Here is a 61,663-nt window from a genome sequence, read left to right on the forward strand (position 1 = left end):
TCTACAGTTAACCATCTGAAGGATGGCGATACTTTACTAACTGATAAAACTGCTATTGCCAATAGACTTGGGAAAACATTATCTCAACATTCGTCTTCATCTAATTACGTTCCCGAATTTGAAAAATATCAGCTCCAACAGGAAAAGAAAAAAGTAAATTTTACATCTGATAATGGTGAAGATTACAATGAGGTATTTTCGCTACATGAGCTATTTACTGCCTTAGGGCAAGCTCATGATACAGCAGGCGCTGATAATATTCATTATCAGCTACCGAAACACTTGCCCGAATCATGCCTTGAAACTTTGTTGACTATATTCGATGACATTTGGACATCAGGGACGTTTCCACCTTCATGGCATAATGCCATTGTTATACCAATACCCAAACCTGGTCGGGATCATTCTGATCCATCAAACTACCAACCTATCTCTCTAACTAGCTGTGTTTGTAAAATGATGGAACGCATGGTCAATAATCGATTAGTGTTGTACTTGGAAACAAATAATCTTCTTGCCAATATACAATGTGATTTCCGGAAAAACAGAAGTACTATCGATCATTTAGTGCGTTTAGAATCGTTCATTAAAAATTCCATTGTAAATAGACAACATGCTGTATCGATCTTTTTTGATTTAGAAAAAGCTTACGATACAACATGGAAACATGGTATTTAAAAGGATCTTCATGATTTTGGATTAAGAGGCCGTCTGCCTCATTTTATATCCCAGTTTTTAACAGACAGGCAATTTCAAGTCCGAGTGGGTATAACCCTGTCTGATCATTATAATCAGGATCAGGGTATCCCACAAGGCAGTATTTTGTCTGTCACTTTATTCAGTATAAAAAATAAACAGTTTAGCAAAAGTTTTAAATGATTCAGTTGATGGGTCACTTTTTGTGGAGGATTTTAATCTATCTTGTCGGGGTAAAAATATGCACACAATTGAAAGGCAATTACAATTATGTCTAAATAAAATTAACAAGTGGTGTCTTGAAAACAGGTTTAAATTTTCCAAATCAAAAACTAATTGCATACATTTCTGCCGACAATATAAACCGCATAAGGACCCTGAACTATTTCTGAATGGCACCCCTATCAAAGTTGTTAAGGAGGCCAAGTTCTTGGGACTTATTTTTGATAACCACTTAACTTTGCTCCCACGTATTAAATACCTTAAAGCTAAATGCCTGAAGGCACTCGATCTATTGAAAGTTGTTTCTTATTCAAATTGGGGAGGGGATCAAACAACCCACTTACACTTATACAGGTCACTGATCCGTTCAAAACTTGATTATGGCTCCATCGTCTATGGTGGAGCCTGTAAAAGTAATTTTAAAAAACTTGATACGATACATCATCAGGGCCTGAGGCTTTGCCTTGGTGCCTTCAGGACGTCTCCAATTCACAGTCTGTATGTAGAAGCGGATGAACCTTCTCTTAAACAACGCCGTCTAAAATTATCTTTACAATATGTCACTAAATTGTATTCTAATCAGTCCAATCAAGCTTTTAATTGCTTCTTTAATCCTCTTTACCAAGATATTTACAATAAAAAGTCATCTCTTGTTCCACCACTCGGAATCAGAATCCAGTCTGCCATGTTTGCTTCCAATATTAAACTGCAAGATATAGCTCCTACTAAACTGTTTTCAACACCTCCTTGGCAAATGGTACGGCCAGAGGTAGACCTTACATTAACAAAATTAAAGAAATCTGATACTAACCAATTAATTTAACAACAAGAATACCATCAACTAAGAAAGAATTATGACACTTATAAATCTATATTTACAGATGGATCCAAGGATGGTGGCTCAGTTGCTAGTGCCACTGTCATTGGATCCAGAACAATCTCTTTACGTTTACCTGATAACAGTTCAATATTCACTGCAGAAGCAAACGACATTTTTACAGCACTTAAATATATCAGTAATCAATCTAAACATAAACAATTCATACTGTTTTCAGATTCTCTTTCATACCTTCAGGCAATTAAAAATATGTCATCAAAACATCCACTTTTATTCCAAATTCTTAAGTTATTTAATGATCTTGCTACTGGCCAATATGACATCGTCTTTTGTTGGTTACCAAGCCATGTTGGTATCAAAGGTAACACAATGGCCGATGCTGCTGCTAAAGCACCGCTCAACAAATCTGTGACACCACTTCTGATCCCATACACTGATTTTAAACCCATGATTCGATCTTACATCCGAGTTCTTATGCAACAGAAGTGGGACGCCCAAGTAGGTATCAATAAATTACATGAAATTAAACCAAATATCGGTTACACCTACTTGGGCTGTCAGTCCAGATTTGAAGAGGTCATTATGCGACGATGTCGTATTGGCCACAGCAGATATACGCACGAATATTTATTACAAGGTGAGGATCCTCCGTTTTGTATCCCTTGTGATGAAATAATCACTGTCAAACATGTCCTGCTTGACTGTGTTGATTTTTCCATCACAAGGGATAAATATTTCAAGATTACATCAATGAAGGATCTTTCTAATATCAGTTCTCATTTAGTGATTGGGTTTTTAAAAGACATTTAATTGTACCATAAATTTTGATTACCATGTTGTGTACATATTATACTTTTTTATAACTGGTAGAATAAATGTAATAACTGAGATTGTTAGTGGCTGTATCCTCGAAGGGGGTTGAAGTAATGTAAAATGATTGTCCCCCAGAGAGGGTACGTCAGACCACGTCATTCGAAGTATATTTCTTCCGCCACAATTTAAATCGTAGAATGTGTGTTCCTTTAATATGGCTGAATTTGTCAATAATCGCCAACAGCTGAAGGGATGATGTAAATCCGGCTCGGGTCCATGCAGGTAGCAAAAGTAATGTAAGTCCCCATGGACCCTAGCATGGTGATCTGCCTTCAGATGCTGGCGATCTACAGTCCATTTTTATATTGTACTGTTTCATGACTATTTAATGATATATTTTTATTGTTGTATGCTAGTTTTAAACATTCAATCTGTGATATTTTAGTAATTTTACTGTCCTTCGCTGACAGGTTCTTATTTGGTTTACATATATGTTTAAATATTGTATAACTTCTCGTCACGATATGGCTGAAATATTGCCGACGTAAAGCATAAACTCACTCACTCACTTTCTACTGACCTATACGACATCGTTTATTGTTGGTTACCAAGTCATGTCGGCAAAACCGGAAACACAAAAGCTGATGCTGCAGCTAAAGCAGCTCTGGACAAATCTGTCTCCAACCTTCTGACACCGTACTCTGATTATAAACCTGACCTCGCATTGGTCACAGTCGTTATACTCACGAATATTTATTGAAAGGCGACTATCCTCCATTTTGCATCCCTTGTGATGAGAGAATCACATTCAAGGGAAACTTTTTTTTATCAAGTTTCAGGTTTAAGGGATTTTTTTTTATGAAAGTCAAAGCTCATTTAACTATAGTATTTTTTTAAAGAAATAGGACTGATTAATAGCTTTTGAATAAATGTGTTTTAACTGAGATATAATTGATATCGTATATTATTCTTGGTAGGGCATTAAATGGGGTTGAAATTCAGTAAAACCATTGTCCCCTGATTGTGAGACATAAATCCTCATAATATCCAATTTAGATTTAGATTCAATCTATCTCAATTAAGAGTTTGACGCTGTTGCCCATCCAGAACTGCACACCCTGACAAGGTTGCACATCAACAGCCTACAAGAAAGAGGAGTCAAGCACCTCCCATTCCCATATGACAGTCTCTACACGCGAGGCCGGATGTCGGGAAGTTGAGCTTGGCTTTTGGACGTGTACTACACTCACGTGGAGGTAAGCTCTACATCTATCCAGCACTCCAATTTTAAGACGACAACCGTTTGGAAATCACTGAATATAACGCATGATATTGATGATATCATCGAAATTAAAATTGACTGATTGCTTTATGGGGAAATCATTGAATTTAATGCACACCACTGCCAGTCATTGAAAATATAATCGATATGAAATTGAAGAGCTTAGAGCTAACAGGCAATTTGGCCCTTTTTGCACGTAATTGCATAAATATCATCTATTAGTTCTTTTGTACCTGTAGAAAAAACATTGTATGTTATGATGCGTTTTTGAAATATAGCTACTTAAAATTCTTTTAAAGGGCAAAAGTCAAGCTTCAAAAGGGTCAAAGTCACTTTGCTAGATTTTGGCCCTTTTAGCTCCCATTTCCGTGTGTGCTTGAGACTGGTTGTCTGAGAGAGATTTTGAAATTTTGGAATCTTTTAATCATATTTCAACTATTCCAACAAAGTTGGGATTGGTTTAAATCATTTATAAGTACTTCAATAGTATGTGTGCATGTTTTTGTGGCACTTGTGGGCCAGTCGTAAAATGTGTCCCTTGGGCACGCCAGGAACCTTTGCTTGTGGGTTCAAAACCTGGTTCGCACCGATTATGTTTCAAGGTTTGTCAGCATTATACCCATGCTCGTTGGTTTTACCAAAGTGGTAAACGTCTGTGACCTGCATCACTTCGGGCTTTCCTCCCACATCAAGCTGACACACCGTGATGTAACTGGAATACTGTTAAAAGCGGCGCTAAACCCAACTCACTCACTTAGGAAATGTTTTTGACAAAGTTGTGGAAATCTTAAAGATGTCCTGGGTGTGTTACTGGCATGCACCGTCCTGAGGTAAAATGTCTACTGATCATATATTTTAATGGAAACGAGAAGATTTTATGGTCCCTTCACAAAATATATCCCTCGTTTTGAATGTATCTTCTAAGTTTGCCATGAATGTGCATATTAACGTATGGCTAAGACATGGGAGATGTGTGTCACTACACCTTTATGGGGACATAAGAAGAACACCATCTACAGTACTGAAGTACTTGTTACTGCATGCCTACGGAGCACTGTCAATTCGCCTAGATGGGAAGGAATAACGCAGGCATTATTGCAAGTTATTGTCTGTTTGTTTAATTGTTGTTTAACGCCGCATTCAATATTCCAGCTATGTGACAGAAGTCTGTAAATAACCAAGTATGGCCCAGACAATCCAGTGATTGATATCATGAGCATCGATACATGCAATTGGGATACGATGACATGCATCAACCATGTCAGCGAGCCCGACCACCCGATCCCGTTAGTTATCTCTTACGACATTTATCGCCCAAGTATAGTTGCCTTTTACGGCAAGCAAGCGCTGCTGAAGACATATTCTACCCTGCATCTTTACGGATCAGTTGTGCATTGAATGTGCATATTAACGTACAGCTTAGAGTTTGAAGATATGTATCACTGTTGGCACTTTAGTAGAGCAATATCTACAGTACAAAAGGACTTGATATTGCATTTCCAGAGCATGCCCAAAGCAGTGTCAACTCGCTGAGATTGAAAGGAATAACCATGGCCATATTGCATTGCATTGCATCTGAGATATCATTGAAACTTACATAATTTACACACACACCAACCTGTAGATGCAGATCTGCGGGTCTTAACATTATGCATTTGTACAGACACCATTGTGGGCAAAGTTTTATATTGTTTCAGGACATTTTCCTATTTCCTGTGTGACAGGTTCCTCACAAGCCTGCCTTAACCGTCCTCCTGTACAATCTATTTGAATCACCAGTATTGTTATGGTGAACTTATGGTTCGAAGATCTGGTCCTTTGAAAACTGCTCTTTAAAGGAATAACTTGATTTTAGTACTCCGATCATATATGCAGAAATCGGATGAAACTACTTAAAATCACTGTAATGAAGTTAGGTGAAATAGGGTTTAACGTTGCGTCCAATATTATTGCACTCTCATAACAATGTGTATGGTGTGTTCGTGCGTCGGTGCGTCCGTCCGTGCGTGTGTGCGTGCGTGCGTACGTGTTGCTGCTTGTACCTGTCCGGGCCGATGCCGATTTATCAAACCCCGGACCTTTATGTCTCTGTGTGTACGGTCCACCACAAGACTATGGAGGCAGTCAAATCACTGGAATGAGAGCAATGGTTGCTTTCTGAACAAACGTTATTCCTTTGGAAAGTATCCTATTTTTATGGTTCGAAGATCTGGGTTTTTTAAAACTGCTCTTTAATGGAAAAGGCCCTCCTTGATCTTATTAGAAACTGTTAGAAATTGTTACCTATCAAAAGGAATAATCCACTCTATTACCGTATGCAGAAATCGGATGACACCACTTTAAATCACTGCAATCATGGCAATGGCTGCTTTCAGAACAGAAATTACTCATTGGGAAATATCCTATTTATGTATAATTATACCTCCAGGTGCATCACTACAATTAAAGGCATTTCTTTAAAAACAGGATACAATGGTTGTTGGGTCAATAAATCTCCATGAAGACGTCCTGAATATTAGGTCAAACAGCAATGGCACTCTTCTATTGAGGCATCCTCAAAATCTAGATTCTATGAAGTTATCAAATGTGAAATTGAAACAGAATACTACCTAGATAGAAATTTACCCCCAAAATACTACAAAAAAGTGGAAAAGGTCGCTGGTAAAAAAAAAATTAATTAGAGGACATGTCCGTTTTGTAGATGCACTCTTTTCTAATGAGTATCATCATATCTTAATTTGTTAAATGTTTATTACCTATCACTAAAAATATATCCATTCTTATTATACAAGAAATTCGCTTATGTTTAGCCCCAAATTACAATACATAACAGATCAATAGGGTTGTTATATACACAATACACATTATACATAATACAATAGGTATAATACGTTTGGTTTCAACCCTTTTCGTCTTTTTTTTGAAATGGGTAAACAGTAGCTATTAGACAGCTCAGGTATAGTCAGGGATGAGTGGCTTTGCTAGTTCGACAAAGTAGGCATGTGGATCAATCCATTTTACTGTGAACAGGGATGCACGAAATTAAATTAAAAGAAAAAGAAACATTTTCTTGCGTCGTTTACTTACCTATCTTAGCACTTAGAAAGAGCCCCAGCATAATGTTGTCATACAATGTCCGAATTAGATACGTCACTATGCCAATTGAAAGTCTCTCCCAATCAGATCATACGGGTCAGCGACTGCACGGACTGCACTGGGACATAGAGAAACCACTTATGCATGGTTAGACAACCCAGGCATAGTGAAGCCTTTAAAATTAGACGACCCGGGTTGTAATCGTTCATTTCGAGTTTGACGGAGGTACTTCCAATCACCAAAAGAGTTTATGAGGGGTGCTCGGAGGGAGTGTTCGCTATTACATTGTCTACACCTTCAATATGAGTGAGTGAGTGAGTTAATATTTAACGTCACATCGGCAGTATTTCAGCCATATCGTGAGAGAACTGATATAAAATACAAAGATTTGAATGGATTAAATATCTGTCATCGAAGGACAGTAAAAATAACTAGAGTATCACAGTTTTGATTTTAAAACTAGTTGAGAACATTAAAAAGAATACATTTTCAATCAACAATACAATATAAAAATGGGCTATAGATCACCAGCAACCAAAGTTAGGCCACCTTACTGGGGACCGTGGGGACTTACAATACTTTTGCTACCTGCACGACTCCCCAGCAGGATTTACACCATCCCTTCAGCCGCTGGTGATTATATGCAATTTAGCCAACACTTAAAATAAACAAATATTCTACGTCTAAAACTGTGGCAAGAATGAATGTACTTTGAATGATGTGGTCTTACATATCCTCTCAGGGGGACAATAATTTTACGTTACTTCAACCCCCTTCAAGGATACAGCCACTAACAATCTCAGTCATCAAATTTATTTTACCAAGTATAAAAACTATATTATATACAAAACATATCAATCAAAATTTATGTAACAATTCAATGTCTTTTAAAAAGGCAATAATTAAACGAGCATTGATACTCAAAAGATCCTTTAAGGATGAAACTTTGAAATATTTATCCATTGTGATGGAAAAATCAACACAATCAAGCAGGACATGCTTGACGGTGATTCTCTCATCACAAGGGATACAAAATGGAGGATCCTCACCTTTTAATAAAAATTCATTTGTATACCTGCTATGGCCAATACGACATCGTCGTATTATGACCTCCTCAAATCTGGACTGACAACCCAAGTAGGTGTAACCGATATTTCGTTTAATTTCATGTAATTTATTGATACCGACTTGGGTGTCCCACTTTTTTTGCATCCGATCACGGATGTAAGATCTAATGATAGGTTTATAATCACTATATGGGATGAGAAGTGGTGTCACAGATTTGGTGAGTGCTGCTTTAGCAGCAGCATCAGCCATTGTGTTACCAGTGATACCAACATGGCTTGGTAACCAACAAAAGACGATGTCGTATTGGCCAGTAGCAAGATCATTATGTAGTTCTATAATTTCACGTAAAAGTGGATGTTTACAAGATATATTCTTAATTGCCTGAAGACAGGAAAGTGAATCAGAAAAGATAATGAACCGTTTATGTTTAGATTTAGTATTGATATATTTGAGAGCAGTTAATATTGCATCCGATTCTGCTGTAAAAATGGAACTGTCATTCGGTAATCTAGTTGATATGGTTCTGGAGCCAATGACAGTGGCGCTGGCAACAGCGTCACCATCCTTGGATCCATCTGTAAATATGGATTTGTAAGTATCATAAGTGCTCCTTAATTCATTATATTGTTGTTGATAAATTAGTTGATTTGTTTCAGATTTTTTTAATTTGGTTAATGTGAGATCAACTACTGGCCTTACCATTTGCCAAGGAGGTGATGAAAACAGTTGAAAGGGAGCTATATCTTGCAGTTTAATATTAGCGGCAGACATGGCAGACTGGATTCTGATTCCAAGTGGTGGAACAAGAGACGTTTTTTTATTATAAATATCTTGGTAAAGAGGATTAAAGATGCAATTAAAAGCTGGATTTGACTGATTTGAATATAATTTAGTGACATATTGTAATGCTAATTTCAGACGGCGTTGTTTAAGAGAAGGTTCATCCGCTTCTACATACAGACTGTGAATTGGTGACGTCCTAAAGGCTCCAAGGCAAAGCCTTAGGCCCTGATGATGGATAGTATCGAGTTTTTTTAAGTTACTTTTGCAGGCTCCACCGTAGACGATGGAGCCATAATCGAGTTTTGAACGGATCAATGACCTGTATAAGTGTAAGTGGGTTGTTTGATCCCCTCCCCACTTAGAATTTGAAACTTCTTTCAACAAATCGAGTGCCTTCAGGCATTTAGCTTTAAGGTATTTAATATGCGGAAGGAAAGTTAAATGACTATAAAAAATAAGGCCCAAGAACTTGGCCTCTTTAACAATTTTGATATGGGTGCCATCTAAATAGAGCTCAGGGTCATTATGCGGCTTATATTTTCTGCAGAAATGTATACAATTAGTTTTTGATTTCGAAAATGTAAACCCGTTTTCGAGGGACCATTTATGAATTTTATTGAGACAGATTTGTAACTGCCTCTCTATTGTATGCATATTTTTTCCTCGACAAGAAACATTTAAATCATCCACGAAAAGTGATCCGTCTACTGAATCACGTAAAACCTTTGAAAGACTATTTATTTTTATACTAAATAAAGTGACAGACAAAATACTGCCTTGTGGGACACCCTGATCCTGATGATAATGATCAGACAGGGTAGAGCCCACGCGGATCTGAAATTGTCTGCCAGTTAAAAACTTGGATATAAATTCAGGCAAACGGCCTCTCAATCCAAAATCATGTAAATCCTTTAAAATCCCGTGTTTCCACGTTGTGTCATACGCTTTTTCTAGATCGAAAAAGATAGACACTGTATGCTGGTTATTAATGATTGCATTTTTCACAAATGATTCTAACCGTACTAAATGGTCAACGGTACTTCGATTCTTTCGAAAGCCACACTGAATATTTGTAATTAAATTATTTGATTCCAAGTACCATGTTAATCTATTGTTGACCATGCGTTCCATGGTTTTGCAAACGCAACTGGTCAATACCTTCACTATGAAGGGGGTATCCTTGCAACAACAAACTCCATCACACACTGGCTAGTGGCTTCATGAACGTGGGCGAATAATGGTCAGTGTACACAAACTCTTGATCAGACGCTGATTGCATGTATACCTCAGTGTTTAATGGTATTGTTTGATAGGCATTACATAGAAGTTGGCGGATGACAAAGAAGACACATTGTATGGATAACAACTTTTACTTAAGAGCGAGGTTGGTGTAATGTGTCCAGACCACAAAGTGTATGGTTGACCTTAGGGATTTGATGGCGAAAGTTATTGTAGACCAGTAAAAACGTTCTTTTTTCGCAAATACAATACCAGTGTGTAAGGAATGGAAAGCAAGTGAGAGAATCCTTAAGGACCTGTGCTCATTACCACCCCTCAGTCCAAGATGCATATCTAAACTTATACTTGAAGTGTACTACTCCTTTTAATTGTGGAATCAACTTCTTATAAATGTACAATTAAAACTAACACGGTGCAGATAAGGATGTTCATAGTAGGCGGATGGGATGAAATAGCCACTATCTCTGTTGACTGATTCCTCATGGCGGCGAATGTGGACAATCTTATTAAAATCAGGCCTAAGTGATCGCTACTGCAACACAAAAATCTGACGACATCCCATTACAGGTTACAGGTCGAGTCAAACAATGTAATCATGCAACTACGAACAGTGGCACCATCACAAACACATGCAAAGCCAAACTAAGTGTTCATCTGAAAAGAGCATCAGAGTCAAAATGGGAAAATGCATTGGACATGGGTCAAATGTCCTCCACATGTCTACTATAAAAACCTTTTTGAAAGCTTTACTGGGGCCTTGAATTTTGAAAACCTTGAACAAACAATGTGGATCTCAATATGAAATGGACGATGCTGTCTCACTGGTCTCAAGGGGTATTCCGTACGACAGTTTGGAGCTGAACGATCGCGACAGATTTGAAATGCTAAATAGTGTCTCATCTCTCGAAACAATTGCATAAGCATTTAAAATGGAAGAGACTATCCACAGCCCGATGATGGGATAAGGGACGTATCACAGGCAGCACGAACTACTGCAAAAAGTGTTGCTATCTCTTATGACATTCCAGAGGTATCGTTTGTTGTGATTTTCATAAAGATTAATGAACAAGAACATATTATCGGCAATACATAGAACATGTGGATGCTTCCATTCTCTCGAAAAGGAGGAAAGAAAACACAGCAAATACCAGATATTCACTTTTTAAATCAACAAATACCGTCCAAAAGATAATCAAGCAAGTGTGCATGGTTTACAATACGGTTTCATTGTGTCACAAATATAAGATCACTAAATATTTTTTATACAATGAATACGTTATACAATATACGTTTTTGAAACCGCAATGTCATCTAAAAGAGACATTAGGAGTACAGAAGCCGAGTGACCAAAAAATGTGTCACCCATGGTTTTGAAAGAAACGTCTGATACTCCGCTGACTGCGCATGATGATACAATGTTCACATTGCTTTGTATGTCCAGAAACTGTTTAGTTCAGCTGTGGGATCTTTTCGTTTTGCAGGGTTTGTGAGCGAGAGTCAGTTGATCATGACAACAACGTTACATGGTGATGTACACTGCTGTGAGCTTCGCGTCGCCCCTGAACAAGATGTTTTCCGGAATCGCATTCGGGTATCTGTCTGTGAAGTTATGTATGCTTGATCCATCTATAGCTAGCTGCAAGGAATCAAATGGAACATCCTCGATTATCCAGTGTATTTTATTTATTTCTTTACCCTGGACACATTCCCTACCACAGCCTCTTTTGGAGACGCTAACAATAACTATCTAAGCACATTTCTATCATTATCGAAAGACATTATGTGCAAAGTTATTGATAGGAGACATGGATATGGTGACATCACTAAAGAAAAAAGGCTACCATGGCGAAATGATTTAAGTGTATTCATCATAGTAGAATGGAGATATCATACAATAGGTAATCGAGGATGAAAGTTGAACAGAATGAAAAAAAATTGCATCTTGATTTTTACAATGCAAAGTCTCATTCATTTGTTTGAGGTGACTAAATAAATATCCACTGAGAGTTACGGACAAAAACATTAATTTATATATAATATTTGATTCTCAAAAATGAAATATTTATCTTAAAATTCTCAAGTAATATATTTTCGAGAATGGTAGCATTTTTATTTGGCTTTCTTAAATTAGGACGAAAAATGAAAAAAAAAAATTGGAATCGTGTGTATAGTTACGTCCAATGACTTTGCCGATTCAAATTTGTCCGCATTATTATTCTTGCTTTGTCAACCCTATCCCCCTGCTGTTAGGTTTCTCCAAAGTGGTAAACTTTTTGGACGTGCACTGATATGACTTAAATACACTTCCAAAAGGCCTAAACCTACTTCACACACTCCTATGTCTATGGGATACCAAAGACAACAAGCCTGAATGGGACCGTTACAATTTAATGTGTGATGTTTTTTAGTGCAGACTATCACGGTCGGAAACACCTACAAGTCTGCTGGACATTTTGGATGGCATACAGTGGGTGATTGCCTTCACTGCTTCAAAAACGTATATTGTTTAATTTAACTGTTGATTATACCCAGACCCAGTAATTACTACCTGTTTGTGATCGTGTCAAAGCTCACGTAGAGGATTTTGAAGAAACAACAACATACCATGTACATGCCTTGATCCAGTCGTATCTCCACCAGAGACTCGGTACCAATTGCCTAATCTCTGTTCCCCACACACCGGAGAAGTGTGAGTTGAATACTAGCTTGTTTTCATCCAGTCGGAAGGAAATATGGTACAGACGATTCTCTCCTCCGAAAAAATCCATATTCAGTCTAAAAAAAGAGAACATATTGTTAGTATATACTTGGAAAAATGTTTACAGCTCGAATACAAAACAGGCACCAATTTTGGAAAACACGATGGTGGTCCTACCAATTTTTTCTTTGCGATGTAGAATCTTCATTCGAAGTTTGATTAACAAAGGTGTATGGAATTGGAGCAAAGTGATTACATACTTGACGAGATTGGTATAAAGTCTGTTTGTTAGTATTTGTAGCCAATCAAATATGTTAAATTTTGAACAGTTATATGCTTTATAACGGGTTGATCTGTAGCCTCCAGAATTGACATATGGAAAAAATGCCCATGTTCAATGGTGGACGGATGATGTGATCAGGTAACAGATGCTGGTGGCCATAATGTTTTGTCTCAAACTTATTATTTGTGATAATTAATGTAACGTAAAACTGTCGTCTGACACAAACTTCCGATCGTTGAAGGGAGTTCATTATTTAATTCAAATCGATCACTACATAAGCATTGTATTTCTTATAATATAAGTCAAGATGTAGAGGCTGCAGTCATGCTGCACTAAGTGTTCCCATTGTCCACCGTAAAGGTGGCCTAGTTTTGATTCAAGCAGTAAAAAGTATTAATTCTATGTTAAAATATGTTTGACGGATTTTTTTTAAGAAAGCAAATGTCATGTGAGTATGGTTTTAGCAATATTCCAGAAATATCACAGCGGGTAACACTAGGAATAGGCTTCACACATTGTATGCGTGTTGGGAATCGAATCCGGGTATTCGGTGAGACGAGCAAACGCTACCCGACCGGCCGACAAATGTTATGTATTGCTACAACTTTCTTAACTCTGTAACCTGAAACAATGTGGACATGACATTAGAGTTTAATTAAAATGCTCGTGACTGCGATAATCGAATCACTGAAACGGAGATGGTGAGTGAGTTAATATTTAACGTCGGATCGGAAATAAATGGGGGATAATTCCAAACAATTAGGGGAGACAACTTTAAAAAAGTCATACTTCTGTCACAAGATTGCTGATTTGTATGAACGTGCAGTTCACATTACCCAATAATAAACCTTAAACAAATACCACTGGAAACATTTTCAAATCAGTATTGTCATACGGCCCCAGTCACTTTGACAGAGGTGACAGATAGGCATTCATATATAACAATGTTATAATTGGCAAGATTTTAATATGGAAAGGCATGCTACTTTAGAGGTATTGAATGACACGAGATACAAATGTCAATGAAGCATTTTTCAGAGCCATGGAAGAAGAGTGTGTATCCCAGTGGGATTCTGTGTTACTTTAGGTACGCAGCAAGGCATGTACCATATATGCAGCCAGTTGTCGCTTCTCTTGGGTCTGTGTAATGGTTATAGCTTCTCAAGGCCGAAAGGGCGTGTTCATTGGGCGGAAGACTATATCTACCAACCGATGAAATACCAAGACAATTTACAAGAGACAGAAAATCCGTCATTCCTCGTCAAGAGAAGTTAATTGTTTTTAATACCCATCGTGACGTTTTAAGATATGAAGCTGAAAAGACAAGAAACAGTTCATGCTTATAACAGAGGCGAAGTCACTTTTCATAATATTCATACGCGTGAGAATTCGTCGAATTTTTGGTTGCTGACAACGAAAATGAATGATGACACATAACGTTCACATATTCTTATAATAAGGGTCTTCAGCAACCCATGCTTGTTGTAAAAGGTGAATAAGGCGACTAACGGGATTGGGTAGTCAGGCTCGCTGACTTGGCTGATGCATGTCATTGATCCCAATTGCGTGGATCTATGCTCATGATATCAATCACTGGATTGTCTGGTCCAGGCTCGATTATTTACAGACCGCCGTCATAAAGCTTGAATATTGCTGAGTGCGGCGTTAAACAACAAACCAACCAACCAACTTTCACATGATCGTGTTAAGTTCAGTGGGAGGGATAACTTCAATTGGGCGTTGCTCATTCAGCTTTTCTGAAAGAAACTGTTTGACAACTCGCATGTTGAGCAAAGTTTTTTTTATAGCCAGGAATTTGTCAATGTTGCCACAATGTACATCAACAAATCATTCTGCTTGTTTAGGATCACCAGGGATGTTATTCGGGCCATCCAAGTAATCATTATCCATCAAATCATCCAAAACTGATTGATTTATAACAAAAGGTTTGGGTATGGCAAACATTGAAGTCACGGTTTCAGAAGTCACGCGTAATCTTTTACGAGGTACTTGTCGCTCATCCATGTCAGTTTTCACCACAAAAACGTTGAAACTGTTCAATGGCTGTATTATGTTCCCTACTCTTCCAAACAATTTTCCGCAAATCTTCACAAGATCATTCACTTTTATCGCGGACAACAATGTCGCCATTGTTGTTTACATGCATGTTACAGCTGACGATTTATTCAACCAAATTTAATCTACAAATCTTAATTAGATTTTCATTTTCATTAACGATATTTCATTTGAATGAATAAAAATATAGTTCTTAGAATGCTTTATGTTGTAAATGACAAGTTTCGTATGGCAGAGATGTTTTTGTGGAAAAAGATGAATGAACATGATGCATGAAAAAATGTAGTTTCAGCAATTCGTAATTAACTAATGAAATTACAGGAATTCTAAAACAGCCAATCGACATTAAGCGACTGTTGTAACCTCCCTAGGGAGGTTGCAGAAAAAATAATACCCAGCATCTTCCTTCCCATATGGGTAATAAATATGGGTTATCTCTTGTCATTCTTGACTTCCATGTGATAGAGTAGCACTTATAAGCATAAACGCACATGGGGGTTATATGTATAGCGTTGCTTGAATGACCAGCCATATGTACGGTGTTGAGGTTGTCTTTTAACGTAGGAGCAGATTATATCGTCCCTAGGCCTGGAGTGCAGCAGGTGTGTGTTTTACTGTTAGCAGAGAAGCTGTAATTTGGGTGAAATTCAGGCGACCTATGTTACATCATAAAGCTTGAAGGTGGCTGACTGCAGCGTTAAACAACAAAATACAAATAAAGTAATAAGCGTATGTGTTTGCTATTAAACGCCGCAGTCCGTCATATTCAAGCAGTATGACTGCAGCCTGTCAATAATCGAGTCCGGATCAGACCATCCAGGGATTGATTTCGTGAGCAACGACTCACACCGTCGTGGCCGAAAGCGACACGCTGCCAATCAAGTCACCGTGCCTGACCACTCGAACCGTTGCGTCGCAAGCATATGTTGCTTGGGAACAATTCTAACCTGGAATTGTCCACGGGGCCAAATACATACTCAATACATGTAACAACATTCTCTGAGCGCTCACACTTATTCTTTGGTTAATCAAAATTGTGAATGCGAATATCTATCCTTTACCGATTAACGGTCGTTGGAGTGATGTTCATTGATACTTTGAAGCTACTTGAATTCCCACAAGGCACGACCATGAGGAAGTTCATCACCTATGTAAACATAAAAAGTATAAAATATTTTTCACAAACTCGATAATTTCTGTATCCTTTTGTGAACATTTAACGTACGACTTTCCAACATCCACGTGATAAAGAAAGTTTCATGAGAAGTCGTAAATAAACAAACATAATTCAGACAACAAAACATGTTTGAAATCAACATACGGGAACTCGGGTCTTTTATGTTTGATTTACGCGTTTGATTTCGTAACTTCTTTCAGGATATTTGGAAATCATTCTTGCTTATTTATGGCATCAAACTATCCACTTTAACTTGCGGATTATAAAAAAAATACTTGTATGGCAAGGACGTATTAGTTGTACCATAACTGTCTCTGTTTCGGCAGCATACGAATAATTTCATGCTCTTATATGCTGTTTATGGAACAGTTGCGCACACATGTGTATTGCCAAAAGCAACTGCATGCCGCTTCTGATATGTGTTTTGTTGTACGAAAGTCATTGTTGTTGCTGACACCTGCCTTTGTGCGATGGATGTCGAATCGAATACTCGTTACACATTAATTCCCACATACTATTCCTTCCCTCTCTTACACAGTTACAGCTATATACTTCACACAAGTGCAGACGGTACATGATGTTGCCCTGCCTAGCGCGAGGCATTATGGAGCTAAGCCAAGGGCTGATCGGCTCGGAGTCAGTATACTGTGTCTAAGTGGGGTATTCATGTTAAACTGCGCCATTGTATCTCAGAGTGCTAGCACTATAAATCGGCATCAGTCCGGACCAGTGCGCACACACACACACACACACACACACAGACACACACACACACACACACACACGTGCATGAACCTCCCTGTAAAAGTGAAATAATCTTGGACGCAACGTTACACTAAACGCATCGTTCATTGTACCACATAACAAGCTTACTGGGTTGTCCCAACTGTACTGTGCGCACGGGCCGACAGGACCGTTCCATATTCCTGTCAACTGGCAAACTCTGCTGTGTCTAGCAGTGCACATCATGAAGTTGTCCTTGCAAGTGTATTCTGCCACTGCTCCTTCGTACACTCCGTCATAATGCACCTCAGCATTCGAAACAGAAGGTGGTGCCGCACAGCCTTGAAACTCTGTAACATTAAATAACAACGAAAGCGATATAGATTTTACTTAACAAATCAGTCATTATCAGGATCTTAGATTTTAACCCACCAATCACATCCGATACATGTAATTAAAGAGTAATTAAAGGTCCCCGCTTTGACGTCCTTCAGTAGGACGCGACCCAGGGTCGAACCACCAACCTCTGCGGCCAGACACACTTTCTCATTATGCTTCCTCACTCCAGTCCAAGCCAAATGATTCCAATGAGTGATAACATGAAATAGTGTTAATGTACTGTTACAGTCAATAGCTTACCTGTCTCACAAGATGCCCGACCCAGTCGATCTAGATAACATCTGGACATTGGACAAGGTTTCTCCGAGCAGGCGCCAGCGAGTGACTATGTAAAACAATACATGCATATGGCGTTACTGTGCTTCCAAATCCCAAAACGACTCAGCTGGACTTTCAGCCAGCCGAGTCTGGAAATGTAACATGTAACCAGTAATTCTAGCAGCTGTTGATATAGAATAAATGTGACTGTTAACATTCAAGGGTTTCACAAGGCGGCTTGGGTTATATACTCCTCAGGGAGCTGAGAATGAAAAGCGAGCACAGATTGGGAGGTACCCAACCTAAAGCAAACAGAATAATGAAGATTTGGACAACTGGGTACTTGGGATGCAGGCGTGACATTTCGAAAGTGAGGTGTGCATATAATTTTGCCTCGTTTTTCCTGAATCGTGACAATAACATTTGTATCAAAAGGGACAGGGAATTTAATAATATATATATATGATTTCGTTGGATTTATGAAAAAGGTATCCAAGTATGTTGGCCTGGATAGGGCTTAAGCTATATACGGGCCTATTCCAAAGAATTTTGTATTTATCAATTTCCATGACGCCCTCTACATATTCCGGGTCGTTCCATGGATGGACCTCTGTGACAAAACCACAAGCATGGCGACGAAGGTAATAAAATGATCGAGCCAGGCCATCATTAAGATACCGTGTTTGTTCTAAAAAGAATCATGCATTGACGGTTTCGAGTGGGTGGTGACACGTCCTCCCATTGTTCTTCCGCGCCCTGAAGGAGGGGAAGTATAAGAGTTGTTTTGACTGAAGGAGGGCGCCATTTTGGTTTCTCTAAAACATTTGGGTTTTTTAAAATGAAATGAGAGTGACTTAATCTGGACATGGATTAACCAAACGCCTGTCACATTCTGTCACTCGCAATGTAGATAATACGTGCAGTTTGTTCATTTTGTTTTTAGGAGAGCTAAACACATTTAGGGGAAATATGTCTCCTTTCGCTTAAGTTAACCGGTCTGTTTTGTAAGAATAAACTATATGTATCGCGCATTAAGTGATTATCTCCTTAGCTACAGGCGAAGTATGGACCTATATCACGCACTGACCTTGCATTGCAGTACATCGTATCTTATTGAAGCGGTATCACTGTGAGTGAGTGATTATCTCCCTACCCCGAATAGCTCTATTGCGCACTACTTTTGCAAGGTATCGTATGTTATCCAGACGCCAGTCAGCAAGAAAGGTTCCAGGGAGGAATTCAGGTCAAGCGCATTCAATCTTTCTCCCTTCACACTGCTATTGCAACTTATCGTATACTTGCCTTGGTTCTCCTTGTGCTGACCAATTGAAGACACTGTTTCTTTTATTGTGCTATTCAAAGATAACTGCATTATCAACAATCAATTTAAACTTTGCGCCAGTCCTCTCTTCTCATTGCTTATACTTCCTTCCTCTGCATATGACATTATCTGGCGAAGAACATTTGATGCACTGGAGCAATCTCTACTTGTTTTTGTTAAAGGTAAGTGATTGAGGGAAGAGCGAGGGTGGTTGGACCTATGGTCTGACATGATTCTTCGTGTGAGGGTGTCAATACACGATACGGACGGGTGCAGCGTGAGTATGTGTGGCTTTGACTTTATTGCGAGCGTTCAGCTCTGAACTACACATCTTCCTAAGTCTACATTTGTATTCTGCCCGACGTTTGTCTTTGATATGGGCATTCTGGAGTGTATCTCTTACCTGCATCCCTAAGTACGTGTAGGTCTGACCTTCCACGAGATGGTCAAAAACTCCTTTCAAAGTAAACTATTATACAGGTGATGTTTTGATACTTTTTTTCAGGAAAGGTCAGACTGTACTAATGTTGAAGTGACTCTGGAAAGTAATTTCGCTCCCTCAAACATAGACATATAGAAGACAGCAGTGGGACCGTACACACCCTAAGTGGACATTTTGTATACATTCAAAACGCTAACGCCAGGGAATGATCCGTGTCGATTTTCTGTGGAAATAGATTTCAGTTACAACTTTATGACTATTTTATGAACGGATCATTGAAAATCAGCGAAGACACCAGGCGTCATGAAAAGGGTAGATGTGTCCTGCTCAGTGGTGTTCTTTAGGGCTATTAACAATTAAAAACTACAGTAACGTACGTTTATAACGAACACACTTATTACGAACTTGTTGATATAACAAACTGTACTTTTTGTCCAGGCCATTATATGTATATATATGCTGAATATGTGCTTATAACAAACTAAGTTATAACGAGCTAAAATGTGTGGTCCCTTTTAGTTCGTTATAACCGTAGTTTACTGTAAGCCATAACACATCAAGCCATATCACATGTTCAGAAATATATCGGAGAATAGATGAAAAAAAAGCTCAGAAAAATGTGATTTAGTTGTTCACTTGATCAGTTTAGATCACAACTCATGCGATAATTATAAGGAGCCACTGTGTGTGTTTAACAAGTTGAAAAGAACGTTTTATAAAACTTAGCGCACCCTTTGTTCGACCTGCCATGCCTGTTTGTATATTTAACTATCCAGTTCACGGGGCAAACAGAGATGAGGCACAGTCAACACAAGTAGTCCCAAATGCCACAGCACCTATGCCCCAAACACCAAATGCTTAGTAGTTCGCCCCTGACATTCATGATTTTCTTGGTTGAATAAATTGCTAGTTCAATACAAGCAGTAAGGATGAGTTAACAGATCGTGTTGCATCTGCAGCAACACACATCTGGCAGGGCGTTTTGAGAGATGCCAGGATTTGCCTGCATGTTGAAAAATAGTAATCAATACATGCTCCAAGCCAGGTTTCCCATGGGGATAGATGTAAAACCCTGTGTATGGTTATGGCAGTTGTCTCAGCTGTTCACTGGTAAAGCTCGTCGAGGAGGTTGTGTATTTTTGTTCAATCTGATTTGACCTTCAAGGAACACACATTGCCAGAAAAGTCTTTGAAGCAAATGCAGTAGTAATTATTAATGACTATAACACGAAAACTAGTGTCATTAGTATGTACTTAACACTGGGAAATTATTGAGACATCTGACAGCCCATACTTCAAATGTAGCGCGTCTACCAGCCATAATTAATTTTAATTAATCAGACTGAATGGAACAGTTGTTGACAGCTTCTTAGAATAGGCTGATTTATTTATGTAAACAACTGATTAAAATTGCAGAAGATTCCACTTGGATAACGTCTGTAAATACATCAAGTGACTCTTCGCTGTTAGTAACCAAACCCTTGTGGAATGGAGAAAGGGACGAGAGGCCAACAGGCCAAACAACACGGCGTTAAATATAGAGAGAATGGTAGCAAATGACGTCACAATGGTGTGCAAAGCGTTGTGATGCAATTTCATTTCAGCCATTTCTACACTGTACGGTTAAAGCGTTCGCTCGTCACGCCGAAGACCCGGGTTCGATTCCCGACATGGGTACAATGTGTGAAGCCCATTTCTGGTGTCCCCCGCCGTGATATTGCTGGAATATTGCTAAAAGCGGCGTAAAACCATATTCACTCACTATTGTACCCTATTGTACATTTACTTGTGGCAGCCATTTTGGCATTATGTCCTTAAGTCGGATTGTGTCATAAGTTAGCATTTGATTGACACTGGTAAATTCATGTTAATTCATGTTCGCATCAAGCAACCTTGGTAAACAGAAATGAGGTAACCTCAGCTTCCATGATCACCTAGGTTTTGATATATACATATACGTACAGTTGACATAGGGATTAAATGGCAAATGTTAAAATTTGATCAACTACAAAAACAATTACCGTTAATTCTCGTTAATATAATAAATGGACGGCCAAAAGAGACTTTACCATAGTTTTAAACCGCTCTACTTAGATGCATGAAGTAAAATGAAGTAAATGTATTGAACAGATCAAAATCTCAACGAAATCAGCCTTTAATATAACAGTAATACAGCTTTAGACATTGTCATGGCATTTGCTTTAATTGAGGCTGGGTAGCAGAAACAAGTTTTCAACGGAATGGACAAAGGGCACACACATCTAAAATCGCTCAAGTTTAATCTCACGTCACAAGACTGGCCTGTATGGGTCTTGGCGTTGTGGTGCTGATAAAGGACACCGCGTGGCAGCTGTTATAGACTTGGTAGGACAATCGGGCGTAAAATGGCACCAGTGGTGTTCTCTTCTGCTCACAAATACCTCCCCCACACAATAACACCCCCTCCACCATACTGCACGACTTTCTGAACGCAAAGTGCAGCCGATCGTTCTAAATACGCTGTCTTGCATTAGCGATGAACACACAGTCACATCGCCGCCAGTCAGTCCGGGCGCATCTCAATCTCTGACGTCGATGTTGCCATGTCAATCACTGTCCTCTGTAAGAACTGTAAGCCCTAATTCCTTGAGCACAGAGTCACCTGGCCACTGTCTGATGAGTAGCCATATTCCCTAAGGCAGACGATGTCACTGTCAGAAATCGATTCCGGAGATGCAAAGTATGACAGTACCGGTCTTCAATGCGCGTAGGTACCCTGGGTCTGCCTGTTCGTAGCCTGTCTGATATATGTCTGGTCTTTCTTTATTGTTCATCAGGTTAGTTACAGTAAAACGGGAGCAACCAAATGTTCTTGCAATGTGGGCATGGGTGGCTCCCATCTGTATTATACCAAGGTCGAGCTGGCGTTGTTCGAGTGTCTGTCGTGGCATTTCAGTGGTGTAAGTTGTCAGTGTGTGTGTCTGACATGTATCATTTATAGACCCTATCACGGCATATATTGTCGCCGACGTTGGCACACATGTATATAGCCCGGCGACAATATATGCGTAACATAGCCTCATTGTGCGTGAAAATTAGAAATAATTAATAATATAACAATACCTTAGGCCAGTGGTTGATGTCACTGAAGAGAAATCCTTGCTGCGTTGTGACGGCCACTTGGTCACTGCTGTTGCTGTTGAGTTCACAGATGCGAGTTTAGGTCTCAAAGTTGAAGGACATGCAGACTGAAGACATGAGACATGCCGATGCACAGGTATAGAGAGACGGTGACCCTAATTTATGATATACGTAACGTTCAATGTGCGCATCTACAACCACAACAGAAGAGGGGTTGAAGCAAGTGCAACAACCTGATCCTACACCAGTCAGCAATAGGACTACGGTAAAATGCATTTCTGTTTTCTCAGAAACGAGATCGGTACGAGAGAAGTATTAATGAAGGTTGCTGACGAAAACGTAGTCCTTGTAGATATATTGTCACCTTGTCACCCTACCTGTCCTCAGTTATGGAAAGCCATACACAATTCCTGAGTGGAACATTTCTTTGTGAGCTTACTGTGTTTGGCTTCAAGGATAAGACTGCCCCTTTTAGAAACAGTACTGGAGTTTGGCGTCACTTCTACATTAGGTATTCTACAATAGGAGGTCTTAGATATTCTCGTAAGCATTGATTGAGGAAGGGATATAGTCGACAAAGCTTCTTATATCATTTGACCCATTGTCAAAGAATCAATATAACTCAATTTTCCATGGATGTCCCATGAGATGCTACGCTTGAACGTCTGATAGGAGAAAGCCATGAAGCTTGCAAACAATGCTTTACAGTTAAAACATGGTGTTCTTTTGTACCAAACGACACAGGGAAACAGACAGAAAAGTCGATTGCAACTCTGTTTCTCACTGATATAGAGTTTGTTAAGCTGTTTAGTTCGGACTGAGAACTGACGACATGACCCATATCACATACTTACACTAGCTGCGAAATTCCGTTCTTTGTATTCACGAGCATGTACAATATACTGACAAACCAAGATTCATTATCCCAGGAATTTAATCAGGAATGTTCAACAACGATCGTAGGATGCTGGCTCGCGAAAAGGACAGCCTAGCGAATTCGACCATTGTAGATATGGATAGTTTTTCAGTAAAAATGTCCTGGGCGTTTTCCAACACATTGGTATGGTGCTGACCTACCAAGGAACAAACTCGAGGGAAATGTTGAATTTGATCACAATTTAGCAGATCCTGGCGCACCCAATGGGCAGGTTGCTACTCAATCAAAACTGTGTCTTGTCTTTTTGTTTGATTTAGAAGGCGAGGTGGTGAGGTTCACGATAATTGCATTTATAAAGCGACGTGAATGCACGTGTGTGTGTGTGTGTGTGTGTGCGTATGCGTGTGCTTGCGTTCGTGTGTGCGCGCGCGCGTGTTGCTGCTTCTACTAGTCCGGATCTTCCGCTCACAGGGCAGACGCGCTCGACCACTTGACCATACTTGAGAAGGGTTATGACGATATATAAATTAGATAATGACTAAGGGAGCTCAACAAATTATGATAATTGTCAATAAACTGTGACAAAACTGTTCATGATCGCTAACGTTTGTGTTCAGGAGATATTAAATTATACATTCCGAGGAAAAGAGACTCATTATGTGGACAAAACACATCTGAACACATCAGCTGCCAGTTTCGTCCTTTGCCATTCATTCGGTACTTTTATCATGTTTATCAGGGACTTAATAATAATGTCCATTAATACAATTAATTAATAATACATTAACCTTTGATGGCATAATTAGCGCCTGTTAAAACAATGGCCAAAATAGTAAGAATAAGTATCTAACTCTATGGTGGATTGCAGACATAGTGGTTAACAAAACACGTCAATTCACGCTGACCTTAAAGGTTGAAAACACAAACATCCACTTCGTCAATCAGCAACCAAGCCTCTCTGAGGTTACCGGATATTGCTTTTCAAACAAGCTGGGGATCAGGACACGTTTATGCCATCTATTAGAACACAGATAAATTATAAACATCCCACACAAGAACGTTTATGTCTGTTACCTATAATACCAAAATACATCCTATGGTTTCCATGTACCTCACGCAGTACGCACAAGCGTAGGGTGTCATTCTTGATTTTGACACTTTCAAGGATAAATCAATGTGGACCAATATTTCTCTCAGTCTTAGTACTCTTCTTCATACAGTTGTGATTGACTTGAGTTCATTCATTGTTAGTGATTAGGCGCCTGCAAAGCACGGAGCGTCCACGTGCTTTCGACTCGCTGGAAACTGGTAGTAGTCTGAAGAATCGATTGATCCGAAACAAGTGTTGTGCCGCATCTTATAAATCGTCATATTGCCAACAGAAGTCAATGGTGTGCACAACGTCGAAACTGAGGAAAACGTTGCTGGTCGCGTGTGATCGTGTCTGGCGACGTCGAAATGAACTTCAAGCCAAAGTCAACGTGAGATCTCATACCAGATTCGACTTTGAATCGGTTATAGTGTGGGTTGGCATCACTATGGCTGGGGCAGCCCCACACCATATTGTGCAAGGAAGGGTCACTGGACAGTATTATTGGGATAACACACTGGCACCCTTGTTGTCCCGTTTGCAAGGCGTGTTGGTCGAGGTTGTGTCTGTCAGGGCGACAACGCCCGTACTTATCGTGCAGCACAACATCCATAGAATCCAATGGCCAGAAATCAAACCAGACCTTTCCCTAACATGTCTGGGACATGATGGAAGATGTGTGCGTCAACGTCATGGGCCGCCGACCGCATGCAATTTACAATATTGACTTGTACAATACGCGGTTTTGGACGTGAAAAAATTGCCTTGCCTTAGCATGAGTTTCTGACGATGCTACTGACGGGGCAGGCTTTTCGGTAACACTTTGTGTTATTATTATTTGACAGTGATTTACAATTACATGCTCAAGATATAATAAAAATACAATTAACTCTGTTTTTAGCCGAGATTTCCTAAGATCATGAAAGTGATTTTGAAGCTTTTATTATTTGATTTTATTTATCCATTGTATCCAATATGCACATATTTACATATAAAGCAAAGCCCTAGCATGTTGTCATTGCGGTCAGTTCAACTGGAATTGTGTGTAGTCATATAACAATCCTGGGGAGCTTAATACTTCACTTGTCGCAGCATGCAAGTATAATACATGATTCGTAACACTAAAGAAATGCAAACATTGCAGGTACTGTCATAGCAATTGATTTACGACAACCATTGTCTGAAAAACATTTGATTTAAAAGGCTTATTACCCTGTTAATCCCCGTTGTTAATCCTCACCACCATTTCATTGTATATTGACTGTCAGCTAACCTGGGCTACTTTATCACTTCCCGTTAATTACTGTTATTTATAGTATGACATTTAATGCCTTAAATGTTCATCCCCTGAGCAATGTCGGTTCATCACCCCCAGAAGTTCCATGTCCAGAGCAACGTCATTTTCTGTCCATTGTTGTTCATTACTATATATGTGTTACCATTACACTGTTAGGAAGCTGTGTATTCCGAGTGTTTGTGTGGGGACGACCTCGAGCAGGATGTGCTGCTCGTAGGAAACGTCCTGAGGTTTAAGGTTGAGATGGAGCTCCGCTCACCTCATGTATGCATGAGCTGGAAGGTCCGCTCATCGCTGTGTTTGTGTTGTCAGAGCAGGTATTCCACTCATTGTGCAATTGTTGTTTATTGTTCCGGGCCAGTGATGTCAATTTTGTCCTTTACTCCCCCAAGAGCTAATTCCCCATCAACATCCACGTTGACAGTACCAATACTTACGCATCCAGTTCTTAATCCCTCGTAAAATATTGTGGGTTCCCTCTAAGGAAGAGCCACACTATCATTTATTAAACAGTCTATTATAGTACAACAAGTGGTAATCCCCTGTGGCTTTGGTTGTGTGCGTTTGTCTCTGAACTATTCATGATTAGCAGCATATAAACACGTCTTGTACATTATATATTTATACCTGAATAGCCTTATACTGGAACTTGTTTTCAACTTTAACAACGGTATCCACAACACAATTTATACATCAGACTCACAATGCTGATGTGAGCTTGAAATGATGTAACATTAATTATGCACATATTTTTAGTGTTTTTGTCACATAAGAGCTCGTGAGTTACACTACAACATACTTAGGTGGCACATACAGTTGGGACAGTGCAGATTACTTCAGTTATCAAAACATACCAAAACGATATGACAGATCTCAAATAAATTGAACACTAACTTGGCAATGAACTTGCGCATAACATAATTTCAAGTTCCAGAAATCTAAGTCAGTACTCATAAAACACATTCAACATTTATGAAAACAACCATTGAAGCAACGCCAGATGTCAGTGCTGTGGCCTGTTCTCTTTCAAGTACATACAATGAGACTTCTGTCTCGATTACCATGTTGCCAAGTTACTGTGCATGGTGTCCAATCTCAAGGGGGTCGGTTTGAAAAGCTGCAATATCAAATATTTAAGCTGTTGTGGTCGAACTTATACATATTGTCAGCTTGCTGAAGTACATGGTTTGCTTCAATTAGTCCCATCATAATAATTTCTTAAAGCCGGACCCTCCCCAACCAAACAACATGATGGAGATGATTAAAGCACAACGTTATAATAGCAACTAAACGGACTTATTCCCCAAACTTATAGATGCTGAACAAATATTTAAATTTCAGCAGTCAGCCAACTGCATGTTGACCTATGATTTTCTAGCTTAATTTTATAAATACGAGTAATAGGGCATATGAAGAATAGCATATACCAAAATAACGCAAATCGACCTTATCAAACCCATCCCAACTGATGTAATCAGCCTTTATAAGGTACTTTTACAGGTTAGAAAATATTCGTGTCTTGTCATGCAAGTTTGAAACGGCCTATGGTCGACGTAATTACCTGGCGTTAAACCACCAGGGCACTCGCACAGGCGCTAATGTCACCAAAGATGGGGGTGGGCTCAAAATATTACTGTAATTGTACTAACTGAGATATGCGATGACGATGTAGCATTGAAGGATATGTACTGCATTATATTGGAATAGTTCAAAGCTTTGAAACGGGATGATTATTGGAAGGTTGCAGTTTTTTAATCAAGAAGTATTTTTGTTCTAAAGATGAATTGTATATGAATCCGTACTATCACCCAAACGTATGATAACTGGTTCAACAAGGCTGTGTTGATCCTCTGTTTGATATGTGTGAGTTTGAATGCTGTGCTATGTCTTGTCTCGAACCCTTTACAGTTAGACAGTATATTCCGGGAACGGTCGTCTTGAGACTACTGATAGATGGCGCGACAGTATCTAGTTCTTGACGTTATATAAACTGGCGTTCTCCATAACAATGGCACCGAGGTTGTTTAGATTGGGCAGAAGCTGATCTTCGAACCATCTTTCATTTCCTTATGATAATCACCAATTTCCTTTATCGCCTCAAAAACCGGCTCTCATCTATCAAATAAGCTCCAGATCACGGGTTATGGCGTACAAAACAATGACGCGATTACCTGATGGTACCATTGGGTGCTTTTCGTCCATCTGACGGTAGCCACATGTAGCGAGTGGAATGATTCTTATTCATCCAGATTTCATCAAGATAAATGACCTGGGAGTCCTGACTGTGATAGTTATGAATGGTGAGGAGATAATGTAACCTCAGACAGGATGGAATATTTCCCCCTGAAAACTGATCGGCCATCGCCCAGCGCACTGTATCGAAATCCCATCTCACAGAGAGCAATGCTTAATGTAGTCCGGGAAACTTTAATTGTGTCTTCAATTTCCTCCCGAATTCTACTACAAGCTGGGGGTACCTCATGCTCATAAATCCTATACACTATATGCCTATTCACCCTTTATCACAGCTGTCTAATATCCTTCGGTAATACACCCTATCTAAACTAATAAATGGTTTCCTTTATCTATCTCAAGTGTAACAAATGTATATACATTTCCTAGTACAGTCTGCATGTCGTGTACCATGGCTACGGCGATGCAAGTGTAACAATCGTTTTTACAGTTCCTGGTACAGTCTGCATGTCGTGTACCATGGCTATGGCGATGCAAGTGTAACAAATGTGTATACATTTCCTAGTACAGTCTACATGTCGTGTACCATGGCTGTGGCGATGCAAGTGTAACAAATGTGTCTACATTTCCTAGTACAGTCTGCATGTCGTGTACCATGGCTACGGCGATGCAAGTGTAACAATCGTTTTTACAGTTCCTGGTACAGTCTGCATGTCGTTTACCATGGCTATGGCGATGCAAGTGTAACAAATGTGTATACATTTCCTAGTACAGTCTACATGTCGTGTACCATGGCTGTGGCGATGCAAGTGTAACAAATGTGTCTACATTTCCAGGTACAGTCTGCATGTCGTGTACCATGGCTGTGGCGATGCAAGTGTAACAAATGTGTCTACATTTCCTAGTACAGTCTGCATGTCGTGTACCATGGCTGTGGCGATGCAAGTGTAACAATCGTGTCTACATTTCCTAGTACAGTCTCCATGTCGTGTACCATGGCTGTGGCGATGCAAGTGTAACAATCGTGTATACATTTCCTGGTACTGTCTGCATGTCGTGTACCATGACTGTGGCGATGCAAGTGTAACAATCGTGTATACATTTCCTGGTACAGTCTGCATGCCGTGTACCATGGTTGTGGCGATGCAAGTGTAACAATCGTGTATACATTTCCTGGTACAGTCTGCATGTCGTGTACCATGGCTGTGGCGATGCAAGTGTAACAATCGTGTATACATTTCCTAGTACAGTCTGCATGGGGCAGTGTTATGTTTGAGTGGATTAGATTTTTTATGAAGATAACATTATTATCACAGAGTCAAGTACTCATATTTCTATGTCCGTTTTAGATTTCCAACACTGACCTTCCAAACAGTAAGTACTAGTAGTACTACAGATGACATGAACTTCCTAAGCTTAAATGTGTGTGGACTGCATGCAGGGAAAATATATATTTTTCAAATCTGTTCACGTTTTTAAAGAAGGTGCTCACGTGATTTGATGCACTTCGCGATGTAAGACCCATTTTATCACAATATAGATCTTGATTATCGATCAGATCGTCCTGACTCGACGATAAGTGATACGAGAGGTGGAATCTGATTGGTCCATAGGAGAGGCTTTGAAGGGACATAACTCATTATAACCACTGTTGGCGCTACGATCGAGCCCAGGAATTCCAGCCTGGTTTGGCAAGGGTGGAAACTGGACTTGCCTCGGAAAGATGACCACTGCGAGTCATTGTTATTGATAATATAATCAAGATTATAATTGATTGATAGCTTTATGACAAACGTCAATATGAGAACATGTTTTAGTCTGTTCCTGTCGCTATCATCGAGTATATGTGTATATGTTCATATTCTTGTACATGAAGTCCTTAATTTCAGCTATGACATTGTCAGTTATTGCTGCCAAGTCGTATGACAAAGGACGCAACTCCTTGACGACTGCATATGTTGTTGGGTGTATGTTTGCTCTGACTGCCATGTCTCTCCATGAAAGGTAAGCTTGGCACATTTTGAAAATAACAAACCCTTAAACAGCATCATTTATAGGAAATGACGCTCAATGATTTATTTCCCACACAAGTGTGTCATATATAGTAACTGTTTCGTATCACATGTGTTTGAGAAACAGCTTAAATCGTTATCTCATTTTGTATTTTAGAAGAATTGTAAGAAACTTTATTTATGTATTTGTTATGTACATCTTAAAATAGTATGTATGTCTAACGTTTTGAAATGTACAGTAAACTATGGTTATAACGAATTGGAAGTGACCACTAAGTAAAGCATATTTACGGCATATATACAGTAAATGCCAGGACCAATTGCAGTTTGTTATAAAAGATCATACCATAATAGTGATAATACCCAGACCCCTGAGATAATAAATCTGTCGTTTTTCTGGAAGAAACCTTGAGCATGTTATACTTTATTTCTCTCTTCAAATTCAGGAAGACGACACAAACGCGCTCAGACCCCCTGCGATAAGGGGTGACTACATATTCGCACTCATATCCAGTGCATGTATTGGGGGCACGGTGGCCCAGTCATTAAAGGTGCAGTGATTCGCTGTACAGAGTTGCGTCGCTTGGGCACGCCAGAAACCTACGATTGCATCACTTCGGGCTTTCTTCCCACATTAAGCTGACACGCCCTGATATAACTGGAATACTGTTAAAAGCGGCGCTAAACCCAACTCACTCACTCAGAAAATGTTTTTACAAAGTTGTGGAAATCTTAAAGATGTCCTTGGAGCAAGAGGTGAAACAGATGCCAGAAGCGTTGCTGTCATGCACTGTCCTGAAGTAAAACGTCCACTCATCATATAGTTTAATGGAAAAGAGAAGATTTTATGGCCCCTTCACAAAATATATCACTCGTTTCGAATGTATCTTCCAATTTTGCCTTGAATGTGCATATTTACGTATGGCTTAGAGATGGGAGGTGTGTGTCACTAAACCTTTATTCGAACAGAAGAAGAACAACATCTACAGTACTGAAGTACATGTACTTGTTACTGCATGCCTACGAAGCACTGTCAATTCGCCTAGATGGGAAGGAATAACCCAGGCCATATTGCAAGTTATTGTCTGTTTGTTTAATTGTTGTTTAACGCCGCACTCAATATTCCAGCTATGTGCCAGAAGTCTGTAAATAACCAAGTATTGATCAGACAATCAAGTGATTGATATCATGAGCATCGATACATGCCTTTGAAAACTGCTTTTTAAAGAAAATGACTTGATTTTAGTACTCCGATCATATATGCAGAAATCAGATGAAACTACTTAAAATCACTGTAATGAAGTTAGGTGAAATTGGGTTTAACGTTGCGTCCAAGATTATTTCACTTATATAATGATGTGCGTGCTGCTTGTACTTGTCCGGGCTGATGCCGATTTATCAAACACCGGACCTTTTGGTCTCCGTGTGTATGGTCCACCACAAGACCATGGAGGCAGTCGAATCACTGGGATGAGAGCAATGATTGCTGTCTGAACAAACGTTATCCCTTTGGAAAGTATCCTATTTTTATGGTTCGAAGATCTGGGTTTTTGAAAACTGCTTTTTAATGGAAAAGACCCACCTTGATCTTATTAGAAATTGTTAAAAATTGTTACCTATCAATAGGAATAATCAACTCTATTACCGTATGCAGAAATCGGATGACACCACTTTAAGTCACTGTAATGAGGGCAATGGCTGCTTTCAGAACAGAAATTACTCATTGGGAAATATCCTATTTTATGTATAATTATACTACCAGGTGCATCACAACAATTAAAGGTATTTCTTTAAAAACAGGATACAATGGTTGTTGGGTCAATAAATCTCCATGAAGACGTCCTGAATATTAGGTCAAACAGCAATGGCACTCTTCAAAATCTAGATTCTATGAAGTTATCAAATGTGAAATTGAAACAGAATTCTACCTAGATAGAAATTTACCCCCAAAATACTACAAAAAAGTGGAAAAGGTCGCTGGTAAAAAAAAAAATTAATTAGAGGACATGTCCGTTTTGTAGATGCACTCTTTTCTAATGAGTATCATCATATCTTAATTTGTGAAATGTTTATTACCTATCGCTAAAAATATATCAATTCTAATTCTACAAGAAATTCGCTAATGTTTAGCCCCAATTTACAATACATAACAGATCAATAGGGTTGTTTTATACACAACACACATTATACGTAATGCAATACAATAGGTGTAATACATTTGGTTTCAACCCTTTTAGTCTTTTTTTTTAAATAGGCACACAGTAACTATTAGTCTGCCGAGGTAAAGTCAGGGATGAGTGGCTTTACTAGTTCGACAAAGTAGGCATGTGGATCGATCTATTTTACTGTGAACAGGGATGCACGAAATTAAGTTAAAAAAAAGAGACATTTTCTTTCATCGTTTACTCATCTATCCAAGAACTTAGAAAGAGCCACAAGCATAATGTCCGACACAGATACGTCACTGTTCACAACAAGCAATTAATTTCCGACAGTCCAGTGTTTAATCATGATCAGATGTTTTTACAGACAGTTGCTAATAAAATATCAACCTACCTGTGATTATTATCTGCTTTTGATCTCTGAGTTGTCAAACTATGTCATTTCACTTACATGTACATGGCTTGATGGAAAACAAACCTTTAATTAATCGTATTCCATTACTAACAATTTGAATTAATACACTGCTAATTTATCTCCCTCTTAAGTTGTCCCTACCCAAACCGGCTATGCCCATTGAAAGTCTATCCAAATAGGATCATATGGGTCAGTGACTACACAGATTACACTGAGACATGGAGAAACCACTCATGCATGGTTATCAACTAAGGCATAGTGAAGCCTTTAAAATTAGACGACCCGGGTTATAATCGTTCATTTCGAGTTTGTCGGTGGTACTTCCCATTACCAAAAGAGTTTATGAGGGGTGCTCGGGAGAGAGTGTTCGCTGTTACATCGTCCACACCTTCAATATGAAGGGGGAATCCTTGCAACAAACTCCATCACACACTGGTAAGTGGCGTCTTGGACGTGGGCGAATAATGGTCAGTGTACACAAACACTTGATCAGACGCTGATTGCACGTATACCTCAGTGTTTAAGGGTATTGTTTGATAGGCATTACATAGAAGTTGGCGGGTGACAAAGTAGACAAAGTGTATGGATAACAACTTCTTTATTTTACATAAAAGTGAGGTTTCAGAATCGATCCGTGTACTGTTGTTAAGCAAGGATAAACACTTAATGAACATGGATTCAGAATATATATATATATATATATATATATATATATATATATATATATATATATATTTATAGTAGGATTAACAGTACCAACAATTGTATACCTTAGGTCTCTTCAAAATAGAGTCTGGACCAGACAATACAGTGATTGATATCATGAGCATCGATCCACGCAATTGGGATCGATGACCGTGCATCAACCAAGTCAACGAGCCTGACCACCCGATCCCGTTAGTCAACACATTTATGCAATATTCTGGCAATATTCCAGCTATACGTCTTTGAAACCGCCACTTACCAAGAAAGAGTACAACTCAAGCCGAGACACTGCCATGTTTAATTGCAATTGAAAAATATGTCACCCATTGTTTCACGACGTTATATATCTGTCTGATACTCCGCTAACTGCACACAATGATACAATGTTCCCACAGCTCTGTATGTCCAGAAACAGTATTTAGCTCTGCTGTGGCATGTTTCGGTTTTGCAAGGTGTGTTACCGAGAGTCAGTTGATATTGACAACAACATCATATGGTGATGTGCGCCGCCGTGAGGATGGCGTCAACACTGATGAAGACGTCTTCTCGGATCTCATTCGGGTATCTGTCTGTGAAGTTGTTTATGCTTGATCCGTCTACAGCTAGCTGCAAGGAATCAAATGGAGCGTCTTAGATTATCCAGTGTATTGTGTTTCCATTTTGTTCTATTGGAACCACAGCTTCTATTGGAGATGCTAACAGCTGTCTAACCACATTTCCCTCTTTATCAATAGAAATGCTATGCAATGTTTCTGATAGGAGACATGGATATGGTGACGACAAGTACGACACAAGGCTAACATGGCGAAATGGTGCAAGGGAATTCATCATAGTTGTAATGGAGGATTTAACGTAAACAGAAAGAAAAAAGTTGCATCTTGATTTTACAATGAAAAGTTACATTCTTTTGATTGAGGTGGCTAAATTAATATCCATTTAAAGTTAAGGACAAATGTATTGATTGACAAATATTTTATTCCCAAAGAATGACATATATATTAAAATTTATTTATTATTTAAGTAATTCATTTTTGAAAATAGTAAGTCTTTTATTTTCAATTCCTAAATATGGCAGAAACATCACAAAATATATCATTGAAAATTGTTACATCCAATGACAAGCGGAATCCTAAAATGTCCTGACTGATTTGTATTCTTTCTTTGTCAACCCTTGAAAGTTGCATAAACCCCGGTACAGTGAGGGTGACATGCCCTGACATGACACATCCAAGAGGCCCTAAACCTACTTTGCTCACTCCTATGGGAAACGATACCAAATAAAAGAAAACTGCCACTCAACAGGACAATGATTTACTACACTGATAGGACCGTTACAATTAAGGGTGCGATGTACTTTTTTTATTTCCGCCTATCACGGCCGGTAGCACCTACAAATCTGCTGGACACTTTGGATGTTATAGAGTGAGTAATTGCCTTCACTGCTTCAGAAACATTTATGTCTTATTTAACTGTTGATCAGATGCCAACCCAGATGCAGTAATTACTACTAGGTTTGTGATCGTGAGAAAGCTCAAGAAGAGGACATGCGAAGAAACAACAACGTACCATGTAAATGCCTTGGTCCAGTCGTATCTCCACCAGAGACTCGAAACCCACTGCCAATGGGACCGGCGATAGATCAATCTGTGTTCCCCACACTCCGGAGAAACGTGAGTTGAATACCAGCTTCTTTTGATCCAGTCGGAAGCCAATATGATACAGAATATTTCCTCCTCCGCGAACATCAATATGTACTCTAAAAAATCGGCAACGAATTGTTGATGTAAACTTTGAAAGATGTTTCCAGATTGAATAAAAAACAGGCGCGAATTTTGGAAAAGACGATGATGGTCCTGTAGTGTCTTTTTTTATCTGGAATGCTCATTCGAAGCTTGCTTTCAATGAAAAAAAATATATGCATTTGGAACAAGGTGATTCAGTTCCTGAACAGATTGGAAGAAAGACTTATCGTTTGTATTTATAACCAATCAAATTGTGAACACTGACAGACTTTCCGACAAATCGATCTGTATATTCCATCAGTGGCCACTGTGAAAAAATGCCCCGTTAGAATGCTAGTGGCCCAATATTAGATGATTCGATACCGGTCTAAACTTCTTCATATGCATGAACGACCACTCCCTAAAGTAGCTTATAATATGCTTTTATATTCAGATAACATGTGATAACTTGTACATCGCATGGTTTTGGTTTTATATATGTCAGGTTTGTCTATAAAAAGGTGGGCAGACGTTCATCAGGCACCCATAGCCATCATGACTGGCAAACAGAGACACCGTACCGTTTGGACAAGGCAGAGACGTCTTGATCCCTATGGTTAAGAAGCGCTAACCATATTTACCGTTTGACATTGAACCTATACTACTTGGAAACTGTACCACCAGACTGCCTGCCCCCAGAGTTACCACCTTTTTGAGATGGTGATCGAGGACTTCTATCAACAGATGTCAGGCCAGAAGGGGGATCGCATTGGTCTGGGTATCCGACACCCTGCTTTCGACACAACCATACGGATTCCAATTTGCTGCTTTGAAGATCTCTACGGCCAAGATATCTTGCCTGCCGTGGAAAAAGTCCAACAGTCTAACCAAGACCTTGCCATCGATGCCACCATGGGTGTGACCTTAGTACACGTAGCAGATCCCGATGGCCTAAGATGAGGCAGTGGCCGACGTCTGACTAACATGCAAATAGTGCCTTGTACGGATCATGAATGAAGATCAATCCCGTTTGGGAAAGGCCATTGTGGTGGCACAGCATTATGCCCAGAAGCCCAACCCTCCGACCAATGAATGGTCAAGGCTGAGAAAGAGACTGACGAGAACGGATCGAGCCGACGTTCAAGGCAAATGGGCACAGGGATTGTTTCACCTCCTTGGCATTCCTGAAGGCCCCTTTCAGGGCCTGGACAACCCTAGAACGCATGGGACGTGCCTTGGCCCAAATCAACTATCAACTGAAAAGTCTACAGTAAATAGTGTTTAATAGTCTGTTTTACAAGTGTGAAGAGGCACCACCCGACGCCACCCTGCTGCATTTACACCATCATCATGACCACTACGATGTGATCACTTCCATGGCAGCCTTTTATTAGTCTAAGCATTAATGCGAACTCTGCGACCACAGGTACGTATGATCATCCCAAAAAACATCCCTGCTGCAAGCAATACCGCTGCCACCACTCCTTCCCTTCCACCCAAGAAAAACCTAGGGATGTCTTTCTTGGCATGTTAATGATGGTTCCGACATTTCGAGTCACAGTCAGAGGGAGAACCCATCGCCTGTCAATCGATTCACAGGTGCCTGATCTGTTTTCAGCTTGTCCGCGTCTTGGAGACACCCATGGCCCATCACAAGTGCTCAGGTGAGCGAGCTCCATGCTTAGTGTGTTGCGATGCCATGGAGGTGGACACGCCCATCCCGATTGAGGAGGAGGAGGAGACAAAGGAGATGAAGCCGCCTGAGAATGATGACGTCATTTATGCTCATAACGTGCGGGAGTAAGATCTACACTTGATCCTGAAGGGCATGCTTCCACATCTGGTGAAAGAATGGGGGGAAAAGACGTTCACGTGCGGAGAGGGTAAACATCGTTACAGTGTCTATGGCTTCGAACCAGCGACAGTTAACATCTATGCATTCATGGGCTGTTTCTGGCATGGGTCCCGGTCCTTTTACAAGACCAAACGTCGGGGGCTAAAGTGACACGCTGTTAATCAAGTCACCGTGCCTGACCACTCGAACCGTTGCGCCACAAGCATTTGTGGCTGGGGACCAACTCTAATCTGGAATTCCCACGGGGCCAAATACACATTCAATACATGTAACAACATTCTCTGAGCGCTCACGCCTGTTCTTTTCGTTCACCATAATTATGAATGCGAATATCTATTCTTTACCGATTAGCGGCCGTTGGAGTGATGTTCATTGCCGCTTTGAAACGCCTTGAATTCCCACAAGGCACGACCAAGGGGAAGTTCATCACCTGTGTAAACAAAAAAAGTATGAAATACTTTTCACAAACTCGACAATTTCTGTATCATTTTGTCAACAGTTTGCGTAGGACTCGCAAACATCCACGTTATAAATAAAGTTTCATGATAAGTCGGAAATTAAACAAACATAATTCAGACAATTAAACATGTTTGAAGGCAACATACAGGAACTCAGGTATTTTATGTTTAATTTCCCCCTTTGATTTTATAACCTCTTTCGGGATATTTTTGACATCAAACAATCCACCTTAATTTGCGGACTATTAAAAAAACTTGTATGGCAAGGACGTATTAATTGTACAATAACTATCTCTGTCTAGGCAAGATCCGAATAATTGCATGCAGTTATATGCTGTTTACAGTTGTGCAAAAATCTGTAATGCCAAAGCAAATGAATGCCGCTTATCAGATGTGCTTCATTGTACGAATGTCTTTGTTGTTGCGTCACTATATGGCTGAAATAATGACCTTAAATTTTAACTCACTTACTTTGTTGCTGATACCTGCCTTTGGGCAATGAACATCGAATCGAATTCCCATTACACATTTATTACCACATACTGTTCCTTCCCTCTCTTACACAGCTACAAGAATCGTCTTATGAGTAATATTTCACACAAGGGCAGACGGAACCGGAACAAGTTCCAAGGACCAATCAAGCCCAAGATCTGCTACTTCTTCCATTGCTTGCCTGTCATTGTTGTTTCTTTATACATTTCTTAAAGCAGTCTTATTTAGTCGATATTCTTCCATCTTGTCACAATCCTTATTACACCTGGAGAGAAGGGAAGGTCGGTGTTCGATCCCCGACCGCGTCATACCAAAATACGTTAAAAGTTGGTACTTGTTGTTGCCCTGCCTAGCGTGGTGCATTATGGACCTAAAACAAGGACTGGTCGGCTTAGAGTCTCTGTCTGAGTGGGATATTGATGTTAAACTGTGGCATGTGAGCATATGGAATCAGCATATCAGCACACACACACACACACACGAACGTCGTTGTAAAAGTTTAATAATCTTGAACGCCGTAACACCCCATTTCGTATCACCTTACCTTGAAGATACATTCATACTCAACGTTCATTTTACCACATAACAGTCCTACCGGGTTGTCCCAACTGTACTGTGCGCACAGGCCGACAGAACCGTTCCAATTTCCTGTCAACTGGCAAACTCTGCTGTGTCTAGCAGTGCACATCATGAAGTTGTTCTTGCAAGTGTACACTGCAACTGCTCCTTCGTACACTCCGTCATAATGCACCTCAGCATTGGCAACAGCAGGTGGTGCCTCACAGCCTTGAAACTCTGTAACATTAAATAACAGCAAAAGCGATATAGATTTTACTTAACAAATCGGTCATTATCAGGGTCTTAGATTTTAACCCACCAATAACATCAGATAAATGTGGTGGCTACTGACATATACTGAACGGCAAAAGAAACGTCACGCCAAATAACATTGCATGAAAAGTTGTCATTTACACATTTGGGTAATTTTGGCCAAAGTTTCTAAAATTTAACATTACCTTGTCGGAAAAATTAAATTTGATGATAAAAAAACAAAGCAGATGACAATAAAACCGATCGCCCAAACGCATCACGGCAACGGCCATGGTAACCTGATGCATGTTAGTGCCGTGCAAATTAAAATGCACATGCGTTCCACCATTTCTTGCCCTATAGAAATCAACCCAGATTGGATAATATTCATTCGTTATTGAATTGCTACCACATACCAAGATTGACAAGAAATCAGTGACATAAAGCCCTTGGACGATTGCAAACTGAATTTCAAGCCCACGTAAGGACCACATACAGGCTCCAGCAACGGTACCAGACCACCAACACAACAGATGACCAACCACGTAGTGGAAGACCAAGGGTCACCACCTGATGTCAGGATCGTCAGATTGTGTGACAGCATCTTCAAGATCGCTTTCAGTTACTGCTGCGGAAACTTCTCGACAGACCATAGGGACACACCAGAGACGCATTGGTGTGGACAACATGCGTCGACGATTGACGAGCAGACACCTCCACTGTCATAGGCCACACAGAGGACCAGTTCTGACTACACGTCATCGTATGGACCGTCTTCAGTGGGCAACACAGCACTAGCATTGGCGCCATCAGCAGTTGATGGCAGAGAGAGAGAGAGTGGGGAACGTTATTTGGATGCTTGTGTTGTTGAGATAGACTCGTGGCGTGGTCCAAGCATCATGAAATAGGGTGGAATTGATCTTGCACAGAGGGTCGGCCCTGTTGTCGTCCAGAACATCTGTCCAGGAGAGGCAATGGTGTCACAGCAGTTCGGCTCATTGATCAATGAGAAACATGCAGTGGCCTGCCCTCAGTCCCGATTTAAATCCTATTGAGTGAGTGAGTGGGTTGGGTTTAACGCCGCTTTTAACAGTATTCCAGTAATATCGCGGCTTGGAGGAAAGCCCGAAGTGATGCAGGTGTCAGACGTTTACCACTTCAGTGAAACCCACAAGCACGGGTATGGTGCTGGCAAACCTAGAAACATAATCTGGGCGAACCGGGGTTCGAACCCACAATCATAGGTTTCTGGCGTGCCAAAGGGATGCAACTCTGCAAATCCCATTGAGCACCTGTGGGGCGAGATTCAAAGACGGCTGAAAGACGTCCGACCAAGGCCGACAACAGCAGCTGAACTGCGTCAGACGTTTCTCAGAAACACTGACTTGTGATGCTATTTTCTCCGAGACCAGTTTTGGTTTCACTTTAATAACATTTGACACTTTAATTTCAACCTTGGTGATGAGTTTGGTCAAGTCTCAAAGTATGTTTAGTGTGTTTGGACAAATCAGGTTTATCATGTATCTATCCATGGTGACGTTTCTTTTGCGGTTCAGTATATTTTAGAGGTCACTGTCAGTAAAGAATCATTAATACTTGGATGAAACTCGGTTTCTTTACACGGGTATGGTTCTTGCAGGAGGTTACATTGCTTTCAACATGATCAAGGTTTTTTGTTCTGATGATGTGAACCGAAATAGGGTTCAACGTCTCGCCCTTGCGTGCGTGAGTTGCTGCTTGTTCTAGCCAGGAGTTATGCCGTGCCACAGTTTAACAAGGATACTCCACTGAGACCAGTCCTTGCTTTACCCTCTTTTATGTCCTTTCGTATGACGTGGCCCGGGATCGAACACCAACCTGTCCGGCCAGACACACTTTCTCATTGTGCTTCCTCATGCTAGTCTTAGCCAAATGATTCCAATGAGTGATAACGTAAAATAGTGTCAATGTTCTGTTACAGTCAATAGCTTACCTGTCTCACATGATGCCCGACCCAGTCGATCTAGATAACATCTGGACATTGGACAAGGTTTCCCCGAGCAGGCGCCAGCGAGTGACTGTGTAAAACAATACATGCATATGGCGTTACGTGTGCTTCCAAATCCCAAAACGACTCAGCTGGACGTTCAGCCAGCCGAAATGGGAAATTTCAAAACCAGTATTTCCTCCAGCTGTTTTGATATAGATGAAATGTGACTGTTAACATCCAATCGCCTCACAGGGCAGCTTGCATTGTATAATCCCCAAGGAGATGAGAATGTAAAGTGAGTGCCCACAGGTCAAATTATTGTTGGCGCTTTGAGCATGCACCGAATGTATGGAGGCCAGCGCAGTATAACTAGCCACATTATGATAATGATTATGATAATGATGTCCAGATTAAAATACAAAATGCAGCAAATAGGGTTTGGCACAGTCAGGCTCTTACATGCGGTCTAGTGGAACCCGGAGTGAACTTTTCGGAGAATGTGAAGGTTCCCTAACACTGGAGTCTCCTGCATTACCCAGATTGTCAGAAGGGCTGTATTCGTGGCAGCAAACCTGGACAGTCTAGGATTTTCTGCTGGATCATGTTTAAGACTGACATTTTTTTTTATCTATATGCGACTTGTAATCTTTGGTTTTGGTTTGGTTTGATGTTTAACGCAACACTCAGCAATATTTCAGCTATATGACGGCGGTCTGTAAATAATCGAATCTGGATCAGACAATCCAGTGATTAATATCATGATCATCGATCCACGCAATTGGGATAGATGACATGCGTCAACCAATTCAGCGAGTCTGACCACCTGATCCTGTTAGTCGGGTTTTACGACAAGCATTGTCACCTTTGACGGCAAGCATGGGTTTCTGAAGACCTTAAAACTGTATATATAGAAAATAACTGAAGAGAATATTCTATGACCAGAAACCAGAATTTTTTTATTTTATGAAATAGGTAGTGTTAGTTAGTGATATATTAGTTATTAAATGGTACTATACTGTTTGATAATGTATCTGTAAAACTTTGGAATGGCTTTGTACTTGTATGTATTTTACTATACTGTTTTATAATTCATCTGTAAAACTTTGGAATGTCTTTGTACGTGTATGTATTTATCTATGACACTTCTTTGAATACAACTTTAGTTTTGCTAAGAATATTTATTAAGCTCTTCTGTACAATGTAATTTAAATAGGGTAGAGATATGTTAATACATATACAGGATTGAACTGACAACACTATATCATCAACGGCATAGCCCAAGTACTTGTCAAATTTGTATCCCACAACACGAAAAATGACATGTACATGGCAAAACGCAAACTTAGGTCTAACCCTGACAAAATCGTCATCACTGAAGAGGCACTGGTGAAGAGCAACCTCCTCGTGGTGAGTGCTGGGTAGCGCTTATAGTTCTTCCCCCGTGTGGAACCGGGGTAGAATATTTCCACAGCACCCCATTGCTGGTCGTAAGAGGCGACCAAAGTGGGAAGCCCGTTTGCCGTGGGTTGCGTCCCTGTGTCGGCGGAGGACGGGAGTTGAGGGCACTGGTTCCTGGAACTGTGTTCCTTTGCCCAACACACTATTTCGACCCTTACTTCGCCTAGACGGGTGGTGAGATGGGCCCGGTCTTATCATTTGGTTGGTCATGCCAGACCCTGTTCGTAATATTGTATCTGCACACCTATGTTGCATTTTACTGTATATTTTGGTCTTGGCCGTACATAACTTGTGTGAATACTCAATTTTGAATTGAATAAATTGCCTAGAGTCTTACGCCAGTAGGCGGTGGCTCATGGGCCAATCTGGTGATGTTGAACTCCGAATAATGTATGTCTCCAATTTCTGGTCAAGGGACCAACCAGTCCGGCTTTAAATTGGTAGATAAATATAGCTATTAGTGTTGTCTTTGCTGGAGTATAACAACCCTGTATCCCTGGTGTTTGCATCCTGGAGACCCGATGCAATGTAACACTGTCCTTGTTGACACTCCATGGTGGGTGGGGAACAGAGTTGCTGAATAATTTTCTTTCACCATGGCGCTTACTGAATCTGGTTCAAAGCGTAGACACTTAGAATTAAGCTCATTTGGTGAGACTGTTACAAACTTTGATTCCTGGGCTCGATTCCTTGTGATCGAAGCAGCAGATTATTTACCCATCAAACTGAATCCCTTTGCCATTTCGAAAGCTTCAGAAGTATCGCTCCACAACTCCTTCAGTGCTTTAGACATGGATGCGACTCTATCGTCAGATAGTAGTTGTAGGAGTTCTTCTTCCTCACGTTCACGTGAGAGATCACCTGTTGAGCCACCTTGACTCAATCATCACATTTAATACAGTGGAACTGTAGAGGACTTAAGAATAATTATAATGATTTACAAATTTTAACCCAGGATTTCAAACCATCGGCGATATGTCTACAAGAAACATATTACAAAGACGCTGATAAATTTGATATAAGAGGTTATACCTCCTACAAAGTCTGTTCACCTCCAGGTGCAAAAGCCACTGGAGGTTCTTCAGTATTCATGAAACAAGGCGTCATCCACAGCCCCGTTCATCTTGCTACTCACCTTTAAGCTGTAGCTGTCCGTGTAACCTTACACATAGTTTTTACTATGTGTTCGCTCTATATTCCAACATCTTCTTCCCTTCGACAGTCTGAACTTGGACACAATCCACTCTGGGGTAGTGTTCAGACAAATCACAAGGGTAAACTTATGGAAGATTTCATTTCGAACAACGACTTGTGTATCCATAATGATGATTCCAACACATATCTACATCCCGGTACAGGTACCTACTCCGCTCTTGATTTATACCTCACTCACCCTGATTTATTAAACGAATTTGAATGGTCCGTCCGCGAAGACCTCTGTGGCAGTGATCATTTCCCAACCTTTTTAAAACCTGTCTTACCTTCAGATGTTCCTCCTTCAACAAGATGGAACTTCATTAAGGCCAACTGGCCTTTATTTGAAACCTGATCTATTTATTGACGCGACTGATCCTGTACAATTATTTTCGGATGAACTAAACAAAATAGCAGATGAATGTATTCCTAAGTCCTCTACATATCCACACACCCCTAAACCATGGTTCAATAATGACTGCAAACAAGGCAGGGAGGCACGGAAGAAAGCTGAACACTATTTCCGTCGCCATCCCATGGTCCATAATTTGAATAAATATAAAATCTTAAATGCTAAAGCCAGGCGTACGTTCAAACACAATAAACGCCAATCTTGGCAACAGTATGTTTCCAAAATAAACTCACGAACGCCCATGTCCAAGGTATGGAACATGATACAGAAAATTAAAGGTAAGGGTTCTAAATGTAGCGTCCACCATCTTAAGAATGGGGATGACCTTATAACTAATAAATCGGATATTGCAAATAAACTCCGTGAAACGTTAGCAAAACATTCTTCTTCCTCAAATTATGTCCCTCAATTCCAAAAAAACAACCAACACAGCAGGAAAAGAAAACTATAAATTTTAAATCAGATAATGGGGAAGATTATAATGAAGTATTTTTGATCCATGAACTTCATACAGCTCTTGGACAAGCTCATGACACTGCTACAGGAGCTGATAATGTACACTATCAACTCCTGAAGCACTTGCCAGAACCGTGTTTAGAAACCCTTTTGTTGATTTTTGATGATATATGGACATCAGGTAAGTTTCCTTCTTCCTGTCGTGATGCCATAGTGATACCCATACCGAAACCTGAACGGGATCACAGTGATCCCTCAAATTATAGACCAATTTCATTGACCAGTTGCGTTTGCAAAACCATGAAATGCATGGTCAACAATTGATTAAAATGGTACTTGGAATCAAATAATTTAATTACAAATATTCAGTGTGGCTTTCGAAAGAATCGAAGTACCGTTGACCATATAGTACGGTTAGGATCATTTGTGAAGAATGCAATCATTAATAATCAGCATGCAGTGTCTATCTTTTTCGATTTAGAAAGCATATGACACAACGTGGAAACACGGGATTTTAAAGGATTTACATGATTTTGGATTGAGAGGTCGTTTGCCTGAATTTATATCCAAGTTTTTAACTGGCAGACAATTTCAGGTCCGCGTGCGTTCTACCCTGTCTGGTCATTATCATCAGGATCAGGGTGTCCCACAAGGCAGTATTTTGTCTGTCACTTTATTTAGTATAAAAATAAATAGTCTTTCAAAGGTTTTAAGTGATGCAGTAGATGGATCTATTTTCGTGGATGATTTTAATGTTTCTTGTCGTGGAAATAATTTGCATACAATAGAGAGGCAGTTGCAAATCTGTCTCAATCAAATTCATAAATGGTCTCTAGATAAAGGGTTTAAATTTTCCGAATCAAAAACTAACTGTGTACATTTCTGCAGAAAAAATAAGCCGCACAAGGACCCTGAACTATTTTTAGATGGCACCCCTATCAAAGTTGTCAAAGAGGCCAAGTTCTTTGGCCTTATTTTTGATAGTCATTTAACTTTCCTTCCACATATTAATTACCTTAAAGCCAAATGCCTGAAAGCACTCGATTTGTTGAAAGTAGTTTGTACAGATCACTGATCCGTTCAAAACTCCATTATGGCTCCATCGTCTATGGTGGAGCCTGCAAAAGTAATTTAAAAAAACTGGATACTATTCATCATCAGGGCCTGAGGCTTTGCCTTGGAGCCTTCAGGACGTCTCCAATTCACAGTCTGTATGTAGAAGCGGATGAACCTTCTCTTAAACAACGCCGTCTAAAATTATCTTTACAATATGTCACTAAATTATATTTACAATAAAAAATCATCTCTTGTTCCACCCCTCGGAATCAGAATCCAGTCTGCCATGTTTGCTTCCAATATTAAACTGCAAGATATAGCTCCCACTCAACTGTTTTCATCACCTCCTTGGCAAATGGTACGGCCAGAGGTAGACCTTACATTAAGAACATTAAAGAAATCAGATACTAACCAATTACTTTAACAACAAGAATACAATCAATTTAGAAACATTTATGACACATATAAATCTATATACAGATGGATCCAAGGATGGTGGCGCAGTTGCTAGTGCCACTGTCATTGGATCCAGAACAATATCTTCACGTTTACCTGATAACAGTTCAATATTCACTGCAGAAGCAAACGCCATTTTGACAGCACTTACATATATCAGTAATCAATCTAAACATAAACAGTTCACACTGTTTTCAGATTCTCTTTCATGCCTTCAGGCTATTAAAAATATGTCATCCAAACATCCACTTTTAATCGAATTCTTGAATTATTTAATGATCTTGCTACTGGCCAATATGACATCGTCTTTTGTTGGTTACCAAGCCATGTTGGTATCACTGGTAACACAATGGCCGATGCTGCTGCTAAAGCAGCACTCAACAAATCTGTGACACCACTTCTCATACCCTACACTGATTATAAACCTACAATTAGATCTTACATTCGTGATGTGATGCAAAAGAAGTGGGACACCCAAGTAGGTATCAATAAATTAAATCAAATTAAACCAAATATCGGTTACACCTACTTGGGCTGTCAGTCCAATTTTGAAGAGGTCATTATGCGACGATGTCGTATTGGCCACAGCAGATATACAAATGAATACTTATTGAAAGGTGAGGATCCTCAGTTTTGTGTCCCTTGTGATGGAAGAATCACGGTCAAGCATGTCCTGCTTGACTGCATTGATTTTTCCATCAGAAGGGATAAATATTTCAGTGTTAAACAATTAAGGACCTTTTTAATGATGTTAATTCTCGTTTAATACTATGTTTTTTTTAAAAGAAATCGAACTTCTTCATACATTTTGATGTGTTCAATGTATTATTTTACATATTGGTAGTGCTGTTGGTGGCTGTACCCTCGAGGGGGTTAAAGTAGTGTAAAATTATTGTCCCAGAATTTTAAAACGTAGGATTTTTGTCATTTTATTATAAGGCTTAACTGGTATACCATCGCCAGTGACTATAAAGGGTTGATATAAATCCTGCAAGTGCCCATGCAGGAAGCAAAGGTACTGTAAGTCCCCATGGTCCCCGGTGTGGTGATCTCCCTTTAGTTACTGACGATCTCTAACCCATTTTTATATTTTGTTGTTCCTTAAAACTTAATGCTTTTAAATGTTCTGCAACTAGTTCTAAATCTTATCTGTGATATTCTAGTTGTCATACTGTTCTTCGATGACAGTTTTTTTATAAAGTTTAAATATATGTATATTTCATGTATAACTTCTCGTCACGATATGGCTGAAATATTGCCGATGTGACATAAAGCATTAACTCACTCACTCACTCATCACTGAAGACCTGACCAAACATCGCCATTCACTAATTAAAAGGCTCCTAGAACTCAAGAAAGCCACCTCAATGTACTCATTCTGGACCTTTGATGGTAGGATATCTGCATGCAAACAAAGCGGAAAGCGATTTTGGATCAACTGTCTTGCAGATATTGATGATTTGATCAACTCATAAATGTGTTGTGACCTCTTGACCAGTACCTGTTTAGGTGTTATGCCAATGTCATCAATATACCATCATACTATTACAGAGCTACCTACCTCTTCCTACTATACACATTAAGATGTCATTAATCAGATGCATCTTGGTCACAGCTATTGCTGTACTTACACAGTCCCACCCAAGCCAACAAAATCAATTTGTGGCAACAGACCCTACTTGTCGCCATCATTATGTTTCACACTGTAGGCTTTTGTATCATATTTCCTCTATTCATTTTGAACAAAACCCAGCTTTTTTCTGGATCTTTTCTATGTTACTTGTGCATACTTCATGTGTTTGTCATTTGTCAACAAACAGACTATAGTTCAACACTTTTGAACATTTTGTACTACACAATCAAGAAGAACTTATATATTCATTATGCCTCCACAGTGCGCTTAACATTCGATTAGTTATATTCACCAAACCAATTATCAAACACTTTGAGAACACGTTCATCATCGCCCTCACCTGGTTCATTATTCTCTCCAAATTAGGCAATGATTGACAACATGACGTACAGGGCGACGATTGGATTATTTTATAATAAATGTATGCCAACTTATCTCAGGCCTCACGCTTTTACCATTGAAGTATATATCCTTTTCAAAATGCATTTCACGATGTACATACTGCCCTTTTGTCTTGTCATGACGTATGGCCTGTGCGTAAACATGAAATTAATCTCCCTCCTTCTGTTGTACATCGCTGGTGATATTCATCCAAATCCTGGCCCGAAAGAATATTAATGTCTATTAATGTATAACTTGATATAAAAAAGTGATGTTAAAGAAACGTATGGCTCTACAAACAAGCTAACTTTGCTAAAATGAATATACAAATTAAGAATAAAAATTGGAACGAGTTTTTTAAAGGATGTACGGACGTTAATGAAATATGCGACAAATTCCACTCCCAACTAAAAAAATACATGCACGACTATATACCCTCTAAGTGTGTAACTATTCTCCCAACGGACAAACCATGGTTCGATAATGACCTCAGAAGGGAGCGTCGCTCCAGAGACTGGTATGAAAAAAAGGCTTTACGAACCGGTAAATTTAGCGATATTGTCAATTACAAAAAGCAAGGAAACACATTTAAAAATATGAAAAAGATAGCCAAAGAAAAATACTATAACAACCTTAACGGCTTGTTGGAAACACATCTGAACTCAAACAGTACCAACTACTGGAAATTATGGAGATTTATCATTAAAAATGCTAATTCACCAGCATGTATTCCTCTTCTATGTACCGACCATAATAAACCCACTGCATTTACCAATGTTGAAAAGGCAGATATACTCAATAATTATTTGGTTTCTATTTGTGATGTTGATGACGGCAATCAGCCACTTCTGGATTTCAGTCAACGTTGTGAAACCTCTCTCTACGATATCACAGTTACTTAATCAGAAATAAGCGATCTCATAATGTCACTACCATGATATAAGCCAAGCGGACCAGATAAGATAAACCCTAGACTTTCAAAAACCCTTGGCTGACAGTATCGCCATCCCATTATGTATAATTTACAATCGATCTTTAAAAGAAGCAATCTTTCCAGAAAACTGGACACTTGCTCACGTCATGCCATTATACAAGAAATGTGACAAAGCACTACCCTAAAACTACAGACCATTTAGCTTGTTATCTATTCTTGGAAAACTACAGGAGAGATTGGTTTTTAAACGCTTATGTAACTATTTCAATATGAATAGTCTCGTGTACAAATATCAATCCGGCTTTGTACCAGGACATTCTACTACCTCACAATTAATAGAAATATATAATGATATTGTCTCATCTGTTGACAAGCACGAATACTATTGTGTGGTATTCTGTGATATATCGAAAGCATTTGACAGAGTTTGGCATAAAGGAGCACTTCATAAATTTCAAAAATACGGTGTAACGGGCAGGCTATTACTATGGTTAGTAGACTATGTTAGTCAGACGAGACAAAATGCTTTTGTAAATGGCAGCTTTACATCTTTGAAATTCACCAGAGCGGTGTGCCCCAGGGATCAGTTTTAGGTCCATTTTTGTTTTTAGTCTACATCAACGATCTCACTGATAATCTAGTGAATTCTACTCGCCTTTTGACGCACGATACTTCCATTGGTACATTATCTCTTCACTTACAAATCACAGAACACAGTGATCTAGAGCTTCACAATACCTGGACCAACATATGGCTAGTTAAGTTTAACCCGGACAACAACAACATTTATTATGTTCACTCATTGTCAAAACCTCACTGCAGATATTATGTATAACAATACCGCACTTAGCGCATCTATCTCGCACAAACATCTGGGGGTTACTCTCTCTCATGACATGAAGTGGTCAACTCACATTGATAACATTTGCCGCTCAGCTTCCAAAATGATTAGTTCATTAAGAACCGTTAAATATTTACTTGACAGACCAAACTTGTCCAAAGTCTATCTTGTTTCATAAGCCCTATGTTAGAATATGCTTCAGAGGTATGGGATAACTGCAGTCAAGAAAATTCCGAAAAACTTGAAATGATTCAACTCGAAGCCGCTCGCATAGTAACAGGTCTTCCTAAATTATCCTCAAGATCGAGTTTATATTTTGAGACAGGATGGGAATCACTATCTTATAGATGGAAAAAAAACCAAAAAAAACTTTCTACAATCTACAGTATTGTTAATAACCTATGTCCATCCCATTTACATGACACGTTACCACCCAAAGTATCAACTATTAGTAGATATGAGTTACGAATTCAGAACAACATGAATTTGCCGCATACACGAACAGTTATGTACCAACACTCATTTTTATCTTCTTCAATCTAACTGTTACCCCCGGAATACAGAAGTGCAACATCATTATCAAATTTTAAACATAATATTAAAACAACCATTGCGACTCCACTGCCATACTTCTCAACCGGCAACCGAAGAGCTAATATTTTACATACACGCCTGATACTTTGTCCTGCTCTTGTGGAAACTCATGTGAAAACAACACACACTTTTTTCTTTTTTGTCCCAATTACGCTATTCCCTGAAATATCATGTTCAGTTCAGTGTTTTGAGTGGGTTATCGATCTGAATTACGGAATCACCGAACAAATTATGATGCCGTGTATACTCAAGCAGTTTGTTTACACCCTAATACTTCACTCGAACATATGATAGGCATTGAAAGCATATAAGCACGGCAACTTCGAAAGCTAACATTAGGTGGGCATCCCTAAAGAAAAAAAAAAAGCTTTGCAAGGCTTTCTCTCAACATCGCTAGTCACCATTATGACGTCATATCGCTCATTGTGACGCAAAAGATATGACGTCACAGTCGTATATAGAAAAGCGCCAAAATTCCAAGCTCTCTGTTGTCTCCTAAAACGTAAATACATTCCCTTTGTTGATTTCTGTCAAGTTTTTCTGCACGAAATGTATTGCCACACATCTTTTAAATATTATAGTAACCGCATCTGGGCATTTTGTAACCTGAAATTGTAGATATATTTATTTAAATATGTCAACCGACAATGACTGAAAAGAGTACAATTCTATGAATATTAGCTTCCGCGGTGATGCGGCCGTCAGACCAGCTGTTTCAATCAGAGGGGGTTTATTGTGAATTAATAGCCTCTGATTGACCAATCAGAATCGAGTAAATTCCAAATTCATGGTAGAATTATTATTAATTACGCCATTAGTGTATAAACTGCATGCATGTACATGAATACATTGGTATCCCTGCCTCCTTCTGTAAGCATAGTGTTTACGGGTATGTATATCTTTGTGTATGTGTGTAAATATGTATATGTGTATATATATATATATATATATATATGTATGCATGCTTATACAAGGGTATATGTGTATGTATGTAGTGTATGTGCATATATGTACATGTATATAAGTGTATGTATGATTGTGTAATTATATATATGTAGCCTTGCATGTGTTTTGGATTAATGTGTATATGCAAGTAAATTGTGTTTATATAGGCATTTCTTATGTATGTCTATGTTATTCTTGCACACATTCACAAGGGAAAATTCCAATATATACAAAATATACAATTTTGTATATTTGGTATTTCCAAAATATACAATTTTGTACAGTTGGTATATCCAAAACTATAAAAAAAATTGTATATATGGATAGATTTTACCACTGCTTCATTGAATTTTTTTAGCTCGTAAGAGGTATTCTTGGGGTTTGAAAATATTACTAATTTCCGAACAGTATTATTGCACGTGACAATAATACGTTAATACTATTTTCATTATGGCAACTATATTTGGAGTGTTTTGAAATAATTTGTATTTCTTAATGTTGACAGCATTTTACATAAGAAATATAACATTTGTGCAGATTTTAGTAACAGATAATGTAAATAATATTGCTGTCTTAATTAGATCGCGGTTAGAAAAAGCACTGTTTGTATAACGAAAGGCTGCCGCTGTTTTAACTAAGTCGGGGTTAGAAAAGCACTGTTTGTATAACGAAAGGCTGCCGCTGTCTTAACTAGGTCGGGGTTAGAGAAGCACTGTTTGTATGGGGAAAGGCTGCCGCTGTCTTTACTAAATCGGGGTTAGAAAAAACACTGTTTGTATAGTGAATGGCTGACGCTGTCTTAAATAAATCGGGGTTAGAAAAGCACTGTTTGTATAATAAGAGGCTGTCACTGTCTAAACTAGAATAACCAATAAACGGAACAGCAAGAGAGTAGCCTTTTAGCGATTGTCAAGATCATTGCAAAATAATAGATAAAAAATCCATGAATTTAAAATTGTACAAGGAAACATATCTATAGGAAACACTTTGTTGGAATGAATTCCTATTATATTACGTTCACGACATTAGTTCTGGAGATTGAAGTAAAATTTTATATATATGTTTCTGTGATTTCATATAATGGTGATTCTAAATAGAAAATATTGGTTGATATTGTTTGACAAACAGTTTTACACACCATCCATTGTGATACTTCTACTTAAGGATGTTTGTTTAGTCAATTGACATGCATTCATTGTAAACAAGGATCATTACTGTGAAAGGATTACTAAGTTTGCCATCCAGTATAATGCACTTCCACGATTAGCATAATTAGAACAGAGTTTGTAATTAGTTACACCCGGAATCCAGTTGATCAAGGCAGCTACATCAGTTGATAGTGTAAGCAACTGGAGAAGAGGCGAGCAACTCAATGTGATTAATGAATAAGTGGAATTATAATAAATATACGAACTCCTGTCGCAAAACTGCATTCGAACATTGAACACGCACAATCGCAGATTTCTATCGTACATATGAGGGTGAACGTGAACACGTCCTAACAGCGATTTGTCTTCAGAACACACAGTGAGCTCAAGTGAGTTTATTAATGATGATATTTTCATTCATTCATAGATATGGTGATCATGACCGCTAACACTATATGTGTTCGCAGTTACATTTGGAAGACTAGACACATATTGATTCACTATATGACAACATCAAATCCAGTATTTGTTTAATGCAACTGGTTTAAAGCATTCAAAATTGTGCATTATTATAAAATACAATGTGTGTCGCTTCGGCTTCCATGTCAAATACATTAATTATTTGTTTTCAATATAATTTAATATTACTATGACTTTTACATTATAACTAAAATTATGGAGACTTGCATGTCGAGCCAACAAACTATTGTACATATTCTTCACATTGGAATTTCTGTTTACTGTGTTTGCGGTGGGGTCATGACAATTCCCCAAATGGACAATTCCAAATACTACTGCGTAAAATATTAATGCTGATTTGGAGAAAATTACATGGATAAAAGCAAGTAAAATTGAATTCAGAGAAAACAGAAACTCTTCTATTTCACGTAAAATTAAAGTCTTCCCAAGTGCAAAACCTTATCTTAAAATGAAAGGAATTAATATTTATGACTAAAGGAATAATATTTCAGTCAGATTCTGATATTGCCGTGAACCATACTCACTCACTCAGTTAAATAACTCCTTTCACATAAATCGTTAGAAGTTATGAACAAGCATATGATGCCAATATTTGGGATAATTGTACCAAGAACATTAAGATTCATTACGGACGCTGAAATAATGCCGATGAGACGTTAAATTTTAACTCACTCACTCAATACGGACTATACGGACTTTTTGTGGGCGATAAGGGGTACAGGCCACGAGAACATATATAGAGAAACTGACACAGCCATTACACCTTTTTACAAGATGGAAAACATCTTTGCTGTTAGTAATTAAATTTATAGAAATCGAACCAATATACAGGCTATATGTTGTAGAACAGAATGCTATGCCAAGTTATTCCTACCTGATACAATTAATAATTGGAATAGTCATCTGATATAGAGGATTATTAAACTTGGACAGTGTTACTTATATACAGTTAAGCCATGATACCAGATTTTGTCACGTAATCCTTTATCGCCTCGGACTCGGTTGTAGTGATTTAAACTTCCATCGGCTTAAAAGACAATATATTAAGAAATGATTCGCCTTTCTATTCTAAAGGCTAAGTGAATTTATATTCAGTGGTTTATAGGAAACAATTTGTCAATTTAGCTATTTTGAAATCAATCCATGTACATCCTACGTTCGGGTGATTTTGCACTAATGTTATAACTTAAGATTTAATTCATATTTTAAGACACGTATTAAGTATTAAACATCTAAATAGCTTTACTTGGTAATTGAACACCTTTCCATCAACCGCACCAAACTGTTGACCAATCGTTTTTGATCTGTTTTAATGTATATATGTATTATTTAATACACTTTGTATATAGGAAGCTTGGTGGGGACTTTTAGGATATAAGAAATGAATACAGACTGCCATATTGTCTGAATGTCTTACCAATCACCGGGTGTTACCATGTAGACAGGATATTATTCGAGTTTCTGACAATTATTCCATGAGCATATAGGGTATTGGTGCTTGGGGATATTAAATGTAACAGTTTGTTATAAGAGGAGATTGATAGTGAACTGTTAGTACCAGTTAGATATAATATCTGTATGACTTCTTTCTGTTTGACAAAGGATTTAGGGTTTATGTGTTGGAAATCCCTCACACTGATGGACGAAAGTCACTCAGCCAGTTCATGTATTCTACGTTAAATAAGTTCAGAACACGTGTATAATTACAACATCCTCAGGATACCAATAATAACGAAATGTACAAATTAACAAACATGACCAACATTATTATTTCATGACAATGTAGGTGTCATGCATGTAATTATAGCTTTATAAACATATGTTTAATTATTCAGTTTGTGTGAAGTCGGCCATAAATACAAGAAACAGTTGATTCTGAAATTCTTTAATCATGTACTTTTAAGTATATTTTCCCAATATTATATTATCCCCAAAAGGGCAATTATATTCATGTTATATGTTTTCAGTCAAATTTTGAATACGAATTACGTAACATTTATGCTACTTTGATTTTATCAGACCAATCTTGTTGTTACAGACCCAAGGAATGACTAGGTTCATTACATGTCATAAAAGTGCCGGGACATAATGTGGTGGCAATACATTCTCCTATTAACACTTGTCACAAAGGGACGGGCCATTTGGGTTTGTCCTCAGGGAATGTGTTATGCAATTTGTGTATTCACGAAATAACATTCAACAAACTATGAACTAAGTCGGGTGATTTAGGGTTGATGCATTTGTACTTCGTATAAATAAATGAATTACATTATTTTCTTAATTGTGTGCGAAATAAGCACAATGTCGGAAAGTGCAAGTTAAATCCCCAAATACTGACTTCGTTCCTAAATAAATCACAACCCTCACTTATAATTGTATCACTTTAAATTTTAATGATGTAAATCACGTAATTGTCATTTTTAATGTAGAATACGTCAGTCACTCAACCAGTTCCACTATAATTTTCCCAAAAGATCAATGATTAAAAACAGTTATCAAGATTTAATTGCTATATTTTTAGAAATACTTAATCTTAACAATGAAACTGCCATCTTGATGTATTATTCTGTATTGAATTACATTAGATATATGCTCCTATACCGCCGCTGGTGTCTTAATTTGCGAGAATTAAACATTTGGTTTGCATCCAACAATGCGCATGCCAAATTATTCAGCGTCAAGCTTTCAGAGCGACAACTATGTTTTCCAAAGTAGAAATAAAGCAAAATGAATATTTATCAAGTTTCCTGTTGCTAGAATATATGCATGCTGTTGTGGTTTTTCAACAAAAAAATCTTCGTTCTCTCTGTTGTTAACAATATTAAAACAACAAGTACTATAAAATATAATACGGAAATATATTACATATTATTTACGCATCCGCTCACAATACAATGCTAGTAAACAATATTTGTGTCCCAGGGACTGAATACCAATTAGACCAAGCCAGCTCTACAGACACTGACTCTCTCAAAGACAGCAAGGTACATTATACAGTTAATTGAAAACTGTAATCTCAAACATATCTAATGCTACTTCAACACTTTATCATATACTTAGCAGTTGAATATTCTGTAAAATTGAAATTAATCCTCTATTAGTTTACAGTGACGATTCGTGCAGGCTATATAATGCAGGCACGGCCCGTTATGTATCATTCAATCTTTATCTTTCTTATAAAGGCATAATGATCGATAATCTCTTCTGTTGCAGTGTGAAATGTTAATTTATTGTGAGTAAAGCTAATCCCTTTCTCCAGACATTAATTGATCACTCACCAACAACTGACAGGGATTAATCCTCGTTAAGTGATACAGTGTACTGCAGGTTAACTAGATTAATTAACTACAGTCCGTTGTAACGATGAATTGCAAAAAAACTCGAAATCCAGAAAAGTGTATGAAACATCAATACGGTACTTGACCATGAATACCCTGTACTCAACAAAATCTGACTTTTGTTTATTTTAAGACCCATTATATTTACGGTTATAATTTTTTATCTTCAAATACCACGATGTGCCCACTGACACCGTCATTATGTTGATTGCCTGATTGTTAAGAACTATCAGTTGCAATATATAATATGATTGCTTTGTATAACATCGGCATGCTGTTCACTTTCATTAGGACTGGATGCTTTGTACAATAGCCAGAGTATCTCACTGTTAATTTTTTTTTATAATTTGCATTTCCATAAGTAAAGAACACATCAATTTAATCTGAATACGACAATGTGTCAATTTCATGTTCTAAAAAGTACAGGTATAAGAATTCATATTCGACTTCTTATCATTTGTATTTGTAAGAATTTTTTAAAATTTTCTTGCGCCTGTTGTACATTACATTTATGGTCGTAGTTTGTTGACTTTGCTAACGATATTAGGCTGAGTCCAAAGAAATGTTTTGAACATTTGATTGCATTTTAAGCAATTTTGTGCCGTTTGGACAATATTCATACCAACAAGTGTAAAAGTGGCAAAAGTCAAATAAACAAAGATGGCGGATGTAAAATTTCGGAGTTAAATCAGTACTTTTAAAAAATCGGGAATAGTTTCTGTGCACCCGGCCACCTGGGTTCCAGCCACTAATGCCTACGTCCACTTTTGCCTACAGTTACTATTGCCTACAAAAAAAATAAAGCAGTGTGGAATAATGCCTACACAAATAAAACAACATACCCATGCTAGGAATGAACTCTTTGAAATTTCTTTGAAATCATCAAATATCTGCATATTGGTGCATACTATAAGAACTAATGCAATGATGCAGAAATGATGCACTGATAGCAGGTGTCGCTGAAAATCACTGGTGCATGAGTTTGTTTTTGTAGACCGTAGGCATTAGTGGATGTAGGCATTAGTGGACGCCGCCGCCACATGGGAGCAATACTGCCACAAACGTGCAATGTCCCTTTTCCCATGCCGAAGCATATTGAGAAAAGCATACCTTTGTACTTACTTATCTTTTGTAAAACATAAAACATGTTATGGGTTTTCAGACGCTGAATAAACATTCATAGTTTTTCACATGAACAACTGTAAAACATCTCATTCACTTAAAGAAGACAACTTTATCATTAAAAAAGTCATTATTGGAGTATTAACAATTTCTGTGTGACAGAATCACCCCGACAGCTCAACCTCTCTGTGCATTTGACCATAAAATCTACTCACATACCAAGCACCGCGCCAGGAAAAGTACCAGACGCCTCAATCTCTTACCCTTCAATATCATTGCAAGGAGAGTATGTACTCCCGCTAACAGTGTGGAGTACTAATTAAACATTCCAGTAATATTACCCACCACTATATCAGTTTTTTTGTAACTTGCTGATACTATTTTGCACATACAAAACAATTATAGAACAATACATAGCAATTATCCTCCTTTACCAACATATACAAAGAAACACAGTGCTCAACTTAAAACACTTCAATTTGCACATATATAATAATTATACACAAATACATAATAATTATCTCCCTTTACCAATATATACAAAGAAAACAAATTTGTATACACCATATTTACAAATTTGTATATTTTTGTATATGTCGTATATACAAACTTGTATATTTTTGTATATATCATCATTCCAATCTTCTATATGCTTTGGAAATATCATCATTCCAAAGCATATTCAAGCTTGTATAGATGGATTTTTTGCAGTGATTGTGTTTGTGATCTTGTGTAAATATAATTATCTTTGTTACTACTTAAATGAAATATGTTCATATGTATATGAGTATGTGTATGTATGTATTAGTATATATGATCAAGTGTATATATGATTATGTGCATATGTATGTATTTCTGTATACGTATGTATAAGTATGTGTGTATGTGTATATATATATGTATATTCAATGTCTGTACATATAGAGTAGGGAAAGGGCCACGTAAGTTGGATAGCTTTTGCCCAATTCCGTTGACCATATATGTTAATAAAATATGTTTAAAACAAAACAAACACGATATCTCCCTGTCGACGGGATTAAAATCTAGTTTAACATGTTTTCTATAAATGTAACGATGATCATCATGATCAACACGACCATAATCATCAACATCATCATCTCCAAATATATTGTTTCACTCCGACGAATGTCGACAATATACGCAGTGAACTCTGGCTTTGTCACTTGCGACAGTATATGCCTGGCGACAAGATGTGACGTGAACGTTGGCATACATGTATTTTGCCTGTCGACAATATATGGGTAACACAGTCTCATTGCGCATGAAATAATTATTGCTCGCGAAAAATAATAGCTTATAATTAATAATATAACAATACCTTAGGCCAGTGGTTGATGTCACTGAAGAGAAATCCTGGCTGCGTTGTGACAGCCACCTGGTCACTGCTGTTGCTGTTGAGTTCACAGATGCGAGTCTTGGTCTCAAAGTTGAAGGACATGCAGACTGAAGACATCAGACATGCCGATGCACAGGAATAGAGAGAATATGACCTTACTTTCCTAAATATGTAACGTTCCATATGGGCATCAATCGCCACAACAGAAGAGGCGTTGAAGCAAGTGCAACAACCTGATCCTACACCAGTCAGGAATAGGACTATGGTAAACAGTCTTAAATGCATTTCTGTTTTCTCAGAAACGAGATCGGTAAGAGAGAAGTATTAATGAAAGTTGCTGACGAAAACGTAGTCCTTGTAGATATATTGTCCATCTACCCGTCCTCGGTTATGGAAAGCCATACACAATTCCTGAGTGGAACATTTCTTTGTGAGCTTACTGTGTTTGGCTTCAAAGATAAGACTGCCCCTTTTAGAAACAGTACTGGAGTTTGGCGTCACTTCTACATTAGTAAGTATACATTAGGAGGTCTTAGATATTCTCTTTAGTAAGATTGAAGGAGGGATATAGTCGACAAAACCTCTCACATCATATAACCATTGTCAAAGAATCAATATAACTAAATTTTCCATGGATGTGCCGTGGGAAGCTATGCTTGAAAGTCTGAAAGGAGAAAGCCATGAAGCTTGCAAACAATACTTTACAGTTAAAACATGGTGCTCTTTTGTACCAAACGACACAGGGAAACAGACAGCTTGTACTGCTCGACCACTTGACCATGGAGGCGGTCTTCTTCAGAAGGGTTATGACGATATATAAATTAGATAAGGACTAGAGGAGCTCAACAAATTCTTATAATTGTCAATAAAATGACACAAAACTGATCATGATCGCTAACTTTTGTGTTCAGGAGATATTACATCATACATTCACAGGAAAAGAGACTCATGATGTGGACAAAACACATCTGAACACATCAGCTGCATAGCATGCTATCCGCTAGTTTCGTCCTTTGCCATTGATTCGGTACTTATATCATGTTTATCAGGGACTTAATAATAATATCCATTTTAAAATACATTAACCTTTGATGTTATAATTAGCGCCTGTTAAAACAATGGCCAAAATAGTAGGAATAAGTATCTAATTCTATGGTGGATTGCAGACATAGTGGTTAACAAAACACGTCAATTCACGCTGACCTTAAAGGCTGAAAACACAAACATCCACTTCGTCAATCAGCATTCAAGCCTATCTGAGGTTACCGGATATTGCACTCTTCAAACAAGCTGGGGATCAGGACATGTTTATGCCATCTATAAGAACACAGATAAATTATAACGACACACATCCCACACAAGAACGTTTATGTCTGTTACCTATAATACCAAAATACATCCTATGGTTTCCATGTACCTCACGCAGTACGCACAAGCGTAGGGTGTCATTCTTGATTTTTATACTTTCAAGGATTAATCAATGTGGACCATTATTTCTCTCAGTCTTAGTTCTGTTCTGCACGGAGCGTCTACGTGCTATCGACGCACTGGAAACTGGTAGTAGTATGCAAAGGACGGGGCTGTCTACGTGCTATCGACACGCTGGAAACTGGTAATAGTCTGCAAGTCGTTTGATCCGAAACCAGTGTTGTGCCGCATCTTATAAATCGTAATATTGCCAACATCGAAACTGTGGAAAACGTTGCTGGTCGCGTGTGATGTTTTCAGATGAGTCCCGTTTCACTTTGCACTTTCTTGGAAGCCGTGATCGTGCCTGGCGACATCGAAATTTCAAGCCAAAGTCAACATGAGATCATACCAGATTTGACTTTGGATCGGTTATAGTGAGGGATGGCATCACTATGGCTGGCGCAACCCCACACCATATTATGCAAGGAAGGGTCACTGGACAGTATTATTGGGATGACACACTGGCACCCTTGTTGTCCCGTTTGCAAGGCGTGTGGGTCGAGATTTTGTCTGTCAGGGCGAAAACGCCCGTACTCATCGTGCAGCACAACGTCCATAGAATCCCATGGCCAGAAATCAACCCGCACCTTTCCCCTACATTCTGGGACATGATGGAAGATGTGTGCGTCAAAGTGTGCAATTTACTTTTGGGCTTGAAAAAATTTGCCTTGCCTTAGCATGAGTTTCTGACGATGCTGCTGACGGGGCAGGCATTTCGGTAGTGAGTGAGTGAGTATGGTTTTACGCCGCTTTTAGCAATATTCCAGCAATATCACGGCGGGGGACACCAGAAATGGGCTTCACACATTGTACCCATGTCGGGAATCGAACCCGGGTCTTTGGCGTGACGAGCGAACGCTTTAACCACCAGGCTACCCGACCGCTCCAGGCATTTCGGTAACACTTTGCGTTGTTATTATTTGACAGTGATTTATAATTACATGCTCAAGATATAATCAGAATACAATGAACTCTGTTTTTAGCCGAGATTTCCTAAGATCATGAAAGTGATTTTGAAGCTTTCATCATTTTGATTTGATTTATCCATTGTATCCAATATGCACACATATACATGTAAAGCAAAGCCCTAGCATGTTATCATTGCGGTCAGTTCAACTGGATCTGTGTGTAGTCAGATAAGAATCCTGGGGAGCTTAATACTTCACTTGTCGCAGCATGCAATTATAATACATGATTCGTAACGCTACAGAATTGCAAACATTGCACGCACTGTCATAGCAACTGATTTACAACAACCATGGTCTGAAGAACATTGGATTTAAAGGGCTAATTACCCTGTTAATCCCTGTTGTAGGGCGCAGACAAACCAAAGCTGTAGGGTTATCGAGTCACGCTTTTAAGCTAGACTCGTAATTTCAATAATCTAAACCACAAAATTAATCATTTGTTACAAGTTTTTAATGTGCACAGTTTGGTACACAATTGAATGTATTGTCTAGAACTTTGAATTCAGATTAGGGACATTTTGGGGTAAGCCACCACTACACACATGAATATTGTATGTCAGTATTATGTAATTAACAGCAAAGCAGTATTCAGCATTTAAGAGTTTTGATGTCGGAATTAAAGATTATTCTTGGGCATAGCACCCAAAATATATGGGCAAGCTACGTCAAAGACACGGGAAGAGCATCCATTGTACTTAAAAGGGCAAAGGAACCTGCAAGTACCGTTTGAGTTGCGCGGTAAAGTTACACTCCAGGCCAATTTGATGTTTAATTTGTACTTTGTTTACATTACTCATTATCATTATCATTATTCGGTACTGAGTCGCACC

General features: G+C 38.8%; 1 protein-coding gene and 2 long non-coding RNA genes across 3 annotated transcripts; all 3 read right to left on the reverse strand.

Moving 5' to 3' along the window:
- Nucleotides 1-11,305: 11,305 nt before the first annotated feature.
- LOC125383548 lies at nt 11,306-12,805 on the reverse strand. Its single transcript, XR_007222792.1, has 2 exons — nt 12,642-12,805; nt 11,306-11,673 (listed from the first exon to the last, which is right to left on the reverse strand). It is a non-coding gene; the product is annotated as an uncharacterized LOC125383548 (long non-coding RNA).
- Nucleotides 12,806-16,151: 3,346 nt separating this feature from the next.
- Nucleotides 16,152-58,839, reverse strand: LOC124120436 (sushi, nidogen and EGF-like domain-containing protein 1). The gene is made up of 4 exons (XM_048401889.1): nt 58,378-58,839; nt 40,594-40,678; nt 38,407-38,606; nt 16,152-16,241 (listed from the first exon to the last, which is right to left on the reverse strand). The coding sequence occupies exons 1-4, from the start codon at nt 58,678-58,680 to the stop codon at nt 16,152-16,154; spliced, it is 678 nt and encodes a 225-aa protein (XP_048257846.1). The 5' UTR covers nt 58,681-58,839.
- On the reverse strand, nt 17,207-22,975 carry LOC125383587. Its single transcript, XR_007222834.1, has 3 exons — nt 22,517-22,975; nt 17,634-17,718; nt 17,207-17,344 (listed from the first exon to the last, which is right to left on the reverse strand). It is a non-coding gene; the product is annotated as an uncharacterized LOC125383587 (long non-coding RNA).
- Nucleotides 58,840-61,663: the final 2,824 nt, after the last annotated feature.

The sequence above is a fragment of the Haliotis rufescens genome, unplaced genomic scaffold (genome assembly GCF_023055435.1).
Source record: "Haliotis rufescens isolate VD_foot unplaced genomic scaffold, xgHalRufe1.0.p SCAF_24, whole genome shotgun sequence".
In the NCBI taxonomy this organism is placed as follows: Eukaryota; Metazoa; Mollusca; class Gastropoda; order Lepetellida; family Haliotidae; genus Haliotis; species Haliotis rufescens.

Coding starts and splice junctions, on each gene's coding strand:
- LOC124120436 (XM_048401889.1), bottom strand. CDS start 58,680: ATGCATTTAAGACTGTTTACCATAGTCCTATTCCTGACTGGTGTAGGA. Junction 40,679..58,377: donor ACATCAACCACTGGCCTAAG/GTATTGTTATAT, acceptor TGTTTTACACAG/TCACTCGCTGGCGCCTGCTC. Junction 38,607..40,593: donor TCGGGCATCATGTGAGACAG/GTAAGCTATTGA, acceptor TTAATGTTACAG/AGTTTCAAGGCTGTGAGGCA.